Genomic DNA, 72089 nt, shown 5'->3' with positions numbered 1-72089 from the left:
AGATGGAGGTTTTTTTTTGGTAAAAGGCGTTTGTATTGATCTTCACTCGTTCACTTGGGGCGGTAATTCTGCCTACGGCTAGTGTGACCTTTCTGACATGATTGCACAATCCGCAGTGTGTCGCAGAGCAGCGCAAGATGAGCAATTTACATTAATTTTGAAAATGGATAAGACCCTATTCCTCGGCTGGGATCGTCCAGAGCCTCTGAAGCCCTTTCTTTTGAAACTGCATTGATTTGAACCTTCAATATATTGGTTGCAAAATTTTCATTTTAAAGTGAACTAATCCTTTAATAAACCATAAATACATTACAGATATTTAGAAAAGGTGAACTCCATTCAAACGAGGTACCTCCTGAGATAACCCTAAAGCTATAAGACTTCCAGGATCCAATTGTCCAAGATAATCATAGTCCATAGACTATGACAGTATTGACAGTAAAGAATTCTCAATACTCAAGAATGTAATAAAAATGTAGAAAATGCTTACCTGTCGCAGTCAATTAACAAAGTCAACCGTGTCTGTCAATTGACTGGATAAACGTTCCCGGGACCATCATCTTCATTATTTTTAATGGGGATTGAAACAGCGTGGGTACATACCAGCACCTAACGGAATAACTGTTATTAACATCAAGACCAAACTATGCACATATCTTCCCAGTCCAACACAAATATTTCCAGATAAAAATAAACACCAACAGGGAAACACTAGCAAGTGCGTAAACTGTGGCCATGATGACACGACCCGGAATGCTTACCTCCAGTTTGCTCAAGAACTGATGAAGCACATCATGATGATTTACAATGTGCAGTGCTGACCTGTATGGCAAGTGTTTCCCTGTGTACAATGTACATGCACTGATCCATCTTCATGAAGATGTACTACTGTACTACCTGCAACAAACCCAGAAAATGTGTGAGGAATAGAAACAAAGTCCCTTGGAACAGGGCAAGTGAACAAGAGCACAACATAGTATAACAACGAGACAACACGATTCCTTGATCGGTACCTCCTGAGATAATCCTAATTAGGGTTGGGAATCGTGAGAAATTTTCCGGTTCCGGTTCCGCCTAACGATTCCGGTTCCATTAAAATTATGAAACAAATAGTGGTAAAGGAAAAAGGCACAATACGCAACTCAAACAATCCATTTTGTGTTTATTACTTGCTCTAAAATTTATTTACAGGTTGGCAATGTCAAAAAAGTGCTGTACTGTACATATATTACAGTATTAAGCCATTCTTGAAACACATTTTTTTTCAAATGAACACCTCTGAAATTGTCTTATTACATTTTATCTCTCTGTCTCTGAATAAAACCAAGTTATAAATTATATTTATTAGTTATATTTGTTAATTAGTTGTATATTAATTTAATAGTAATTCAGTTATTCAGTGAACTTGTAAATAATAAATTGCAATTCAGCAAAGGTAATTGTGCCTAAACGCTTACCTAAACCATGGTGACAAATATATATATATATATAAATATATATATATATATATATATATAAATATAAATATATATATATATATATATATATATATATATATATATATATATATATATATATATATATATATATATATATATATATATATATATATATATATATATAGGCCTTTCACTATAAATCTGGTATAAGCCTGTGGCACTCTGTGCTGTAGCAAATGTTTTGTCAGATTGCTAGTGCAGCCTCCTTTGCATGTTATTAACTTTTCACATGTGTTACATTTTGCTTCATTATCATTCATTCTTTGGAAATGAATCCATACTTGTGACTTTCTCTTCGCCATGCTGGTGGTCAACGAGAAAATATCTGAATATCTGAAACAGCCCGCGGCAACATGTGTTTAAGTAGCCCATTTCTGCGGGAAAACTACGGACTTGGCAACACTGGCTGTCACTCGCTATTAAAGGATACGCTTCCAGCCCTTCGCACACACATTGCACCAGAACCGTTTTCGGAACCGAAACTTAGGAATTTCGCGCGGTTCTGGTATTTTTCAAAAATCAGTTTCGGTTCTGCATCAGAACCGGTTCTCGGTTCCCAACCCTAATCCTAATCCTCAATGGCTCACCTCATCACCTCAGTATTGGCGTCCATCAAAAGTATGCAATTATAGCATAAGAGTGTAAATTATTATATTTATTGAGACAATAAAAGCATTTTCACAAACTAGTAATGCTAAGTTTTTAATAACAGGTTTTAACTCACTTCATATCATCAGTCGAGTGTTTGTGAGCTGACGTGGCAGAAAGAGGCAGACGATGCATTCTTTTATAGTATTCTATAGAGTGATGAAGTCTATCAATCAGCACTGCATACTATATTATGATGAAAATACCAGAGAAGGCTTGAAGAACTCAAATACACCATATCTTGGTGAAGTCGTGTTTATTGTCTTGTTTAATCAGTCAAAGCTTCTATCTTTTGATGGAGCCTGAAAGGGATTTCCTGAAAACTATTACTTCTCTGAGGAAAATGTGGAGTTTCTGCTCGAGGGCGGCTTCCAATATGAATTCAACTTTTGGGTAAAAAAAAAAAAATCCTTCTCTTTTAATAAATTTATGACAATCCATGTTTTTTTTTTTTCAATGTTCATGAACTTTTTTTTTTTTTCACACAGAGGATGCATAAGAGGCTCATTCATATTAAATACAGACTTTAAGATTTGGATTATATATATATATATACACACGTGTGTGTTTCACAATACATCCTTCTTATTTTTTTGTTATAGGCTGTCAGTATTAATGTTTTGTGTGTGTCTGACACAGGGTTTCTTATTTAAATGTTCCCAATAGCTTCGCTTTTAATACACCAAAACTGGTTTATTGGCAACTTGGGTAAGTCTAATAACCGCAGTAGAGTATAAATACAACATTAAAAAGAGGTCAACCATTGATGGTTTTGGGTCAATGTACAGCGAGTACAAAATGATCAGCTAACAGTTCACTGGAAATGGCTTAACGAAAACCAGGACGTAACCGTGCATATGGTCAATTGTACATGGTAATTAATTAATTGTACATCTTAAAACCAAGAGTAAACTCAATACTCTAGAACAGCCTCTCTCAAACTTTTTTCAGTCAGGGCACCTTTCAAAAGTGCATAAAATTTCATTTTTCATAAAATAGAATTTAAAAACACTGCATAACCCAAATTTTAAATGCAAATGTCCTGTTTATTTAGACAGGACAGTAATGAACAGAGCATAATACGAACTGTAAATAACAATAATAATAGCAACTTTATAGCACCTTTAAAAACACAGGTTTGCAAAGTAATTCACAAAATAATTAATCAGAGACACAAATGCCATAAAACCGTAAGAGGTGGACCGCACAATACAAGACACCAACAACAAATCCTGACCAGGAGAACTAAACTGAAGTGCAGGATGCAGTTAAAATAAAATAAAAAGTGGCAGACATAACAAAAATAAATAAAATCAGATACAATACGATAAGAAAAAGATCCATGTTCCATGCACCAGAGATAACCCAGCTAACAATGACCTGGCGGTCCACCAGCGTTTTTTGGGCGGCACAAAGTCAGCGGCTTGACACGGTTGGACCTCCGTCGGCACACCATCGGCACGCTGACCAATCTGAAAATGACGTCGGTCTGCCAGTGTTTTTTGGGTGGCACGCCACCGGAGGTTTGCCGCGGCTGGGCCACCGTCGGTACACCAGTGGCAAAGCCGATTGTCAGTCACTGTCTGCTGTGACACCTTTATTTTATATAAGTACATTTATTTTATATGTATGTTTATTTAATTTATTTTTACAGTTAAAAAGAATCTGAAAGCACTTAATAAAAAATAGTGAGACTTATTTTGCTGGTCATATAACCAAAGCAAAGCATTTGTATAGAAAAATACTGTCTGCATGCAATCACTTTAAAAGGAAATAATTGGGTTGAGTGTTCCTAAACAAAATAATACAACATTTTAAACTAATATAATATAAAACTAATATAAAAGTGTCACTTTGTCTCACTATCAAGTGCAGGGGTGGCTTTTGCACCTATGAATTACACATAAATAAATTTTAAATTCATGATTTAATATTAATGAGGTTTTTATGTATGTAATGTTTTAATTCTAGTTTATTTGTGTAAAAGATGCGTGACTGTGACTTTATTGCGGGTGCGTGTTGAACATCCGAATCTCGTTCACTGGAGCGGCGGAGAGTTGCCATGGAAACGACTCAACTGACAAGCAGCACAACTCCTTCTGTCGCTGTTGTTTTCACTACTTTCAGGTGAGTTTATACTCTAAAATCACACAAATAATACACACAACTGTTCCTGACACCTTTCTTACGTGTAATTGACACACTTCTGTGGAATATTTACTTTAAATAAATGGTTTTGTATCTTCGGAAAAAGACCGTTAGCATCTCGGCTAACTATCGATTGAGCTCTTGTTTATGAAAGTTTGAGCTTTTAATGAAATCTTTATGTGAAAATGAGAGGTTTTGACCTTTTTGTAAAGGTTTTTCTGGTAATTTGTCAATGGTATGTGTCAAAAAACTAAAAGTATAAACTGTAACGTTACTGTTAATCAGTGACGTCAATTACATGGAGCGCGAAAATTAGCTGCAAATTGGTAAACAACATTTTTTAAAAAATGTTCTGTGATTTCAGGAGGGACAAAATAACCCCTCTGCAACAGAGTTGAAGATCCCAAGATCCCAACATTCCTGAAGGAAGCTCCTGACAGAGAAGTAGGAAACAGGTGAACTGAGGAAGTTCATTAAATAACTTAATATGCATTTATTTGACAGTATATTGCACGTAATATCACCATGATTTTACATTATTTTCTTTTCCAAATGTATAAAAGGCTTTGACATCCAAACGTAAGTGACACTGTATGAGCAATAATCAACAAGTAAACCTAAAAACATAAACTCTTAATACATTATTTTCTGTATATTCTTCTTTCCCTTTTTTGTTTTTCTCCTCTTCTTTAGCTCCTTTCCTTCTAATAAACTGGCATTATATATTAAATATTGTTGGCTTGGTGCTTATGTTCCTATTCTTCCATGCTGATGTTCTGTTGCACAGCAGAGTTGGAGCGGATCTCCTGTCAAAGAAAATCTGCAATACTCATACGACTAGTAAGTACAACCTCTAACATACACTAAAGCTCAAAAGTGTGGGGTTGGTACAGCTTTTTATATTTTTGAAAAATGTCTCTTTTCTGCTTACCAATGCTGCATTTATTTGATTAAAAATACATTAAAAACAGTAATATTGTAACAATGTAGGTAAGCTGTTCTCTATGTGAATATATAGTAAAGTGTAATTTATTCCTGTGATCAAAGCTGAATTTATCATTCCTCCAGTCTTCAGTGTCACATGACCCTTCACTGATCATTCTCATATGAGGATCTGATGATCAACACACATTATTATTAGTATTATCAGTGTTGAAAACAGCTTCATATTTTGTAGAAGCCGTGATACATTTTATTTTTCAGGATTCTATGATGAATAGAAAGTTCAAAAGAACAGCATTTATTTGAGATATAAACTTTAGCAAAGATAATAAATGTCTGTATGTCTTTTACAAGCGTCTTTACGGTCACTTTGTTTTGATCAATTTAATGCATCCTTGCTGAATAAAAATATGAATTTCTTTAAAAAGAAAATCTTATTGAACCCAAACTTTTGAACAGTAGCGTACACTACCATTTATAGGTTTGGGATCTGTTTGACGACAACAACAACAAAAAAAAAACTGTGCTACAGTTATATGAGATTAAATAGTAAAAAGTGCACATTATCATCTTTTGCCTGAAATAATATGAACATGCTAATCTTTCTCCTGTTACTTCCCTGTTTCTATCTCAGGATGCACAGCAAGATTACTAGAGATTACGCCAGCTCCAGTTTGATCCAGCCTCACTCACGAAGACTTCAGATGATTGCAACTATAGATGGAAATGCAAGATGCCAGATATTGTCCTTATATTGTAATCGTTGGCCCGGTTATACAGACAGCTCTTAGATTAAGCCAAGGTTAGGGCTTAGTTCAATTAGGACCATCTAAGTAGCTTTTTTTAAATGTGCCTTAGAAAGAAAAAAAAACATTACTGATGTGAATCTTGAGACAAAACACTGGCATGACACTGGCATATTTTACGATATATCAGGTCAAGTTGCTTTCAGTTAAAGGGTTAGTTCACACAAAAATGAAATCCTAGGGTGTGTATGACATAGTTCTTTAAGCCAAACACAATCAGAGTCATATTAATAAATGTCCTGGCTCTTCCAAGCTTTATAATGGTAGTGAATGTCTGTTTCTGTTTTGAAGTCCATAAAAGTGCATCTGTCCGTCATATAACTGCTCCACGCGGCTCTGGGGGGGTTAATAAAGGCCTTCTGAAGCGAAGCGACGCGTTTGTGTTAGAAAAATATCCATATTTTAAACTGTATCAAGTAAAGTTCCAGCCGATCGCCTTTGAAAGTGCCTTCTCGCAATTCAAGATGTGTTCGTGACGTCATGACGAGTGGACCTGGTCACTTTTTCCATAAATTGAACACAAAAGGCGGTCGGCCGAAAGTTTACTTTATAAAGTTTTAAATATGGATATTTTTCTTACACAAACGTCGATTCGCTTCAGAAGGCCTTATTGTCACCCCAGAGCCGCTGGAGCAGTTATATGACGGACAGATGCACTTTTTATGGACTTCAAAAACAGAGCAACTATTACTGCTATTATAATGCTTGGATTAGCCTGGACTTTAATATAACTCAGATTGTGTTCATCTGAAAGAAGAATGTCATATACACCTCGGATGACTTGAGGGGGAGTAAATAATGGGCTAATTATCATTTTTGGGTGAACTATCCCTTTAATCAACCATTTTGTTCTGGCCTGCCAGTCTCCTACTCAGTTTACATTATATCCCGTGCATGCGTTGTGGTGCTCACAATAACAGCATCGGCTGCCACAGATAGGGTTGCCACCCGTCCCGTAAAATACGGAATCGTCCCGTATTTTCAAGCAAAATGACGCGTTCCGTATCAAACCAATACGGGACGAGATTTGTCCCGTATTTTACACAGGTCCACACATAGTTCAATAAACACATACGGATTTTGCAGTGTGGAGAATACTGATAGCAAATATAAAGAATCAATTTCACAACATAAGCGGCGGACTCTCGAGAACATGCGCTGTGCCAGAGTGTGCCTGATGTAATCTTGCGCGGTTTTTTAAAAACATGTCGAGCTCGCGTCGCGTCCACCGTTTGAAGAACGCAAGAGGATCTCCAGATATAGAACTGAATTAATATCAAAAAGGTATCAATGGGTCTGTCCAGTAACTCATGATGAACCTCAGGCCAACTGCACACTTTATGAGAAGCATTTCAGTGTCTCAGACTGTCTTCCGTGCTTCTAAAGGTAGGCCTATAGTTTTTTTTAATGGATAATATATTAATATAATATTCCAATACATTATCAGAGCTTGGCAGACAGAATTATTATTTTTTAGACAGGTTAATTAATAGATTATAGCCTAATAAATGTTATTATTAATTTATAATTTAGTTAGGCTATATCATACATAATAAATAATCCTGTCATATAAAGTTTGACATTTAAAAATATTTAGATAAAAATTGGACAAATAATTACACGATATTATAGTCATAATTTAAGTAAATTATTAAAAGAAAATAAACATTTTTAAAAATCAAAAAAGTGATTAGGCCTGGTTCAGAATGACTTCTTAAAGGGACAGTTCACCCAAAAATGAAAATTCTGTCATCATTTATTCACCCTCAAGTTGTTCCAAATATGTATACATTTCTTTATGTTGAACACATAGGAAGATTACTGTGGAAGTCAATGGTGCCCCAAAGCAGCCTGGTACAAACTTTCTTCAAAATATCTTCTTTTGTGTAGGCCTACAGCAGAACAAAGAAACTCATACAGGTTTGGAACATCATGAGGCGTCATACGTTCACCAAATAGGCTAAGAGTTCTTTAGAATTAAATAAAATAATCAAATGTAAAATAATATAGCATGTGTTCTGTTGCAAGTTCACGTACTTGATATTATGTTTTCTTATGGTTTATTATTGAGCTGTCAAGCTGTTAATGTTGAAATAATCATTTCATGATGTATTCTTTATTTCTGTCCTTTTTGCAATTGTTTTTTAGGGGATTTTTTTTGGGGGGTGGGGGTTGTCGTGAATGGGTGTCCCTTATTTTGCCACACTGAAGGTGGCAACCCTAGCCACAGATCTCGAGAGCGCTGCACTGTTTACAACCAATGTTCCCTCTGCGCACACGTGCTCGGCCACGCACTTGTGATGCCGCGGCCGTGCAGAAATAATAAAATGAACAATGAACTGCGTCGAAGATTGGCACAGGCTAGACCGATATTGTTGAATAAAGTCGTTATTTTTGTGTATTTTTATGCACACTAAAGTATTCTCGTCGCTTCATTAAATTAAATTTGAATCACTGGAGTCACTTCTTTCTGGGCCTTGAAAGTGTTGATTAAATTGCTGTCTATGGAGGGGACAGAGAGCTCTTGGATTTCATCAGAAATATCTTCATTTGTGTCTGAAGATGAACGAAGGTCTTACGGGTTTGGAACGACACGAGGAAGAGGAATTAATGACAGGATTTACATTTTTGGGTGAACCATCCCTTTAAATCTTGTCTGTGAAACCGGGCAAGTGTCTTAAAGGAAAGGTTTGCATGACAGGTTTGCTGATAAATAAACCGGGATATATCAGGGGCCTGTTTCAGAAAGGAGGTTCAACCAACTCTGAGTTTAAACCTGAACTCTGAGTTGACTTACTCTGAGATGGGAAACTCTGAGTTTTGGGTTTCAGAACAGCTGAATTGAGGTAGTTCAATCAACTCTGAGTAGACTGACTCTGAGTTAAGCTCATGCACTCCAACTATGAAAAGTCACGATCAATGGAGCTCCGAAATTACGATTCACCATGGCAACAGCACCCAACAAAAAGACGTTTGCATACTTCCGGGTCAATACACAAGTTTAATTCTTAATTATTTTAATTAAGTTTAATTTTCATGGTATACAAAAGGCAAACAAAGAATGTGGCAGCAGCTAAAAAACAAAAAAACAAAAACATAATTCAATCAGGAAAAGCTTTAAGCATAAAATGTTCATGGGTGTAGGTTTAATGACATTACAAACATTTGACATATTAAATAAATATCATTCAGTGTCCAATGTGCAGCAGCTTTTCTCACATAGACCCTTTTCACAGACTGTGATGACGTGTTTTAATGGTCATCAATATCGTAAATCCTGCAAAGTTTTGTGTATTATTTTTTTTTTGATGTATGTACATTTATAACACTAATACTTTGTATTATATTACTTTTGCATCAAATTACAAAAATCAAGTTACCGCTGCTGTGAGAGTGTTTCTAATACAGCGTCTATGGGAGTGATAGTTAAAATTAGCATCTTTCTCTCTTTTCACTGCAGTTATCAATCTTACTTTAATTTTTCCATCTTTTTGAAAGTTGTGAAATCACTATTGTGGAGTTTTTCTTTTGCTATCTGAGCAAATGGAGACACAAAAATATATATGTAATGTATTCTCTCATTCACCGCTATAAGAGTTAACCCAACTATGACGACTTCAGCTTCGGAAACCCAGAAATGTGAAAAGGGTCTATGCTCTTTACACATAATGAAATGTTCTCTGATCCCACCTGTTACATTTATTAATCAGGGGAATGACATTAACATTTGACTTCTATTCAGGCCAGCCAAACTCCAGCACCACTGACAGATGAAGAGGAGATGGAGGAAGAATATTAACACCCAACAGGAAAAAGAATAAAGTATTTGTAGGAAATAAAGATGACTATAAAAAAATTTAAATAAATGTATTTAACAGCTGTGGTGGTGGTTATGGCATATATCTCGTACTACCATCTGGCAGCATCCTTCCATTCCATACAATAATCCGTTTTAAGAAAGTGTGATGATGGGTATATGAGTGTCATAAATGCATCCCACCACTGGAAATCCTAAAGGAAATTCGAATTATTAGGGTTAGGGATACTTCTAGAGGATTATCAAGTGAACGTCAGGATCCTGTATAAAAGGACATGCCATTTTTGTCACTTTGACAGTGTCCTCATGATGAAAATATGAGCAATGAATGTTCCTGCAAAGAATGCTTTTCTTACTTTGTATTTTTGTCAAGTGGCAGATAATTTAGTAAACTTTGCTTACTTTAGATTTAGATTAAATTTATAATTTTTTTTATATTTATACTTGAAATACGACCAAAATACTAAGTAAGAAAAGCATTTGTGGCGTTTGAATGAATAATAAAGTATTTAAACACTGCTGGTGCTTTAAAAAGGGGGAGGAGAACGAAAGAAACTCTGGGTTTACCAAAGAAAACCTGCTTCTGACCAGGTTAGGTTCACAGAGTAAGTTACCCTGGTAACTGACTCTGAGTATAAGTTACCTCTCTTTCAGAAACGGGCTTGGCTTACCCTGCTTTCTCGGGTTTGACATACCTCCCATTCTGAAACAGAAAACCCAGAGTTTCCCTTATTTCAAGGTTAACCTACTCAGAGTTTTCACTTAACCTCCTTTCTGAAACGGGCCCCAGTACATGTAACTCCGAGAAAGAGTAAACAATGTTCATTTACATACATTATTAACATTGTAACAAAGTGGATTGAAAATCTGAGAACTTGCTCTAAAGATGTTGAAGGATAGCATAATTTTGTCTGTTTAACTGAACACAACTTTAAACTCATGACTTGCATTATCTTAGAGCTATTGCTATATGGACACTTAGTATTGGAAGACAGTAGCGATGTTATCTTTTGTTCAAACCATGGTTCTCTACTATAGTAAAATTGTAATAATACCAGAGTAAAATTATGTTTATCATAACTATAGTAACCATAGGTTTTGGCACCATGGTTACTTTTGTAGTTATGGTTTTACTACAATCATTGATGAACTATGGTTAATTTTGTTAGCTTATGAAAACAAACCATGGTTTTACCACAGCCTTGCAGTAAAACCATAGTTAATTTTCATAAGGGTACAAATAAACTTAAATTGAATGCTCCTAATTTACTTGACTAATGTTGAATAAAAGCATCTGATAAATGTATAATCTGTTCACAGAAAATGTATTTAATAAAAATACATCTGCAACTGCTGTTGAGAGGTCTGCATTGTTTTTCTCCATTATAGTGTAATGACATTTTGGTTAGCTTATGGAACTGATTAAAAACCGTGGACCGACGGTGGGCCGCCAGAAAACATTTGTTATAAACCAGCCCGCTAGAATAACGATGAGCAAAATCCCAGCGGGCCGCCGGCGGCAGCCACCGGTGGGCCGCCAACTTTGCCTCCAGTGGTCCGCCACTGGCCCGCTGGTCGTATGTTTGCTGGGAAGCAGGAATGTTTTTCCATATAGTGCTTGTTTTCATCCGTGCCATATGCGCACGCACGCACGCACGCACGCACGCACGCACACACACACACACACACACACACACACACACACACACACACACACACACACACACACACACACACACACACACACACACACACACACACACACACACACACACACACACACACACACACACACACACACACACACACACACACACAAATAATCCGCAACTCTAGAACCTAGAAAATGCTTACCTGTCTCAGTTTGTTCGTTTGAGCGTTCCTGGGATCTTCTTCTTCAGTACTTTAATGGTTGCTGAAACGGCGTTGGTACACATACCGCCACCTAACGAGTAATTACAGGCCAACACATTAACGCTTATCCGACCGTAGATGTTTTGGAACAAAATACAGAAATATACATGAATTTACAAGTGTGATTATAACAATTATCTTTACATAACAGCAATTTAGAGCCCTTTATACAATTACTAGGTAAATAAAACAGCTACTCTATTCACGCATTAATGAGAACACATTCAATCCATAATAACAGTCTCTTCTATCGCGAATTAACATTCAGGAACATTAGCATGTTTCACTTCACATCGTTTGCATTTCTTGCAGTATAATAGAACTTCAATGACAATAAGATAACATGCATTCTTTGAATTAAGTAATTCTGTAAATACGCAATGGCGCTAGATGCATCCGAATCGCTACATTAAACAATCTGCATATTTTAAAGAAGAACTGACAATAGAACACTTTGTATTAACGCACACTATTAAATCAATAATATTAAGATGCCTTCAACCAAACGTGTGATGTAGTGGATGAATTTCAGGAGAGCTCGTGTTCAGCGCACCTGCTTCTATTTATGCCTTTCCTTGGCACATGATCTGTGTTGACGTTACAGGATGCGATTGGTCAACTTCTGAAAAGCCTTTTGAACACTTCATATAACATAAAATAAAATAATGTAGGTAATAACCATAACGATGATTAGGATATTTAATTTATTATAGTGACTGATATTGGATAATTTATTCATAATTTATGATATTGGATAATTATAATTTATGATCCAGGGCTCGACATTAACGCTTGTCCGCGACAAGTGGATTTTTTGAAGGAGCAAGTGAAAAATAATTTTACTTGCTCGACGGACATGTAGCCTGATAAAACGTCATTAACAAAAATAACTAGGGAATCACCCTAATGCAAGAATGATTATGCATTCATTACTGTAATTGGCAGTGACGTCAGTGAATGATAATGTATAATGAACTGACGGTAACTAACGCACTGTTGACAAACCACTGGAAATGACACTGATATCATAAGACAGTTCCATAAACAATTATTAACATTAAGTCACTTACCTTTTAGATGCAATATTGAGTGTGTTTGTTCTATTTCAGCAGCCAAAATAGTTCCAAAAGATCACAGCAGACCGCGTGTCACAGCAACAGCGTGTGTTAGTGAATGATTCAGCGTTTAGAATGAATCGATAGAATCAAAGATTCAATGAATTATTCGTAAACGCCTACCTCATTCTTGAATGAATCAGCGTTTGAACGAATCGACTCAATGACTCGCTCATTCAGACAGTCACCTGCTGCCACCTACTGGTGGTTTAGTTTCATCTTTCCAGCATTTCTTATTTGTATATTTAAAACAATCTCATAACATTATTTAATGCAGTTGTAATTTTTCAGTGTAAATTATTTAATTTGACTGGTAACAGCCAGTGTCGTCTTCTAATTTAATTGATTGATCCAATTCAAGAATATAAAAGCCGATTGAACACTGGTGAGAATATTGCTTCAGAATAAATTTTATTTACAACACACACAAAAAAAATCTTTTTTTTCCCGGACAAGCACATTTTTTACTCGGACAAGTGGATGACAGATTTACTTGTCCGAAGGACAAGCACGTGAACATGCTTACTGTCAAGCCCTGCAATAAATGTAATAACATCAGGATAATAATATAATGTATAGGAGGCCTATGGTTCCTCTCTGGAAGAATCTAGACAAATGAGCGCAACACAGACAAAGAAACTAAATTAACATAGTTTTAACATACATAAATGTTGAGTTTTTATATTTATAACATGAGACTGAAGCAACATCACACGACAAAAAGTGGTTTCCTGAATTCCATAAAGATAGAAAACGTGACCCTGATTTCACAGAACAGTCAATTACAACGTAGTTAAAATTAACTTACATTTTAGATGCCATATTGACTGTTTTCGTTCATTTTCAGCAGCAAAAATAGCTCTTAAGATCACAGCAACAGTTTTCATTACTGAACATTTACATTTATGCATTTGGCACTGAACGATTCAGTGTTTTGCACAAATCGGTTGAGACAAACATTCAGTAACCAAATAACTGCCTCATACTCAAATCGTTTGAATTAATGAATCAAACTATACATTTTTTTACTGTAAGCATTTGAGGTTGTAATACACTATTACACAGTACGGAAAAATAAAATATCAACCATGAGTAGTTTGACAGAAACAATGGTGTTTGAAAAAAAAAAAAAACAAGATACTTCCTGTTATATTTTTTGTGTTACATATAGAATTGTGTTGATATGTTTTGCAAAAAATGTTTTATGAAACTTGAGTCGAAGGCTGAGAATTAATGTATGGTTTTGCAGATTTGATGTGTGGTTCTGGTGTTTGAGTGTCAGGTTTCAGAAATTGGGTGACAAGTAAGGACTTTCTGAACAATCTCAGTTGCTTTTTCAATTGAGCTTAAAGGGTTAGTTCACCCAAAAATGAAAATTCTGTCATTAATTACTTACCCTCATGTCGTTCGACACCCGTCAGACCTCCGTTGATCTTCGGAACACAAATTAAGATATTTTAGTTGAAATCTGATGGCTATGAAAGGCCTCCATTGGCACAATGGCACAGTTCACTCTCAAGACCCTTAAAAGGTACTAAAGACGTCGTTACAAAGTCCATCTCACTACAGTGGTTCTACAATAACTTTATGAAGCGACGAGAATAGTTTTTGTGCGCAAAAAAACCCTAAATAACGACTTACATAGTGATGACGATTTCAAAACAAGGCAGCATGAAGCTTCGAAGCGTTATGAATCAATGAGCCGAATCATGATTCGGATCGCATGTCAAACCGCCAAACTGCTGAAATTTGGCGATTCAAACCGCTGATTCGGCTCATTGATTCATAACGCTTCGAAGCTTCACGATGCCTTGTTTTGAAATCGTCATCACTATGTAAGTGTTAACCACACACAGTCCTTTAACCTAAAGCTAAAGGTGCATGTGTTACTCAGTCAGTCGTTCAGTTGCTGTTGATCTGAAACTCTGATGATTATTTCTATAGATGAAGCTCATATAACACATGAGAAATATCTTCTGTTCATCTAATGATCAGTTCATTCACACACACTGATGTTGAGCATTAATAATCTCCAGATGTGCAAAGATCTCACTAACACTAAGAGCTGTTTAGGCTGATGAACATGACCTGTTTATGAGTATATGAGTGATGTTTAATGCTGTATTATAGATGTATTTTATGCTGATGTGGGTCAGAACGGCTCCTCCTGTTCCTCTGGTCTTTCTGCTCATGATTCACGGTGAGTCTCTGGCACATTTCATCTTCTGTGTAATTTAGTTATAAAGAGTCTGTCCTTTTCTTCTGAAGTTTGTAGCCTGTTTGGATCATATAATGATGATTAATGAGCAGTTTTCTGTGCTATATTGATGCGTTTCCTTTTTAGAAGCAGGAAGTTTGAGTGAGAGATGTCAATGGGCTTGTTCCGTTTTATAAATATCCAATAGTTTTTAGTGACGTCACAGTTTTGAACATGAATCGCTAATTTGCTTCTTGCTAGTCAGTGTCTGGTGGTTTAGGGGCGGGACTTTCTCACTCATCAGAGCATTTGATTGGACAAACATCAGTGGATCGCAGATCATGGATATTTTTGGCTCATTGTGGAGATATTGTGGAGGTTTATGTGTCAAAGGACTGTTTGTTAGCATATAGAAGATCACAGAGCTGAGTCTTTAAATCATCATTGATTATTTTCTTAGTCTGTCGTGTGTTTGATTATTTGATAGAGCTGTTGTTCGTGACTGAGGTCTGTTTTCACTTCTGTTTCTGTGTTTATTTCTGCAACATCCTCCATCAAAGCTCATGAAGTAATTCACACTGAGATCATTCATCACTCAATAGAGTCTGAGAAGATGAGCTTATATTTCCTGTCATGAGTCGCTGTTTAGGAGTAAAAATGTGAAGTTTTCAATGGTCCAGTATAACTGATAAAACATGTTCATCAGGGTGAATTCTGAGTTTCAGGGGTTTCTAGTGCTGGTTGGGGTGTGAGTTACAGTCCTTCGCACATCTGTGCTCTAAAGGACTCAACAGTCATAATCAACTGCACTTATACGTTCCCTACTGGACATCAAATCAAGCAAGTGTTCTGGACCAACAGAGAACATAAAGAGGACACACAAGATTTTCCAGATCTGTCTGAGGACCCTGAATACAATCAGAGGCTTCATTATCTTGGAGATCTACAGCAGAACTGCACCGTCAGACTGAGTGATGTGACACTCAATGATTCACACAAGTACTGTTTCAGATTTGTCACCAATAAAGAGAAATGGCTTGGTGTTCCAGGAGTGACTCTTAATGTCACAGGTGAGTTTGGTGAAGTTTATCTCTTGTTCTGAGCATTATATTGAATAATAATCAGTGTATGACAGCGGCACTAGATATAATGTGTGTGTTGTGTTCAGATCTTCAGGTGGAGTCTCCTGAGAGAGTGATGTGGCGTTCACACCGGACGCGATTCGCGCGAATAATTCGCGCTAATCGCGCGAAGGTGGACGCGTGTACATTTTGAGTTTACTCGCGCGAATCGCGCGTGAAATTCGCGTGTGACAACTACACAACAGACGCGAATTCGCGTCATGGGAGGGGCTTCTGCCCTATATGAGCCTATAGCCAGCTCGTCTCGGTCACTTGAGGTCTTTTTTGTAAAATATAATACTATTAACGTGTGACAAAACGTAGTTTAAATACTTTTTCAGTCGGTAATATAGTTGTTTAAAGCTTAAATCTGTGATTAATTTATAAAAAGAGTGCCTATTTAAGCATTTTGCCTAGCGTTTTCGGAGTTGTGAGATCCAGGCAATCAGCGGCGTTCCACGCGCGTTTACCCGGCGAGACCCGCCTTTCCTCGGCTAGTCTCTCTCACATTTGCCGCTGGCTCCTGCTCTTTTTTTCTGCTCCAGTCTCGTTCTGAAATGGCTGACATAGATTTTGTTGAGAGGGTAGCTGCGCTATATTTGATGTGGAAGGCTGAAAAGCGGCGTAGACTCGTTCGGCGCCGTGTCTGGGTCCATCAGATCCTCCAGAAGCGCACCCAGCTCGGCGAGTTTCATCAACTCCTCCAGGAGCTGCGACTGGATGACGGCCGCTTTCAGCAGTACTTCCGACTGAGCCGGTCCCAGTTTGATGACCTGTTGTCCCGTGTCGGTGAGAGGATTTCCCTCCAGGATACCAACTACAGGCGCTGCATTCCACCTGCAGAGCGCCTGTCCATCTGTCTCCGGTCAGTAAATCATTTAATATTCTGTGTGATTACAAGTAACGTTAAATAATGACTGATGAGAACATATAATTATTATACATGTTATATGTTATATAACAGAATATATAGTCTCTCATATATTCTGAACACACAGTTCTCAATATAGCACTTTAATATGAATTTTTAATGAAAATGGTTGTTTAAAAATACTATATTATATTATAGTAAAATTACTCTAGTAAATACTAGTGTTTTTGAATCGTACTATAGTAAATATAATACAGTAAATTAACAAAGTGTAGTAAATACTATAATATACTACAATTTACTGTAGTACCTTTACTATAGGATGGTTCAAAAACACAATAGTATTTTCTAGAGTAATTGTACTATAATATACTATAGTATTTTTTCATGGTTATTGAAATGAGAAATGTTATTAAATTTTGAAATATTGAAATACAACAGTCAAAGTGAATTTTGAATTATGCAGGTAATTGCTATATTATAATATTGAATAATAGTTTGTTTTTGCAATGTAGCAAGCAAATCAGAGCAAATGCAAAGTTAAGGGCATTTAGCAAGCTTGTTTAACTGTAAAAAAAAACCCTCAAAAACCCCAGTATTGTATCAGTATTATACATTTATATTTGCTAATATGAAATTGCAATTTTCATTTATAACAATGTTTATTTTATTTAATTTTTTTCTCTCTCTCTCAGATATCTTGCCACTGGAGACTCCTTCCGGACCATTGCCAGCAGCTTCCGCGTTGGTGTCTCCACTGTCTGCCAGGTTGTCCCAGATGTGGTGACTGCAATCTGGGACTGCTTGGTGGACGAGTTCATGGCTGTGCCCTCCACGGATGAATGGCGGTCAATCGCAGAGGGCTTCGAGGAGAGGTGGAACTTCCCCCTCTGCTGTGGAGCACTGGACGGCAAGCACGTCCTCATCAAGGCCCCCCCCAACACCGGCTCCCAGTTCCACAACTACAAGGGAACTTTTTCTTTAGTTCTCCTTGCAGTTGTGGATTCCAAGTACTGTTTTAGGGTCATTGATGTCGGGGGATATGGGCGGACGAGTGATGGTGGAACTCTGGCCAACTCCGCCTTTGGCCAGGCACTCCGTGGTTGCACCCTCCATCTGCCACCTGACCATCCTCTTCCAGGAGCGGACCACAGAGGACCCCAGCCCCATGTCTTTGTGGCAGATGAGGCCTTTCCCCTCAGGAAAAACCTCATGAGGCCATTCCCTGGGCGCACCCTTCCCCGAGAGAAACGAGTTTTTAATTACCGTCTCTCCAGAGCCCGGCTGGTGGTGGAGAACGCCTTCGGGATCCTGTCCTCTCAGTGGAGGATGTATCGTCGCCTCATAGAGGTTCAGCCTGATGTTGTGGAGCGCTGTGTGAAGGCGACGTGCATCCTCCACAATTTCATGCGGCGATCTGCTGAGGCACCTGCTGTGAGTGGGGGGGTGCAAGGTGCAGAGGACTCGCTGCAGAGTCTTGGTCGGGTTGCCGCAAACTATTCTGCCAGAGAGGCCATCCGGGTCAGGGACAGCTTCATGGCTCACTTTTCAGCCGAGGGAGCAGTCGCATGGCAACCGACTGAATAGTTGTGTATATATTTCTTTTTTCTTTTGTACTATATTTTAAATCACATCTTTTTATCCTCTCTTGTAAATATTGTTATCTTTTTTCTTTTATCTTGTAAATCACCCATCAGTTGTTGTTCGTTTTCAAATGATAAATGGAGCCAGCCTCCAAAAAGCATACCTGTCTCGTTGCTGCATTCTCATTACACTACACCACAACACTGTTCCAATAACAAATAACAAATTTTTACTATACTATTGTGAGTGTATTTGCAATAGGATATAATTAGAATTAATGTACAAATGTTTGCCATACGTATTCTAGTCTAAACATAGAAATAATATTTATGTAACAACTATACATTATGATTTACTATGTTGTGCACAAAGTAACATCCCAAAACCTTTGTTCATTATATAAAACATTTATTTATACAAAATTAATCAAATAAAATAAACAATATATTAAAAAAATATACAAAGAACATTTAAAACTATTTACAATTAACATGCAGGAATAAAAAGGATCTTGCTTGGAAGAGGGAAGAGTGAGGGACAAAGTGAAGGAGAGGAGAAAGGAGAGAATGTCTGGTTCATTCCCTGCAGAGATTTCTGCCTCTTAAAAATTACTGACTGGGTTCCAAATGTTCCAAATTAAGCAGAACTGTGCTGCTTTCATAAATTAATTTATGAATTTGAAATTTGACGAAATCTTTCGTCTGAGGCGGTAACCTCTGCAGGGAAGGGACCAGACTTAAGAGGAAGAGCTCATCCTCTGAGTGTGGAGGCGGCGCTGGAGCCACAGGACGGGTCCTAAGGGCTTCCAGGAGCTGCCGCTCCACCTCTGAAGGCTGCTCCCTGCGCCTTCTCTGGGCTCTTCCTCTTGGTGGCACTGTATCAAATGATAACATTTTGTACATTGAGAAGGCAGAAAATGATAGAACTACGGGTGCTTACAGTAGATATAATATACACATATTTATAAACACTCAATTTTTTAATGCCATATATTTTATCTGTCACAGATTCTCCTAAAATTATACATCCCCAGAAAAGGATTAAACTACGAGTGCTTACAGTATATATAATATGCATCTAAACATGGACATTATTGCCTGTACACACCTGTGGGTACAGCAGCAGATGCTGAAGGGCCAGCAGGGGAAGAAGCAGCAGCAGCAGGTTCTGGCAGAGGGGACCCAGCCTCACTGCCATCAAAAGAGCCCATCGGCTCTGTTATGACAAAAATTAAATATATTTTACAACATTACACACATTGCACGTTACACGAGTTAGAGAATTTTTTTTTTTAGACTTTTCATCATAAAAATACAACAACATATATGCCCTGCTGTGTTGCTTCACTTGTCAACACACCTGTCTCTGAGTACCCTGCTGCTGCTGCTGTCTCGCCCTGGTTCTCATCAGGGTGGTCGTACCCTGCGGCCTGATTCTCCTCATCCCCCCTCTCCATATTTCCACTTGTCTCCCGTGGGGAGACGAAGGGGTCGAGGAAAGACAGGACCGCAGAGTACTTCCACTTTTTTCCTGACCCTGCTGCTGACCCACTCCTCTTATCCATCTCTTTTCTCCTCTCCTTCAAATATGTGTCCCTGAGACCCTTCCACCTCTTTCTGCACAATTCATCTGAATAAAGCAAATCAACTCAGCGGGAAAGTATTTGTAAAGTACAGCGAATGTGACTGCTTTATCTAGCTTGTAGTCTCGATGTATAGCTCAAATTGAGTAAAGGACGTTTTTTTACAACTTACCAGACTGTCCGACCTCCTCACTCACTTTCTTCCAAGCAAGATCCTTTTTATTCCTGTTCCTGTAATGATAGGAGGACGTATCGTACAGCTCCGGGTACCCACACACAGCCACGATAATCTTGTCCTCCATTGTTGTTCGGATTTCTGCCTCCGCTTGTAAATGCGTCACTACTAGAGCAAGCTTGTGATTGGTCAACGCGGCGCGAATTTCCGCCAGAGTTCAGATTTTTCAACTTGAGCGAATCGCGCGTTCAAAACGCTCAAGTCGCGTCCTTCTCGCCGCCTCAATCGCGCGAATCGCGCCGCAGAATGCCATTTCGCGTCTCTGCATTGACTTAACATGTAAATCACTCGCGCGAATCGCGTCCGGTGTGAACGCACCTTGACAGAGGGAGATTCAGTCCGTCTGACATGTAAAAGCAGCTGCACTCTGACTGACAGAGCAACATTCATCTGGTCCAGAAACTCACAGCCATTAACTGAGAGAAGAGACAGAAACAATGAACTCCTGCTGCAGTCAGTCAGAAGAGAGGATGCAGGCAGATATAGCTGTGCTGTACACGGACACCATCACATCTCTCCTGCTGTTCAGCTCAATGTCATGTGTGAGTACAGATCGATCATTTCTCTTCAAAGTTGTCTTTGAAAAGCTAGCGGAGTTTAAGACTACATAACTCTAATAAATGATCAGTCAGGGAGCTCACGATGAGAGCGAGAGAGAGATTTTACTTTTAACAACAGGAAGAAAATCAGACAGACACAGAGAGAGAGAGAGAGAGAGAGAGAGAGAGAGAGAGAGAGAGAGAGATTTTACTTTTAACAACAGGAAGAAAATCAGAGTGAGAGAGAGAGAGAGAGAGAGAGAGAGAGAGAGCAGGCATGTGATTGGCTAAGGACAAAAAAGCAGGAAAATATACTGAGAGCCCGCCCCACTTTTTTTGTACAGTATGAAAAATAACATTATTTGGTGGATGCATTTTTACCCAACTTTAACAGCTAAATGTTCAGTTAGCACACTGGTTCTCTAATTTTGCTAAAGCAATTGAGTGAGAAAGTGTTTCCCTCAACTTGGACAGTCTCCAGCAACCAGCTCCATTTGAACCGATTCTTGACCCCCTGTTCGATAGACTTTAATTCAGGGCTGTTCAGTGCTAGCTTGGCCATGAGTCTGTGTATGCTGGAAATCAAAAATAATGGAAAATTTTCATTAGAATGTAAGAATCCATATCAGAAAATATATAAATTTTTACATGTTTGACTATGTACTGTATGTCTATCCGCTCTTCAGAAAGGTTGAAAACTAGAGCAGAGGTGCGCGAGCGCAGAATGGAATAACACTTGCTATAGCTTAGAAAGTTAATACTTTCCATGTCTGCTCTGCCATTAAACATATTGGATTCACAGGGTCACTGGGCTCCTCATGTGAACAGACAGGCACAGAAGTGCTGCGCGATTAAACTAAAACACCAAATAGACTTATGTCCCTCACATTAACCCTTAAATGCATACCTCGGGTCGTTAGTATTTTTTAAAGTTAGACATCCACCTTCTTAGTATTCCTCAATCAATCCATTTTAAACAATATAACAAGAAAAAAATAATAGAATTATAATTGAATGCCTGTTTTTTCACTAGTTTTTTGTCAAAATGTATAGGGTCGCTAACGATCCGAGGTGCGTAGGATTGTACATATATTTTTTTTGCACAATGATAAATGAATCTATAATGATGAAATAGGTACAATTCACCTTTATTCCACAGGGTGGCGATGTCTGATACACAATGATGAAGTGACGTTTCACTCATAGTTACCTCTGACAGAAAACGAAACAATAATAATTATAATCTGCAAAACTTGAAATGGCTTAGTGATTTACAGCAGAGAGCAAGTACTGAACACAATCAAATATTAGTATCACTGTCTCTGATGATGGATGTGGTCAAGAAGCTGTCAGTGAGCAAAATATTGATTTTGAAGACGTTGAAAATGATTTGGAGAATAAGCGTGAGATCGCGAATATGAGGCAGATGCTGAATGCACTGGGAAACGAGCTCTGACGAGGACATATGATGATGGTATTAAACATCTGCTCAAACTGAACCCTTCCAAGCTCCAAAAGGTAACGAAATACGTTTTATTTTATTATCCTGTAGCTGTTACTCTAACATCAGGAGTTTTATATATTATCGCGACAGGTAACGTTAGAGGTCTATCCATGTTAAATATAGATCCGGGTCGCTAACGACCCCAATATGTAAGAATGTTTGGCGAGACATGCATTTAAGGGTTAAGCTATGGAATGGCTTCAGATGACTTTGTCACCCAAACTGACGTGAAAAAGCGGGGGGCGCCGAAAAGCGCGCTGTTTGCTATAGCTAGTGCTAGCAAATACAAGTAACGTTAGCTGCTAAGTTAATGTTAAATGCAGCTTAAACATCCTGCCATAGTGGAAAATCAATCAAAATCGATCATCTAATCAATCGACAACAAAGTCAAATTAGTAACTTATAGGTTATATATAGACACAAGCAATAATACATACCCAGATCATCCGATCCGGCGATGTTCTTGTCACGATACAGTCCTTGTTGCGCATCCTGCGATTGTGGTTCTGTCCCGGGTTACCATGGTGACGGCTGTGAGATGACGGCCAACCCCCTCATCCCCCCCACACCCCCCCCCCCCCCCCTTTTTTTTTTTTTTTTTTTTTTACAGATCTGCATGATTCACGTAGGTCACATTTTCAGGTCGGAAAATCCGGAATTCCGGATTAATCCGGAAAAATCACATCCCTGAGAGAGAGAGAGAGAGAGAGAGAGAGAGAGAGAGAGAGAGAGAGAGAGAGAGAGAGAGAGAGAGAGAGAGAGAGAGAGAGAGAGAGAGAGAGAGAGATTTAATGGTTTCTTATTTATAGCATACCTTTGTGCAGTTTCAGATGTTATTCATTGTATATATTCATAAATTGTCTTTAGTAACTTTGGGTTAATAGTATGAAAATAATTAATCTTTTCTCTCTTTTTTAGTTTCAATTGCCATCTGATTTGTGTAAGTGCAGTCACCTTGCATCTCTGAATTAACACGATCATATACCATATAAATTATTCAATAATTTATGCAAAAATCTTTTTGAATTTGTACAGACATGCTATATACAACTCATATTCAGTGATGTTTATTCTGTTTCTCCCCTTTGTCAACAGCAGCTGAATATATCACGAAGGCTCTTTTAAGAGCCATCCAAACACAGAGCATCTTTAGCTTTGTAAGTATATTTACTGATTAGTTATCAATACTGATAGATCAATTAAAACTACACCATGCAGCAAGTTAGTCAACAGTGATTTTATGATAAAGACATTAATATATAGTCTTAAAAACAGACTATCACCCTGCATCACTAAAAGACTGCAAATTATGTTGTTGTTAAGCTAGGTAATTACCAGAAAGGTAATTATAAAAGTTTCACCAATTTAAAGTTTTTGCATGGGATAGTCAACACTATAGTTGTGTAACACAAAATAAAAAATTCTTAATTTGTATATGAAATGTAAGCAGTGGTGAATGTAGTACACAAATAAACCATATTATTACTCCAGTAAAATAATGATGTACTCCTTTTCAATTTTACTTCAATCAAAGTTCAATTATCCTAACATTAATACAAAATAAAAATTACAACAAATAATCCAGCTTCACTGATGAGTTTATTCAGTGAATACATTCAAGAACAATTTGTGCAAATGTACTTTTACAAATTTATCTGACAAGAACTTGTACAGGGATTTCTACACATTACAAGAAAAATAAAGTATTATAAATAAATAAAAAAATACAAATAAATACAAATAGAAAAGTCAAAGAATGTATTCATTACTCACACACTCACACTTCTGCAAGTGCAACTTGAAACACAGCAAAAATATGTTGGGAGATTTGTCACCATGGGTGTTAAATTTTAGCACTTTCCGGGTGAACATACAGGTCCATCTTTGCTAGTGTTAAAACAAAATTGAATGATGGTTCCCTAGACAACACAAAAACAGACCAATTACAATTAATACTATATGTATTTTAAAAATACAGCAAGTTTATGGTGGGAAAAGTTCAATCATCTTGGAATTTCATGACTCAAACAAGAAACTATTTTGGTTAGAATTGACAGATTTCCAAGTAAATTAAAGGCTAACTTCATCCAAATATGTTAATTATGTCATTAATTACTCACCCTCATGTTGTTCCAAACCCGTTAGACGTTTATTCATCTTCAGAACACTTAATCAAGATATATTTAATGAAATCTAAAGCCCCGTTTCCACCGAAATTACCCGGAATAATTTGTATCAGGAACTTTTTTTACAGGAACTTTTCTTCCCCCAGACCTGCAGCTGTTTGCATTTCCACTGCGGTCTAAAGTACCGTGAAGATTAGGCAGATTAGTCCGGTGATGTAGGACTGCGGGCGGCGCGACTGCTCCTCCAGTCAGAGACGGACAATAGTAATTTTTGTGCGATACTGTCTGCAACAATAACAAGTATAGAGAATCTAAGGACAGTGACCGTGAGATGGCTGAGACAAACACACGTCATCGGACAGAAAGAGCAAGGCTGATATTTGCTGAACGCAGAACGATCCTCGCAAAAGACTTTTTAAAATGCCGGTTGAATAAAATGCTGCGTGAGCTCAACCAATCAGCATGTTCAGCGCCCAAGTCCCACCCCCGAAAAAGTACTACCTCTGGAGCAGGGCCGTTCGGAGGGGGAAATATTTAAAAAGGCTTTAAAAGTATTGTTAGTTAATGATAACTATTGCATAGGATAATGTTAATGGCTACACAACCTTATTAAAGTGTTCCTGGCATTAAACACACAATGCTGCATGGAGAGACTCTTATATCATGCACTTTTCCAACTAATCCTAAACTAACTTTTATTCACAGTATAGAAAGAAAAACCCTCTTTGTTCTCTTTATACGGGTCATTTTCCTTATGATGATTCTGAAAGAAAACGCACCGGTGTTTACTGTTGCTATTATCGAAGGCTACTTTTTGCGCATCTGATTGATAAATAAACGCATACTCTTATTTCAGTGTTGGTAATGTTGTAGTTACTTTAGCAGTTTCCTTCGTATACTCAGTTAAATGACATTAGGTTAAATGTCATGTATCATTCATTAGAATTGTGCGTATGTATTTTAGACACTTACAGTGTTTGCTCCGACCATGCAATATATGTTCATCCTTGAATAAGCGGGGTTTTACTTAGGCCTACTGTATTTCCGTAAAACTTTCCGTAAAATCCATCCATTAGAGGTGGGCAGATCGATACTAATATCGATAATATCGATACCAACGTTGGTATCGGTATTGATCGATACCAACGTGAAAATATCGATACTTAAGTTTCAGTTTCTCTCGTTTTGCGACCTGACTGAGTTTGTCAAAATGCTGCTGCTGTCAAAGAGCAGAGCATTGCAAGCTCTCTGTAATCCTCCTCCCAAGAGTGCTGCTCGTGCTCGACACTGCTCTCCCCCTCTCTCCTGTGTTGTACCGTCACGTGACTCACCACTAGCGCGCCGCTCCACCAGCAGTCAGGCGCGCGCGCATTTCTAGTCAGTCAGAGACGGAGAATGGCATCAGAGAGAAAGAGGAGCGTTGTATGTATTTTCATGCCGAAAATGAGACAACAGCGACTTGTACCATTTGTAGAAAGTCTTTAAAATACAGTGGCAATACAACTAATTTGTACAAACATTATGATTTTTTTTTTTCAAATCCTGAAAAGTGCACTAAAGAGGAGAAACGTTATTTTATTCTCATATCTTACAAGGAGAATTTATTTTACATTTTTTATATTTATTTTGAAGTGCACTAAAGAGGAGAAACATTTTTTTTTGTTAACATGCTACTTGAATAATAATTTTGTAACTTTGTTTATTTAAATAAAGCAGAAGTAACCAAAAATTGTTTCTGAACAAAAGCTTTTGTAGTACTGATTAATAACCCAAAATGCAAATCACAAAAACAAATTAAAAGTCATGAAAATTCATTAAGATTTAGGTTGAAGACGCATCCACCTTAATTATTAAAAAGTATCGGTATTGGTATCGGTATCGGCGATACTGGCCCTGTATTTACTTGGTATCGGATCGATACCAAATCTAGCGGTATCGCACACCTCTACCATCCATCATAAAACTGCATCCGTCCATCATAAAAGTGCATCTATCATCATAAAAGTGCATCCGTCCATCATAAAAGTGCATCCGTCCATCATAAAAGTGCATCCGTCCATCATAAAAGTGCATCCGTCCATCATAAAAGTGCATCTATCTATCATAAAAGTGCATCCGTCCATCATAAAAGTGCATCTATCTATCATAAAAGTGCATCTATCCATCATAAAAGTGCATCGATCTATCATAAAAGTGCATCTATCCATCATAAAAGTGCATCTATCCATCATAAAAGTGTATATTTCACCTGCTCAATTACACACATTTAGTGTTTGATATTTGACTCAATGACATGATGTGCATATTTGTGTGTCCAGGTGTATTATTCCCTTTTACAATAATCTGATATATACTATCAAACATATTTAATTTGAATCTAATAATCATAATAATATCGTATTTTAAATGTCAGCTATGGTACAAACTAAGAAAACAATTAGAAATTATGTCTTAAAAAATAAAAAACGTAATGCTATGGATAATTTCAGGTTTGAAACCTCTCATATAAACACATTTTACAAATATCAGTGGTTTTAAAACTTTAAAATAATTCTCAAATGTCATGGAGGCACAACTGCAAACATGGCTCTTTGATTATGAATTGTGAAGGTAATAACAGTAAATATGATAATGATTCATCCAGAGCAGCTCAACTGATCCTGGAGCAGTGAAAAGGTTTGAAGATCTCTCTCAAATACTCATAAAAACTGATAATTTCAAGTATGAATAAGCACTTTCCATGTAAAGTGACATAAAAACAGTCACAAAATGAATCAACACTTTAAAATGTTATTTAACAACTAAAACTAGTTTAAACACATTATTTAAAACATAAATACATACATACATTGAAAAGATTAAAAAAAAAAATCATATAAAGCCAATCCAGTTTTTAACACACGACGAAGAAATCACAAAAACACATCAAAACACATCACCATGCCTGCACAAGTTGTAAACATGCAGTTATTAATCAGTGTATTATGAATTTGCCAAACATTGAAGCACAGGAGAGAAATTCATCTCCACAGGCGAAGCGCTCACATAAAACCTTCACACTGCATTCCCTCGGTTAAACTACACTTCTGCAGATTAAACGCCTTTAAACTCGGCTCTAGTGAAAGATAACATACTCTCGCTTCTCATTTACACATCTTAACAAAACACAGATCAATTAATCATCGATTCTTAACCTTTAAGACGCTTTTGAACAGGAGCGATCAAACACGCGCCTTTCTCCCCTCAGATCTCCCGCGGACTGAAGAAGCGAGAGCGCGCAGCGGGAGCGCGCCGGTGACGTCACAACCGCGATGCACGTGCGATTAGAATATTTCAGGTAAAAGAGCTGGGCTTCAAATAATTATTTCATTATTACAGTGTAAAACATTATATGTCATCATTTTTTTAAAGTTAGGGGGAAATTTCAACATAATAAAATATATCCTGACAGAATCTGTTCTGAGAGGAGGGTTTCTGACAGGAAAATTTATTTTCTGAAGTGATTTTGACCTCAAATCAAGGTACATTCATGATTTTTAAAAACTAAGGGGGACATTTCAATATAATAAAATATATCCTGACAGAATATGTTGTGAGAGGAGGGTTTCTGACGGAAAAATGTATTTTCTGAAGTGATTTTGACCTCAAATCAAGTTATATGAATGATTTTTTTTAAAAAGGGACATTTCAATATAATAAAATATGTCCTGACAGAATCTGTTCTCAGAGGAGGGTTTCTGACAGGAAAATACATTTTCTGGAGTAATTTTGACCTCAAATCAAGTTATAGTAATGTTTTTTAAAAAGTTAGGGAGAAATATCAATATAATAAAATATATCCTGACAGAATATGTTGTGAGAGGAGGGTTTCTGACAGGAAAATTTATTTTCTGAAGTGATTTTGACCTCAAATCAAGTTATATTAATGTTTTTTTAAAAGTAAGGGGGACATTTCAATATAATAAAATATATTCTGACAGAATATGTTGTGAGAGGAGGGTTTCTGACAGGAAAATGCATTTTCTGAAGTGATTTTGACCTCAAATCAAGTTATATTAATGTTTTTTTAAAAGTAAGGGGGACATTTCAATATAATAAAATATATTCTGACAGAATATGTTGTGAGAGGAGGGTTTCTGACAGGAAAATGTATTTTCTGAAGTGATTTTGACCTCAAATCAAGTTATATTAATGTTTTTTTAAAAGTAAGGGGGACATTTCAATATAATAAAATATATTCTGACAGAATATGTTCTGAGAGGAGGGTTTCTGACGGAAAAATGTATTTTCTGAAGTGATTTTGACCTCAAATCAAGGTACATTCATGATTTTTAAAAAGTAAGGGGGAAATATCAATATAATAAAATATATTCTGATAGAATATGTTGTGAGAGGAGGGTTTCTGATGGAAAAATGTATTTTCTGAAGTGATTTTGACCTCAAATCAAGTTATATTAATGATTTTTAAAAAACTAAGGGGGACATTTCAATATAATAAAATATATTCTGACAGAATCTGTTCTCAGAGGAGGGTTTCTGACGGAAAAATGTATTTTCTGAAGTGATTTTGACCTCAAATCAAGTTATATGAATGATTTTTTTTAAAAAGGGACATTTCAATATAATAAAATATGTCCTGACAGAATCTGTTCTCAGAGGAGGGTTTCTGACAGGAAAATACATTTTCTGGAGTAATTTTGACCTCAAATCAAGTTATAGTAATGTTTTTTAAAAAGTTAGGGAGAAATATCAATATAATAAAATATATCCTGACAGAATATGTTGTGAGAGGAGGGTTTCTGACAGGAAAATTTATTTTCTGAAGTGATTTTGACCTCAAATCAAGTTATATTAATGTTTTTTTAAAAGTAAGGGGAACATTTCAATATAATAAAATATATTCTGACAGAATATGTTCTGAGAGGAGGGTTTCTGACAGGAAAATGCATTTTCTGAAGTGATTTTGACCTCAAATCAAGTTATAGTAATGGTTTTTTTTTTTAAAGTTAGGGGGAAATTTCAACATAATAAAATATATTCTGACAGAATCTGTTCTAAGAGGAGGGTTTCTGGCAGGAAAATGTATTTGGGTAGTTGACGTGACGTGGCTTTTTCACTGTCACAGAAGATAAAACATAATTTATTTCACATTTTCATCATTTAGAATACTGTAAATGGTTAAACATTTTCTTGTTTTACATGAATTTGTTGTTTTAATACCCAAGTTATTTTTAGTTTTTTTTACAACCCCACCGGGTCCCACTCATCTCCACTACAAATAGGAAAAATAGGCTACAATTTGCAAAAGCTCACCAAAATTGGACAGTTGAAGACTGGAAAAATGTTGCCTGGTTTGATGAGTCTCGATTTCTGTTGAGACATTCAGATGGTAGAGTCAGAATTTGGCGTAAGCAGAATGAGAACATGGATCCATCATGCCTTGTTACCACTGTGCAGGCTGGTGGTGGTGGTGTAATGGTGTGGGGGATGTTATCTTGGCACACTTCAGGCCCCTTAGTGCCAATTGGACATCGTTTAAATGCCACGGCCTACCTGAGCATTGTTTCTGACCATGTCCATCCCTTTATGAGCCCCATGTCCCCATCCTCTGGTGGCTACCTCCAGCAGGATAATGCACCGTCACAAAGCTCCAATCATTTCAAATTGGTTTCTTGAACATGACAATGAGTTCACTGAACTAAAATGGCCCCCACAGTCACCAGATCTCAACCCAATAGAGCATCTTTGGGATGTGGTGGAACGGGAGCTTCATGCCCTGGATGTGCATCCCACAAATCTCCATCAACTGCAAGATGCTCTCCTATCAATATGGGCCAACATTTCTAAAGAATGCTTTCAGCACCTTGTTGAATCAATGCCACGTAGAATTAAGGCAGTTCTGAAGGCGAAAGGGGGTCAAAATCAGTATTAGTATGGTGTTCCTAATAATCCTTTAGGTGAGTGTATATGCATCAATGTTTCCTTATTGATGTATATATAAGTATCAAAGTTACTTTTGGTGTGCTATGTTTTGCACAGTTTATATTGTTGAAAAATAAAAACAAATGTCCTCCTTTGTAATTGTTACAATAAACACTACATATTCTTACTCTTTTTATGCAATGACTATCTTTGTCCTTTGGTGTGACGTTTTGTCCTATGGTGTGACAAACATAAAACAACAGAAAAATATACTTATTTTAAAATATCTTTTTAAAAAAGAGTCAAGTTTGGCATTAGGGGAGTTACAATAATATCTCCTCTTAGATAGGTACAAATTCAAACAGTTTTGTAAGGTTGGCGAAAAAGTTTTATTGACATTCGTAGGGAAAAGTTTATCAACTTCATCTATTCATGGTGAAAATGATTCTAATTAGTATTTTCATTTAAAATAAATATCACTTTAAGAAAATAATGTTTTAATAATGTGAACAATTCGGTCTCAAGTATTTGTTTTATGTTATTTAATATAATATCTTAGTACTTTATAAATGTCACACCATAGGACACATTTACAGTACTGTTGAGTGAAAAAGTGAAAAAAATATGTGAAGTCATTGACAAAATGAGTGACCACTACTATTTTCTGGAACTGCAGTTTTCATACTCCACAAATATATGTATTTTTTCATAAAAAGTTATGTTTTCCAAAAAAAGTACTTTTTCTTGGTCATTTGTCAACTACCCAATAACCACATGAGAATTCGCACAGGAGAGAGCCCATTCACATGTGGTCAGTGTGAAAAGGGTTTCAGATTTAAAGGGTTAGTTCACCCAAAAATGAAAATTCTGTCATTAATTACTCACCCTCATGTCGTTCGAGACCCGTAAGACCCGTAAGAAGAAGATATTTTAGTTGAAAGCTGATGCTGAGAAAGGCTTCAGACAGGCCTCCATTGGCATTCAGTACATTGACACTTCCAAGATCCATGAAAGGCACTTAAAACGTCGTTACAAAGTCTATCTCACCACAGTGGCTCTACAATAATCTTACGATGCGACGACAATAGTTTTTGTGCGCAAAAAAAAATCAAAATAACACCTTTATCCAACTTGTTCTCGACTTCCGTGTATGCCTCCACGACGCATGCGCGAGAATATGACGTAGCGCCGGCGTTCGGGAATCCATGAAATACACACTTAAGCCCCATTTTGAGAACAACGCCGAGACCTAAAGCACGATCAATGTAGAATCCAACAGCTTAGACACGCGCGTCTTCCTCTGCTCGTAAACAAATCGCTTCTGGGTCATATGTCCGAACGCCGGATCTGCGTCATATTCTCGCGCATGCGTCGTGGAGGCACACACGGAAGTCGAGAACAAGTTGGATAAAGGTGTTATTTTGATTTTTTTCTGCGCACAAAAACTATTGTCGTCGCATCGTAAGATTATTGTAGAGCCACTGTGGTGAGATGGACTTTGTAACGACGTTTTAAGTGCCTTTCATGGATCTTGGAAGTGTCAATGTACTGAATGCCAATGGAGGCCTGTGTGAAGCCTTTCTCAGCCATCAGCTTTCAACTAAAATATCTTCATTTGTGTTCCGAATATGAACGGAGGTCTTACGGGTGTCCAACGACATGAGGGTGAGTAATTAATGACAGAATTTTAATTTTTGGGTGAACTAACCCTTTAAAGATAACCTTGAGGATTCACTGGAGAGAGAACGTGTAGACTTGAAAATTAAACCTTTTCCCTCGTTGTTTAATTCACATGACCAGTTATTTTGCCAAGAGATCTCTTCTGTTTATTTTATGTTTTTTCTCTGGCTGCCTTGTCTTTTGCCATCACGTACAGATATTCCTGAAAAGTCATGCAGATCTGAGGCTCTACAATTTCAAATGGCACCAGAAAATATGTATCTGTGTGAAATTAGGGCTATATTCACATTGCAGCTGAACATGATTTTCCACTCAAAATACAATGTTTTTTGTCTTTTTTTGGGTGAGGCTGTTCACACAAGACCTTTAAATGTGGTTTATATCAGATGCTCATCTACAAGACTCAACCCTAGAATGTTCTTCAGATCTGGCAGTAGCACTTTTAGTATAGCTTAGCATAGATCATTGAATCTGATTAGACCATTAGCATCTCTCTCAATAATATATTGATATTTTTCCTATATAAATCTGGACACTTCTGTAGTTACATCGTGTACTAAGACAGAAGGAAAAGTTGTGTTTTTCTTGGCCAATATGGCTAAGAACCGTACTCTCATTCCTGCGTAATAATTTTACGCAGCACCTGAAAATAGTCCCCAGCACGCTCCCTGTGTAAGCAGGTGGTCACGTTGGTTATGTTGACAGAAGTTAGCCTATTTTCAGGCGCTGTCCGTAGGCCTAGAAAATCGCAACTTTTTGTTCGTAGAAAAAACATTTGTGTGAATCAAGGGAATGATTAATTTAGAAGTCAGGAACAATGCATCACAAATTGTAATACATTTTTTTATAATATTTTTTATGTATGTGCAAAGGTTTAAGTTTTTTTTTAAATTATTGAATGATTGTTCTTGTTTTGCTCATTATTTTTATTTTATCTATGCTATTTTTAAAAAGTGCATAAAAAAAGAATTAAATAAATAATATATATATATATATATATATATATATATATATATATATATATATATATATATATATATATATATATATATATAAAATAAATATACATACAGTGAGGAAAATAAGTATTTGAACACCCTGCTTTTTTGCAAGTTCTCCCACTTAGAAATCATGGAGGGGTCTGAAATTGTCATTGTAGGTGCATGTCCACTGTGAGAGACATAATCTAAAAAAAGAAAATCCAGAAATCACAATGTATGATTTTTAAACTATTTATTTGTATGATACAGCTGCAAATAAGTATTTGAACACCTGTCTATCAGCTAGAATTCTGACCCTCAAAGACCTGTTAGTCTGCCTTTAAAATGTCCACCTCCACTCCATTTATTATCCTAAATTAGATGGACCTGTTTGAGGTCGTTAGCTGCATAAAGACACCTGTCCACCCCATACAATCAGTAAGAATCCAACTACTAACATGGCCAAGACCAAAGAGCTGTCCAAAGACACTAGAGACAAAATTGTACACCCCCACAAGGCTGGAAAGGGCTACGGGGAAATTGCTAAGCAGCTTGGTGAAAAAAGGTCCAATGTTGGAGCAATCATTAGAAAATGGAAGAAGCTAAACATAACTGTCAATCTCCCTCGGACTGGGGCTCCATGCAAGATCTCACCTCGTGGGGTCTCAATGATCCTAAGAAAGGTGAGAAATCAGCCCAGAACTACACGGGAGGAGCTGGTCAATGACCTGAAAAGAGCTGGGACCACCGTTTCCAAGGTTACTGTTGGTAATACACTAAGACGTCATGGTTTGAAATCATGCATGGCACGGAAGGTTCCCCTGCTTAAACCAGCACATGTCCAGGCCCGTCTTCAGTTTGCCAATGACCATTTGGATGATCCAGAGGAGTCATGGGAGAAAGTCATGTGGTCAGATGAGACCAAAATAGAACTTTTTGGTCATAATTCCACTAAACGTGTTTGGAGGAAGAAGAATGATGAGTACCATCCCAAGAACACCATCCCTACTGTGAAGCATGGGGGTGGTAGCATCATGCTTTGGGGGTGTTTTTCTGCACATGGGACAGGGCGACTGCACTGTATTAAGGAGAGGATGACCGGGGCCATGTATTGCGAGATTTTGGGGAACAACCTCCTTCCCTCAGTTAGAGCAATGAAGATGGGACGAGGCTGGGTCTTCCTACATGACAATGACCCGAAGCACACAGCCAGGATAACCAAGGAGTGGCTCTGTAAGAAGCATATCAAGGTTCTGGCGTGGCCTAGCCAGTCTCCAGACCTAAACCCAATAGAGAATCTTTGGAGGAGCTCAAACTCTGTGTTTCTCAGCGACAGGCCAGAAACCTGACGGATCTAGAGAAGATCTGTGTGGAGGAGTGGGCCAAAATCCCTCCTGCAGTGTGTGCAAACCTGGTGGAAAACTACAGGAAACGTTTGACCTCTGTAATTGCAAACAAAGGCTACTGTACCAAATATTAACATTGATTTTCTCAGGTGTTCAAATACTTATTTGCAGCTGTATCATACATATAAATAGTTTAAAAAAAGCATACATTGTGATTTCTGGATTTTTTTTTTTTAAAGATTATGTCTCTCACAGTGGACATGCACCTACGATGACAATTTCAGACCCCTCCATGATTTCTAAGTGGGAGAACTTGCAAAATAGCAGGGTGTTCAAATACTTATTTTCCTCACTGTATATATATATATATATATATATATATATATATATATATATATATATATATATATATATATATATATATATATATATATATATATATATATATATAATATATATATATATGTATGTATGTATGTATGTATGTATGTATGTATTTGAAAAAATCTATTAAATAGAGCACATATAAAGCTCCGTGGTCATTGTGGCATGGCCGCAGATAACAGACATCATTTGTCAAAATGAACGAAGATGAGAGAGGTGGAGTCCAAGAAGATGCAGAAGATGAGGAGGGATATGGGGATCAGGCAGGGGCGGCAGAAGAAGATGATAATGTGGATCACCTTTACAAAAATAACCTACTGGAATCCTGAGATTTTTTCTGCAGGATTTTTGAAGGTATCCTGTAGGAATGATGAAATCCTCCAGGAAATTCCTACAGGTTTTAGAATGAAGCCTTCAGTACAACAGAAACATGCAGGAGCATCCAGCACAACTGCAACACAAGTGAAAAATCCTGCAGGACTGCTGTCCAGCACAAGTGAAAATTAATACAAATACTTACAAAATAATTAAATACACTGTATACAATATTTATTTAATTACATTCAAGCATATTTCATGGAACTATTTTGATAAATTAGGCCCACAAATGCTTTTAAAAGGCCATCAGCTTTGTCAATGTTTTGGGGGAAAATTGAATCTTGAACAAGAATGTATCTGGCCTGTACTAGAAGTAGTAAATGGTCAAGATATTTTCGGGGTAAAATGACAAACAAACAGGGAAGGCTGTAAAATAGGAGGAAGTGTCTGTATTCAGAAGCTTTCCAATATTTAAGCAAAGAAAAGAAACAGGGATACTTTCAGGTGTATCCAGTATGGCAGTGACTGTTGCTCTTTTCTGAAGTCCATAAAAGTGCATCTATCCATCATAACTGGTCCATAAAGTACAATTTATAACTTCCAACTTACAGAAAAAGTGAAGAAAAAAAACCTCTCACAGTTCAAAATGCTTTCGCTACATCAGACGAGCGTAACTGGTGTGCAATGTCTTCAGGCTTAGTGTAAGCATTTTGAACTGTGAGATTCCGTAATTTGAATACAGAAGATGAATTACTGTTTATTTCCAAGTCATTTTACTGTTTAGTTTTGAGAAAAATAAAAGCAAAATCACCCCCAAAAAGTCCATTCTTACACTGCATTTATTCATGAAAAAAAATCTAATAATTTGCATAGTGTTGCACGGTTATACAAAAATGTCTTGTTTTATTTTTGTAAGACCCTAAATAAATAGGGATCTGGATTTCACTCCTTTACTTATATAAATTACAAATAAAAAATGAATATAAAATAAATAAAATGCAAGGTTAAAATACAGCAGTGGTACGTTTAAATTAAAACGTTAAATAATTTAAAATACTAAAATAAAAAATAAAGCTTCTTCTTATTGCACTCATTTGGTGTTCCCCACTGTGGTGTTTCTCATGTAGTGTCCAGTCCACTATGTCATCAGTGGCATTTGAAACATTGCCAGACCTGATCATTTCCGATTACAGTTCTGGATGTATCTGCACATGTAGGATGATAACACTCTTGGCATTCAGAGCACTGGACCATGAGCTCTTGTTATGGGCTGTTCTGCAAACACAGTAAACTGGTTCTGCAGTTTTGGTCATGTTTGCCTCAGCTTCACTCATGCAAAGTGTGATGCTGTTTTTATTTTAATGAAGCATACAGTTGTGCCCTTAGCCTGCCTTCATTAAATATGCATAGCTTTGGTGGATGGCCCTTGCATAGAGCATATGTAAATGCTATTGAGAACACGCCACAATTGCTTAGATTTGATTGGCTGACTGTGGCCTTACCGGCGAGGACAGTGTCTGTAGGGTTCTCGGGTCCAGAGGGCGCTTTTACTGTCATACACAGAGAGCTGATTCATCACAAAATAAATTGCTAACTGTGATCCAGTTGTTTTGCCGAATGTGCAATATCTGCACAAACTGGAGTTTTTTGTGGCGTTCCCACAATCCCTCCATTAGCAATAGCACTAAAGGACAGAACTGACTGAAACCCATCAATGTCCATGTTGTCCTTTGCTGTGAGGAAGCTGGCCAGGTCAATGGTATCGCAGGTCAGCCAGTAATCCTGGTGAAGGACTTGTTGCAGCATCTTTACTTTTGGTGGCCTGGATAGTCTTCTAGGAGCAGTTCTGTCTGATGGACTTGAGTTGTTCCAGATTGGCCCCTCGATTTTCGATCTTCTTCTCCTGATATTCTGCACTGGAGTTTTCTATAAATACAGAAGATACAATTTATGCCACTTCAAATTTAAACTTCATGCTATGTAAACATAAAATGTTATTAATGTTGTGTGTAATCTTAGTCTATTAAGTGTCTTTTTAATGGGGAACCTTCTAGAAAACCACAAGATAAATGCGAGGGCCCAGATTTTTTTTAATAAGAATTATGAATACTTCAAACTGGAGATTTGATAACACCTGAAAACTGGCCATATCCCTCAGGACCAGCCAGATTATGTCCAAATATAATGTTGTGTTAGGGCAAACAGAACCCAGTAGTCATTTACAACTTACCATTAACATAAATATTCCACAGTCTCTAATCTCGACTCTTCTGTTTTGAAAACTTAATGTATGACACTATATATTGGAGCTGATGCTATTTATAAATATAAAATATGGTACAAAAGACGTGGTTTATTTAAATTAAATGAATTTAACTACAGTAGGTAACATTATATTGTTGTTCGCTGATATTAAAGTTAATAAACCTATCGAGACTTATTGAAGATCTGGGTTTCTTTACACTGATTATAAAGACTATAAATTTACTAATTTGAGCAAAGCGTCAGACCTTCGTTCAGCTTCAGAACACACATTATGATATTTTTGATGAAATCCGAGAGCTCACTGACCTCTCCATAGACAGCAATTTAACACTTTGATTTACCAGAAAGGTTGTAAAAACTTTTTTTTAAATAGTCCATGTGACTCCAGTGGTTCAACCTTCATGTTATGAAGCGACGAGAATACTTCTCATGCGCAAAAAAATTAACAAAAATAATGACTTTATTCAACAATGTCTTCTCTTCCCTGTCACTCAAAAATTATTGGGATTTTATATTACATATTTATTATTTAATAATATATTTATCATTAAGAATATATCTAGATGTAAATCTATATATCTAGATATAGATCATTTATATAAATAAGAAAAATAGATAAATAATTGATTCCCCTAAACAAAACAGTTTTAACTTTTAGACACAGTCTCTCAGTCTTTACTAGTTTCATATTTTCAGCACATCATTGAACAACATGTATTTCAGCAATACATTCAACTCTGAATTTCTGTCATCTCTTGTATTATTTGTATGTGTGCACTTCTGTGAATGTAGACTGGAGTGTGTAAACGAGACTTTTATTTTGGTGTGGTGGTGTGACGTCATAAGTCCGCGCCGCGCTCCTGCATCTGTTGTGACTCGGCTGGAGAAAGGTTTGTGTTTTAAGCGTTTAAAGTGTTTAAACAATAGAAACAATCTTCAAAGTTTTACAGGCGACACAGATTGAATTACTTATTATTAAATGTAAAATTGCATTGCATTATCTAACACTTATTAACGTTGTGTGAGTAAAGTAACAGAATAAACTCATGAGTAACAGAAGGAGCTTCTCATTTCTCTCTTGAGTTCTCACATGAGTTCAGTCTCTGGCGAGTAGAGATGAGAGATTGAGTAATTGCTTTGGAAAATGATTCAGTGATTCAAAGCGCTCTATTTCTATCTCTATTTCTACAATCATTAAATAAAATAATTTTTATATATGTATGTTTTTTTTATATATAAAATTTCTACAATCAATAAATATATACCAATTTTATTTTATTTAATGATTGTAGAAATAGAGATAGAAATCACTGAATCATTTTCCAAAGCAATTACTCAATCTCTCATCTCTACTCGCCAGAGAATATACACACACACACACACACACACATATTGATTATAATTATATGAATTATATATATATATATATATATATATATTGAGTGTTACTGAGACTGTGCTGATGCTGATTGAGACACTCAAAGATTTAATGTGGATTTATTTTTCTTTCTGTTAATTATTCTCATCTTAAACAAGACAAACACACAGAAAAACTCCTGGAGAAGCGATTGAGATCCTTTATAAAGATGGTGTTTATTAAAGAGGAGAGTGAAGACCTGAAGATTGAAAATGTATTCAGTTTGAAACATGAAGAAACTGAAGAACACACAGAGAAAGAGGAGAGTGAAGAAATGAAGATTGAAGAAACATTGAGAGTGAAACATGAAGAAACTGAGGAACAAACAGAGAAAGAGGAGAGAGAAGACGTGAAGATTGAAGAAACATTGAGAGTGAAACATGAAGAAACTGAGGAACAAACAGAGAAAGAGGAGAGTGAAGACGTGAAGATTGAAGAAACATTGAGAGTGAAACATGAAGAAACTGAGGAACAAACAGAGAAAGAGGAGAGAGAAGACGTGAAGATTGAAGAAACTTTGAGAGTGAAACATGAAGAAACTGAGGAACAAACAGAGAAAGAGGAGAGAGAAGACGTGAAGATTGAAGAAACATTGAGAGTGAAACATGAAGAAACTGAGGAACAAACAGGTTGGTTTCATTCTCAAATCTCTGTCGATCGCACTATAACGGCTGCACTGCTTGCTTTCTGTAGTCTAAACCAGTGTTTCCCAACCTTTTTTCAGTCATGGCACCCTTTGAAAATGTTCTCCATTTTGTGGCCCCCCCTCGCATACGTTACGCTAGGGGTGTAACGGTACAGTTTGCTCACAGTTCGGTTTGTATCACGGTTTTAGGCTCACGGTTTCGGTACGGTTCAGTATTTGCTATGTTCAGTGAAAAAAAGCACTACTGTCAAATAAAAATAAAGAAAATAATAAGAACAAATTATTTAAATACAAGCAGCAGCACAAATAAATACTATTGAGCAAAGATAGGCCTACTAATAAAATAAACAACGCTTTTCAGGTTTTTCAGGTACGTCTAACATTAGTTTTCAGGTACAGAAATTGATCAAATGTAAAATAACACTGCATATTTGACTGTATACATTAAAGAGTAATAATTTTTAAACTTACAAAAGCTATTCAATCAAGAGCAGTGAATGATGTCCTTGTCTTTTGACATTAAACAGACAGCAGTAAAGGCTACTGCCCCTTTAAGACCTAATGCTACTGCCCCTTTAATACCTAAAGCTCGGATATGCGTCGTCTTTCTCGACTGTAAAGTTTACGTAAGGCATATACAGACAGTGGCTGCGTTCGAAACCGCATACTCATTGAGTAGGTACTCATTTTCAATAAGTACTTACTTAACGAGCTCTAAAAGAGTAGGTACTATATTGCCTGATCTCGTTAAGTATGAATGCGATCCGCACTTTATGCGCCATGTTGACGTTATCATGTGACCTACGACGTTATCTCAAGCGCAACTTGAAAGACGAGTGACAGGTTTAATTCATCGATCTATAAATATCTTAATATTGATTAAACTTGCTAATTGTGTGGGCTTGTTGAAGAAACAGCTGCCCATTTATTTTGTGATATTAACCCTACTAATCTGACCCAGTTTTATCCTTACCAAAACCCACAATCGTGATCTCTTAAATATGTTGTTAATTTCTTTATTTTATATGCAAAACATTTCATCCACAAGCAAAATTGGCCTAAATCTCCTTTATATTTTCCTTTTTAAATTTAACTCCTGTTTTATCCCTCAATCCCTTATTCAAAGATATCTAACCTTGTTATTGTTTTTTCTTTGTATATAATGTATGCAAACCCATGATATATGTTTTATTATTAGGATTGTTAAAGATACAACCATGTAATTATAAAATAAAAGATAGGCCTATGAGTGACAGGTGCAGTGAGAGCTCAAAGCATCAATAACTCCCAAGCCCGACCTGTGCGGTTTCCCTCAGAGTCTGCAACGAGGACGTCTTTCAGCTGCTCGAAGATCTCACCTTGGGAGAACACTGTTGATTTTATACTCTTAAAATGTAAGTTATCACTATTCAAAATTAAGATTACCTCAGAATGAATTGCATTGCTAGCCCACTAAAACACTTACAATAATAATAATAATAACAAATGCTGACCAATACTTAATTATATTACTTTTTTTTTTACTGAAAATTATATTGTTTTAGTAAAACAAGCAAAATGCAACTTGTTGTCATATGACATAGCGATGCATGAAAATACTAGAACAAATGCAGCCGATGTGAATACCAATTTTCAGTCAAGCAATGAATAAATGCATGAGTTAATAAAATATTTTATTTACTGACAACAATAGGAAACATGAATTAATGAGTAAAAGAATTAATAAAAGTAAACATCACAAATGAATAAGTCACCATGAAACAAAGCTTTATTCAAACGTATTGTTCTAACAAACCATCACACATTTACAGACGGTGAACCCCACATCTGCTGCCATCTCAACACAGCTTGATGAAGCAGTTGACCACCGTGAACACCTTCGCCTGTCCTAGCCGTCCCTCCTGTCCCTTCTGAACCCCACAACCTTGAAGCAAGAGTGGGAGAACATGTGCGGGACAATCTCTGACTGCTGATGTGTCTGCTCCAAACATCCGTCTGCCTGCTCTCAATCAGCATGACTACTTAAAACATTTCACAATTCATGTTGTCAGCATCCCATTTCTTGCCATATTTGATTTAATATTTTTTACAATTACATGCTATTTGTATTGTAGCTTTATGACTTTTGTGGTGTAGTGGGCTAAACACTGAACTGATAAGCAGAAGGTTTCTGCTTGGATCTCCGCAGCCGTCACCACCAGTGTGTCCTTGAGCAAGGCTTATCCACAGAAGCTCTGCAGCAAACGCACAGACATCAAGAATCAGAAAAGTGCTGAAATAACTCTGTTTGAAATTAAAATAAAATACAACTTAAGATTTAAATGTATGTTTTATTCATTTCTGTAGTACACTCAAAGCCTTTGATGACAGGCTTCCTTCATCAGCCTCTCTCCAGTCTCCACCAGATAAACACACATGAGCTCTTCTGGCCCTGTAACATCAGACAACATTCACGTTACCTGTTTCTTAAACAACACCTTGATAAAAGCATAAAAGTTTATGTGCTCAATAGCCTTAAATGTTGAGGTAGTTGCTGATGTGTTAATGTTCCTCAATTCACCAACAGTACTAATGGACAAATAAAAAAAGATAACTTATGTTTAGTTACTTTATGTAGATCTATTAACATTACTGACGTTCATGTAAAGTAAGCAGTGATGACAACAGTGAACTCTACATTATAGCACACACACATCACTCTGATCAGATGTCTATTTCATGCTGTGATGTCATCTGCAATACTTATCGAAAATGTTCCTGTCAGATGTTAAATAAACATTTAGTAAGCATCTTTATCTTTAAGTATATCGTTTATGTAAATCCACTTTGGAGACGTGTGTGTGTGTTACTGGAGCTCATACATAATAAAACGTGTTTTTACAGCCCAATCACAACTACACTATACTGTCTGTCGTCTTTACACTTTTAACAATTCAACAGTTTAACGTTACTCTACAGTAGTCCAACAAATGCGATTTTAACACAAGGAACCGTGATTTTGGTTTGTAATACTCACATTTGATTGGCTTTTCTCCGTCTGACGTCTCCTTTCCTGTGGCCTCATGGGAAGGCAGGGATAGAAAAGTATCCGACGATGGGTACTTCACAATCTGGGCGGAATCAGTAAGCCATCCGGGAACTTCTCGCCTACTCTTTTATGATTACTGAGGTTTCGAACATACTTCTCCTTTCACGTACTGTTTTCGCCTACTATATAGTAGTTAAGTAGGCATATTCGAACGCAACATCAGTATACGCACGTCCGAATCTCGCGAGAAATACTCCAAAACCCTGGTAGTTCTCGCCTACTCTTTTATGAATACAAAGGATTCGAGCATACTCTTCGCTCGCCTACTGCTTTTTACATACTATATAGTAGGGAAGTATGCGGTTTCGAACGCAGCCTATGTCTGCTAGAATACTCAAGATGGACATGTTGACATGCTCTTGAACGGACAAACTCACACTAAAAGTAAGACTTGAAAGAGAACTCAATATTTGCTGTGAGACGTGTGCGCGCTTTCGGGTGAGTGCACAGAGACTAATTTTCTCACAGCGTCTCGTCAGACGGCACCCCGGTTGGGAAACACAGGTCTAAAAAACATTCACAATTTCAACCGAAAGTGCACATGAAGTGTGCTATTTGGGACAGGGCCTTTGTTGCTTCACAAGCCACTTGGACAATTTCTGTGATTAAATCTGCCATGATCAAACCAGAACTTCAACAAATGCAACGCGGATCTCCACCTTTACTGTTTGCAGAGTAAATGCACCAATGCAACCTATGTGACAATTCAATCTAACAGACAATAGCCTTCGCGCACGCGTCTCATAAATGAACTGAAGACGGAAAATATATTTATAAGTATTAATTGCCTTTTTTACAGTGAATATTGTTTTGTATAAATTGTATCTTAATTTTAATAAACGTTTTTAATATATTTGATATAATATAACAGACTGGTATAATAAATATATTAGTATATTTGGTACCAATATAGCAGACAATAGCCTTAGCGCTGGCTCATGCATTTCACGTGTTTCTGACTGAAGCTCGAAATGATATTTGAGGATTTTGTGTATTTGATCGTTTACAAATGATTCAGAAAATGTTTGCCTTTTGAAATGACTGGGGAAAAGTGTCCCTAAAGTCACCAGATACTATTTGAAATCATAATTGCTTTGCATTATGTTGTTTTAAATCCCACATTTTACTTATAACATTCATCATTACCAATTATTCAGTTATTTGTATTTATTGAATATCGAATTGGGTTCAGTGTCACAATATTACAGTTTTTTTAGCTCTTCTTTCAAAAAATCTTGAAATCTTGTTTCTTTTTTGGCAGATAATTTAGCTTGCTTTAAGAAAAAACTTTAAGTAAAAATATTTAGATTTTCCCCCCAGAAAACTTTTTTTTTTTACTGTTACTGTACTTTTCTAGTAAACCTAAAATCTAGTAGGCCTACCTGAAGCTCAGTCATTATGCAGCTCATTATTATGCAGGTCTTTTGTTTCTCAGGAGTGATCACATTATTATTCTTGGATCGTTCACGCCTCCTCGCATATCGGCCTCAGTAAAGAAAAAGTGTTTTACCAATTGTAAATGAAAATATTGTTGTATGTGAATGTGTCAGCTCAATGATTCTCACATAAGTTTGAAGCAAAAAATCTAGGCAAATACACCCATTAGTCAAAAGTCTTGTGAACACATCTATTGCTTGTTTTGAGGCCTTAATTTAAAAAATGTTTTTTTTTTTTTTTTTTCAGAAAACATGCTTGCATTTTTGAGAGAAAAATGTTTATGCATGTACATTCATGTTGCTCTCATATTATGATAGCCCAGTTTTTGCTGAATACAGTGTAATTACACTTTTGCCATTAATATGTTTATAAGCATCTGAAAAAACACAAATGTAAGAGCATGTCAAAACTTCTAAAGAGCCCCAAAACAGCTCATACATCTAGGGATAAAAGGGTCATGAAACACCCTGTTTTAGCAGCCGTCAGTTCTCACCACAGTTTTGAAAAATGCAATAAAAGCGGGCGTGGTTAAAGCTGCCTTCACGTGCTATCGGAATTATCGTAAATACGAGTTTCCTAGGTAAAAATTGCACATGAACGCCTTCTGATGTTGTGTTTACCACTGGGAAGTTCGGAAATAATTCTGATACCCCAATTCCAGAGATGGGCGTGTCATAAGCTTTAAACATGGTGGCGGGGAGAACTAGACTGCTGTGGCAGGTGTGGTTTTATTGTTTTTTTTCTCCAAAACAGCTAGGTCGTCTTGTCTTGACATTAACGTAGTACATATTTAAATGTAAGAGTAATCATATGAAGTGTGTTGTATGTTTGGTACACAGCGAAAATAGCCTGCATTTGACTGAAATTACAGAATCAGCAGAAAGCGGACTATCTGGAATGTTTACATGGTTGTCGGTGCTTTGGAGACTACAAATGATGATGGTTTTAATAAGATTTTCCCAATAAATAGGCAAGAATAACCTGGTGTCCACCATGATTCCTGTTCACTCCGACAACAAAGCACTTGAATGCAACAAGCTCGTAATCACAACTTCTAAAGTGGGAATTAGGAAATTTCCGATAGCACGTTAAGGCAGCATAAGCTGCGGAGTGGAGGGGGTGAGGGGAGACTGACTGACTGACAACAACACAACAACGGCTTCTGATTCAGAGTTTTGTCAGTAAAAGCATCAACGCTTCCCAAAAAATTGCACGCTGCAAAATATCATTACGTAACACAATTTACACATGGTTTAGTAAGCTCACCTTAAATAACACAAATACATAAAATACATATCCTATGACAGCTGTCATTCATTGCACAAATAAATGCACAGCCATTCGCATGTTCTCTCTATAGGAAATATATACGAACACGCTGGTGCATCACTGATAACTTTTGAGGCTTATTTTGCAGTGTTTTATGAGCCGTTTGATCGGTTAATGGGCCGTAAATAGAGGTTACACTCACAGTGTGGATGAATCGCGTTTGTGTGAAGACTCTGGATCTACTGAAGAGAACTTATGCGACGCAGAAACTAATACAAAGCAAAAATAATCACGCGTTTTTGATCCATTAAAGCATCTCTCACTTAAGATCTCACTTACAAATGCGATCTCACTCTTTGAAGCGCTTGTCAAGAAACGCGTGCTGCTGTGTTAAGCGAGGCATTTTCTCATAGGATAAGGACACGCAGACTTGTGAATAATTAAGCAAGATGTCTTCTCATAGGATAAGGACACGCAGTCTCATGAATAATTGAGGCCTCTTCTCATAGGATAAGTACACGCAGACTCATGAATAATTATGAGACATCGATGAGTCATCGCTGTACTATAGTATGACAAAGTGTCACATTCTGTGACACAAAGATGTTGATACAAAGATGAATTTAAACCCAGAAGTTGAATATAGTGCAAATTTTTTTAAAAGGGTTAGTTCACCCAAAAATGAAAATTCTGTCATTAATTACTCACCCTCATGTCGTTCGACACCCGTAAGACCTCCGTTCATATTCGGAACACAAATGAAGATATTTTAGTTGAAAGCTGATGGCTGAGAAAGGCCTTCAGATAGGCCTCCATTGGCATTCAGTACATTTATACTCCTAAGACCCATAAAAGGCACTTAAAACGTTGTTACAAAGTCCATTTCACCACAGTGGCTCTACAATAATTTTACGATGCGACGACAATAGTTTTTGTGTGCAAAAAAAAATCAAAATAACACCTTTATCCAACTTGTTATTGTCTTCCGTGTATGCTTCCACGACGCATGCGCGAGAATATGACGTAGCGCCAGCGTTCGGGAATCCATGAAATGCTCACTCTAACCCCATTTTGAGAACTACGCAGAGACCTAAAGCACGATCAATGTAGAATTCAACAGCTTAGACACGCGCGTCTTCCTCTGCTTGTAAACAAATCGCTTCTGGGTCATGTGTCCGAACGCCGGATCTGCGTCATATTCTCACGCATGTGTCGTGGAGGCACACACGGAAGACAAGAACAAGTTGGATAAAGGTGTTATTTTGATTTTTTTTTGCCCACAAAAACTATTGTCCTCGTAACGTAAAATTATTGTAGAGCCACTGTGGTGAGATGGACTTTGTAACAACGTTTTAAGTGCCTTTTGTGCGTCTTGGGAGTGTAAATGTACTGAATGCCAATGGAGGCCTATCTGAAGCCTTTCTCAGCCATCAGCTTTCAACTAAAATATCTTCATTTGTGTTCCGAATATGAACGGAGGTCTTACTGTCGAACGACATGAGGGTGAGTAATTAATGACATAATTTTCATTTTTGGGTGAACTGACCCTTTAAATTAACTAGTTTTCTCCTACAATCAAAATGAATGGATGGTAACATTGACTTCTATGATGCTCAACACTCATAACTCTGTTAAAATCTCAGAAAATTTGGTTTAGGGTTTTATGAACCTTTAAGGACAAAGGCAGCAAATGCTGTCCTGTGCATTTCTCTCTGAAAATCTTGGGTTGTTCCAGACATTGTTCAGAAGAACAGCGTACTTTGATTAAAAAGTTGATTAGAGCAGGGGTTTACAAACCTGTCCTGGAGGACCCCCAGCACTGCACATTTTGTATATCTCCCTCATCTAACACACCTGATTCAACTCATGAGCTCATTATTAGAGACTGCAAGACCTGAAGTGGGTGTGTCAAATATGGGAGACATACAAAATGTGCAGGGCTGGGGGTCCTCCGAGACAGGTTTGAAAACCACTGGATTAGAGACAGGAAAACAAATAAAGAAGTGCAGAAAATGATAGGCTGCTCAGCTAAAATGATATCAAATGCTTTAAAATGGCTACCAAAACCAGAAAGACGTGGAAGAAAACGGAAAACAACCATTCGAATGGATCGAAGAATAGCCAAAATGGCAAAGATCAGCTCCAGGGAGATCAAAGAAAGTCTAAAGTTACCTGTGAGTACTGTAACAATTAGAAGACGCCTACGTGAAGCCAAGCTATCGGCAAGAAGCCCCCGCAAAGTCCCATTGTTGAAAAAACTACATGTGCTGAAGAGATTACAATTTGCAAAGAACACATTGACTGGCCTAAAGAGAAATGGCGCAATTTTGTGGACCGATGAAAGCAAGATTGTTCTTTTTTAGGTCTAGGGGCCACAGACAGTTTGTCAGACGACTCCCAAACACTGAATTCAAGCCGCAGTAGACAGTGAAGCATGGTGGCGCAAGCATCATGATATGGGGATGTTTCTCATACTATGGTGTTGGCAGGGGCGCCGCTAGCAGTTTTGGGCCCTATGAAAGAATTTGATGTTGGACCTTCTACCACACCAACCTAGCTATCCAAAATCTTTGTCTGCAATTTAATAATACTGACCAATTAAGCTCCGCTCACTCAACCCAGAATGCCCTGATTGGCTGATGAAACATTGATTAAAATTAAGAAACAATTTATACAAAACAAAACTTAATGAAGTGGTCACAATCATGTCTGATCAACTCCATTCATCTTATGATGTGTCCTATCTCATACTATTCACTTTTCATAATCGTCATAGATCGACAGATTGACAACATAGACAACATAAAAACAACATTATAATATTTAAACATAAATATAAAAATAAATACCTTAATGGCTGCAACAATTATAGCACAGAGAATTTTCATGTCGGAGTGGGATTTGAGTGAACGTAGTTTTACCGGTGAGTGTGAGCGGTTCACGAGTGGAGCGTTTAGCTGGATTTTGCCGGAAATGCACCATCATTTTTTTTATATTTGCAATTCTTTGGTAGATTATACATTTATAATACATTACTACTAGTACTGTTACTACTAATAAAACTGATCTCTGGAAGCCCCAAAAGTGTGTGGGCCCTTAGAATCGTCCTAATCCACCCCCCCCCCCCCTAGCTGCGCCCCCGGGTGTTGGGCATATTTATCGCATTCCAGGGATCATGGATCAGTTACTTAAAGAGGTAATTTTGCCTTATGCCGAAGAGGAAATGCCCTTGAAATGGGTGTTTCAACAAGACAACTACCCCAAACACACCAGTAAGCGAGCAGCATCTTGGCTCCAGACCAACAAGATTAACGTTACGGAGAGGCCAGCCCATTAGAAAACTTGGTGACATCAAAAATGCTGTTTCTGAGGCCAAACCAAGAAACGCAGAGGAATTGTGGCATGTAGTGCAATCATCTGGGCTGGAAAACCTGATCACAGATGCCAGAAGTTGGTCGACTCCATGCAACACAGATGTGAAGCAGTTCTCAGAAACCGCAGTTATTAGACTAAATATTAGTCCAGTGATTGACAAGAAAGCGAAATCTTCAAGCATTTTTCAGTATATACAGGAAATGTTTGACTTTGTATAGAAAAATGCAGACACTGCTATTTTTTGAACAGCCTAATATTACTTTTTCTTCACTTTCTCTAAAGTAATTAGATACATTTTTCTTCATGTTTTGATTTAGAGCAGGATGTGCAGTGTTCCCAATGCATTTGCGTGTATTGAAATAAAAGTTATTATAAGGATTTTGAGCTTTACTCACTTTTTTTAATCACATTGCTATTATTTTGAACACAACTGTAAAACATAAATGTCAGAAGTTGTTTTAGGACACATGCTGAAAGTTACTGCAGAAACAAGGTTGTGATGTTTGCAAAGAGCAGAAAATGACAATATAACTGAGGCATGTTTTGAAACCAGTGGAGACGACAGCAGAGACGCTGCTTAATATTAGGGCCCTATGAAATGGTTTAGTTGTTCCCCAAGTTGTTTTCTGTTTTAATTTTTCTGGATTTAGATTTTTTAAACTCACATTTTAATGGTTACATCAAATTTTAGTATTTTTTTTTTTAAATAAATTATTATTTTTAATTTTAATTGCAATTTCAGGGCCATGAAAAACATTTCCCCCCTCCAATTCCTTTTTTTATTCTGGATTCCATTTTAATCGTTTAGTTACATTTTAATAGTCAATGATTTAACAATCAGTGATTTTAAGAATAATACTAATAATTTTACATTTATATAGTGCTTTTCTGGGTACTCAAAGTGCTTTACATAGAAGGGGGGGGGGGGGTCTTCTCAACCAACCCCAATGTGTAGCACCACCTGGATGATGAGACGGCAGCCATATTGAGCCAGAATGCCCACCACACACCAGCTGATTGGTTAAGAGGAGATAGACCGATGAAGCCAATCAGCATATCGCTATATGGGGATGTTTAGGAGGCCATGATGGACAGGGGCCAATGGGTAAATTTGGCCAGGATGCCGGGGTTACACCCCTACTCTTTTACTCTTTTTGAGAGACTCTTCTCTTTGAGAGGTCTCTCATCCGAAGGATCCATTTCAATCTATTTTTTTCCTTCAGATATTGTGTTTGTGTATTTTTATCAGAAATCTGGTTGTGTATTTACATTTTTCTGACAATCAAATGAAGGCATAAAACATTAATTAAATTTTTTTTTAATCATATGAAATTAAAAATCATCAAAACATAAAAGTTAAAACATGCAGGTAAATTTTGATTTGTCTTTTTTTCCTTAGACCTGATGTCACTGAAAGAGGAGAGTCAAGATCTGCATGGAAGGAAAGAGAAAGATCAATATGAGAAACATGATTTCATAACTGAAGAAACAGCTTTTAGTTGCTCACAGACTGAAAAAAATTCTTCACGAGAAAAAGCTCAAAAGACAGAAACTTATTTCACCTGCCAACAGTGTGGAAAGAGTTACACTCATAAAGGAAACTATAACAGGCACATAAGAACTCACACTGGAGAGACACCTTACACCTGCAGGTGGTGTAGAAAGAGTTTCAATCGAAAAGGACACTTTCAAGACCACATAAGAGCCCACATTGGAGAGACGCCTTACACCTGCCAACAGTGTGGAAAGAGGTTCACTCTTAAAGGAAACTTTAATAGACACTTAAGAACTTGCGCTGGAGAGACGGCTTATACCTGCAGATGGTGTGGAAAGAGTTTTAACAGAAAAGGAATCCTTAACAGGCACATGATAATTCACACTGGAGAGAAGCCGTTCACCTGCCAACAGTGTGGAAAAGATTTCAAACAAAAAGGAAGTCTTGATCGCCACATGAGAATTCACACTGGAGAGAAGCCGTTCATTTGTGATCTCTGTGGAGAGAGTTTCAGATATAAAGAAACCTTTATGCACCACATGAGGATTCACTTATGAGAGAAGGATTTTATATGTCATCAGTCTGGAATGAGTTACAGACAGAAAAACCTTGGGTTTATGTAATAACTTAGAATCATTTCATGTGGCATCACTGGAAAGACTTGCAGAAACAAAGCCAACCCTGAGGTTCACATGAGTTTAGATTATAGAGATGCCTTTCACCAGCCCTCAAGGCCCTGAAATACTGAAATATGGCAAAGTTATTTTGTTATATTTTATCTGTCTTTGCTTAGGGGCAGCGCACTGGTGAATATCCTGTGTGGCAGTTAAATGAATATGTGCTGTGCATTTTCCTTCCAGTAACAAAATAAATACGGTGAGAAAACTGCATTTGTGAAAGCATCAGATATAATAAACTGTTCCCGCACAAAACTTGGAAATATTAAGATTGTGATGGCTACACTAAAAGAAAGGTACATGTCATCTGGCAGTTTTGCCTTTAACACAACCTCCAATGTGTATAGAAGGAAATAACGCTAGGAGATGACTGGTTTTCCACCTGTCCAGCTCCTCAAGACCTCTAGGCTTTCACACAAAAGTAGATGGGATGCAGTTTTGAACTTGTGTTTGATTTTTGAATGCTTCAACTGTCCAAAGCATGAGATCAGCAATAAAGAATTTAGAAACTAAAGATCATTTCTGCTGTCCTTCAGCGTTCTTTAGAGCATTTGCAGTACATTCGCGGCAGACATAAGTGCCACTACGTACTGAAGCTTTGGTAACAAAACCAACGGTTCAAAAACAAAAATATCAAAGTGAGGTGAGCAACGCTATGCATTTTGCCGCCTTCACGCTCGCTGTCGTTACTAAGCAACCGGGTAAACAGCTGCTGCTTTGATGACACAAACGCACCCCGGTTCGGACCCAAATAATATAATATGAACACAGTCCAGCTGGGGCAGGGGGAGGGGGGAGCAATCGAACTCGGGTTCAGCCCAGGCAATCGAACCAAGTGTGAAAGCACCCTAAAAGAGTCCTTACACTTATACATAAGCACTGCTCATACCTTTTAAAGCTACAGTCCATAACTTTTTTTGGTTAAATTTCAATTTCAAAATAAATGTTTGAACAGGTACATAACCAGCCAGTGTTTTCGTTTTAGACTCAGGGCTGTCAAACTCATTTTCACTGAGGGCCACTTCGGCATTATGGCTGCCCTCAAAGGGCCGGGTGTAACTGTAAGACTGTATAAGTGATGCTACTCCTCAACATATAGTCTCTTTACTTGATTATTATTTAAGTTACAAATATTGTATTCATTTTCAGAGATGTAACAATATGTTATTGTTCTATTATAACAAAACCTTTTAACCCCTTGCCTGTCAGCCCCCATTTTGGCAAGTGGGGCATTTTGACATACCCATAGTAAAAAGGCTGCTGCTATATTTAGAAAGCCAACACTTGAGAGTTTACAGCTGAATACTCAGAATTGCTTAGACTGTTATTAATATGGAGATATATAGGCTCAAACATAAAAACAAATATTAAAAATATATTTTTAAATATATATAAATATTATATGATTGTGACCATTAACTTATGACCACAACTAGAGTGAAGCCACAAGTGTGGTCATGCTTAATTTCAAATCTGTGGTATCCTGATATTAATGTGATAGTTACTGGCAATTCCACCCCACACCACAAGGTGCAGTTGACCTTCAGGTTCATGTGGGTGCTGAAAAGGAGAGACAAGGAAGTCCAAGCATGGAATAACAGTTGTGTATGGATGCTCTGTTATGGTAGGAATGCCAATAAAATACGAAGTCCAGTTATGCTGTGTGATCCCGTCCTATCATTACTGAAGTTACCACATATTGGCGACGAGGATATTGGAAGGATGAAATAAGCGTTTGTAACCCACGTTACCAAGAGCCCTGTTAATATAAAATATAAAAGGGAATAAAAACTAGCACTCAAATATGTGAAGTCAGTACTTTATTTTAATAGCAATTGAGAAATAGAAAAATGAATAAATTAAAAAAATTAAAATAAAATTCATTTGAAAAGTTGATGTTTAAATAAAACAGTGCAGTTTAGACCAATGAGGAGAGTGTAGATTTAGCCCCGCCCTATGATCGGGACTTTGCGGGAGAGATGTACGAGAGAGAATGCTCGATGCATGAGAGAAGCTGCAGTTCCAACGCGGTCCTGTAAAAGAAAGGAGAAACAGAGTTAAAAAAAAAAACACATAAATTAGTGAGTGTGTCAAGAGAAACAGATTTTGAGTGTGCATTGAACGTCGTCAGTCGATCGTCACGGCTGGTGCTAGTTCAACTGTTTATGAGGAGAGAGAAACTTCCAGAGGTTGGAGTTTTGCCTGATTAGAAACTTCATAACTAGAAAATTTGAATTCTCTTGGTAAGTGAAGTGATTAAATCCTCAACTACGGAAATTTTCTTGTGTTTAACAATCAGATACGTTATATTATGTCCAGTAGTGCATAAAAGATGCATAGAAGCTAATCCTCTGTTTAAAACGGAGGAATATAGAGTGAATTAGTCAAAATAACTAATGTTCAAGTTTAAAAACCACTTTAAGCAGCTAAAAGTGTTATTTTAATGTCTTTGTTGTGTATTTGAGTTATGTGAAATGGTGGGTGGTGACGCACATGTGATACGAGCAAACTGGGCCTAAGCGCGCCATTTTAAAAATGCTCTTAGCATGTCTATGCAATTTCGATGTGTTAATATTAAATGAACATGGAGTTAAATATGTTAAAATGTTGTTAATTCACAGATTAGCTGCAGTGATGATGTATATCTTGAACAGAGTTGTCTAACTGTATTTTTGGCCTTGTCTTTTGCAAGGTTGGGTTTTTTTTTTTCCCTTTCTTTCCTTTGCTCTCCTTTTCCCGTTTCTACTCTTCTATTCTGCTATTTTCCTAATCACTTCCTGAGTCGGATGCTGCACGTTTGATGGACACTAGACGAACTCAAAGAGGATTTTGAACCTGTGTTGTCCCTGCTTCACTCCGAGAGTAACTCTTGCAAGCAGGAACTGGTGAGCCATGCCCATATAAGGATCGAGCTACGAGAACCAAGAAACTGAGTGGTATGATTGTGCACACGTTTTTTTCCTTCGCTTTTCTGACCTGAACTGTGTTGCTCAGAACTAAGTTGCGGAAGAAGGATCTCGTGTAAACCGCATCGAACGTGAGCTGAACTCCAGTGAAACCCTAATCCACATTGGGACGGTATTGTGAGCATTAACATTGATCCATTGTGATTTATTGTCTACTGATTTTCCACTTTTAATTTCACTGTCCTTTTGTTTTATATTTAGTTTTTTTTATATATATTTTGTTTCATTTTATTTCTGTTGTTGTTCTCTGAAGAGCCAGAGTGAAAGAGTATTTCAAGTGTAATTTGGGGTAAATTGTATTCATACTCAAATCCAAAGTTGTTCTTTATATTAATTAAGCTAATTAGAAACAGATTGAATTAATAGGTGAAATAAGATTCAGTTAATTTTATTAGCTTGAACCTACATAGGTCAAAAAAATAAATAAATATATAAAAAGTAAACTAAATAGAAATATAAATATATAAGGATTATAAGAATACATTCATTCCTATATTTATTTTATTATCCATTACCCCCCTTTTTGGTCATTATTTCTTTTTTTCCTTTTCTTTATTGTTTCTGATGTATTGAACCTCTGATATTATCATCATTATTATTATTGCATTGTTATCTTACTAATACAACTTGCCTGTTTCTAATGCAGCCAGTGTTGTCGTCATTCCTTCTACCATTGTTGCTGACACAGTCTCTTGAGCGAATCTGATTCTTCTGATCGCTGGTCCAAATTTAGAGATAGTGTATTCCTTTTCTGCTCATTTCCGTTATTCACTGTTTGGGAGGGAGGGTCGTACCTGTGCCGCGACGCGCGTTACATATATACATGACAAACGGGCATTGGTGAATTGTGTAATACTTTAAAATATATAATATATAGATTTGTAATTAAATCAACACATTAGCTCTGATTATGGATGAAAAAATATTGGTTTACTTTTTTTCCCGTAAGGCCACACACACTCTCTGAAAGGACCATATTTGGCTCGAGAGCCGCTTCCGAACAGAGGAAAATCAGCTGTCAATCAAAACGCACACGATCCATAGCAACGTGTTATGGCAACGCCTCAACAGAAATTGTCCGACTTTTGAGCCGTTCGTTACTATTGTATACATTGTCATGTTATAATAATCACATTAATTTAGTTTTGTTGACCACGATATTATCATTGATATCTGTCTGAGAGGGGCACTTTTGATTCATTTTGAAAAAGGGCAGCCCCCCCCCCCCCCCTTCATGTTGGCGTCATGAAAATCCTTGAAAAACAAGTGAAAATTAACACAAATAAGCCAACTTTTTTATTTTTGAATACAATGAAGAAAGTGTCTTCTAGCTACTGTTGACAAATTGACACAGCAGTCCCTATCAGAACCTTATTTGGACCATCTTTAACTTACCTGAACATCATAAACACTTAGGATGTCAGGCAGCATCTCTGTCTGAACAAGGCCATGAGTTGCGGTGTGTGACGGTCGAGCTCAGCATAGAACTGATGCGTTAAAACTCAGCACAAACCTAGAAAAACTAAAGTTATGCACAGAATTGTATAATAACAAATATAATGAATTTAGAAAAAAGAAAGATGAGTGTTTTGAGGCTCTATTTGGCAAGCATCAATCTCAGCAAGCATCCAGTTCAAACTGCAAGAAAAAATGTACAAGTTTACAACAAGTATTTCCAGGCAGTCAAATTGCACTAGTTTACTTAATCCAATATCGTGTTAACTTCATGTCAATGTATTTGCCGTGGACATTAAGTTGCTTCTAACATTAAGTTGCTTCTAACTGACCCGGTAACATTAATTCATTCCCATGCATGTAACGTTAGGAATACAATCACATTTACCATATCAGGGCGCTTAACGTTACCAAAACAGCATCAATACACTTTCAAAACGTAAAACCGTCGTTGACTGAAAAGAGTTACCAGTTAAGGTTAAAATGATTGCCCTGCTTGCTTGACGTTAACATAGTGGCGCTAAAATGGCATTCAAAAAGTGCGCGAAGCACAAGGCGACTGCCTCGCTTCACAACGCTTCATAAAAAGTACCACATCCCAAACGATTCAACATGTCCTTCTTTACATATTCTTGAAACATTTAAAAAACAATTGAAAAAACTTTCAAAAGTTGTTCATTGTACTTACAAGTTGTTTAATGTGTTAACTCCTGCTGCCTTCAAGTGTCCGCCATGTAGAATGGATTCTTCGAACATCGATCGGATGCAATTGAAAAGCATCATATGATGAAAAATCCTGGTAGGTTTTCTTCAAAATACTTAATTTCTTTTCGACTGAAGAAAGAAAGACATGAACATCTTGGATGGCATTGGGGTGAGTAAATTATCAGGAAATTTTCATTTTGGGGTGAACTAATCCTTTAATGACGATCAAGCTCAACGTTTCTACTTTACCCATATTCACGCTATATTTTAAAATCTTGATGACACTTTGACAGGAATGCAAGGGTTATGCTATCTGTACGTGTTTTATATATAATGTAACTCCTATGCTTGTATTTATTAGGTTGAATGTATAAAAAAATAAAGAACTTCATGTCATCAAAAAATTGGGACATTGATTCAAAGACATTCCTTTAGTTTTGATTATAATTTGAATGCTTGCCACATATGGGCTTTATTTTTCTTTTTGTGCCTATGCCTGTGTCATGTGATCTCTCTATTTGTAATGAAAGTGAAAGTAACAGACCAAGCAGATAGAGCAACCATTGACTACCATAGTATTTTTTCCCCTACTAATGGTAGTCAATGGTTGCTCTCTCTGCTTGGTTCCCAACATTCTTCAAAATATCTTCTTTTGTGTTCAGCAGAACTGTCAGCATTTGGGACTGCTGTTCCTTAGTCCTGCCACTAGATGTCATGTTACTCACCTGTTGTCTCTCGTTTGTGTAATCATCTTCACCTGCACCTTGTTTCCCCTTGTGTATTTAAGCTCTGCTTTTGTTCTCCCTTGTTACTTGGTCTTTGTATGAGATGTCTGCCTGGCACCCTGAGTTTCTTTGGATCTTTTGAGACCTTGTAAGGATTTTTTGTTTAAGTTATTTTAAGTAGTCCTCTTGCTTCTGTCTTTTTTTCTGTCAGGACCCGGCCTAGAACTCGGGTCTCTGGTGTAAGAGCTTGGCGGTAATACCACTGAGCCACCAGCCAGCAGGAGTTGGATCCAATTGAAACACAGGTCAGAGTACGAGGTCTCAAGTAAGATGGTTTAATGAACAAAAGATGATGACAAAAAACTCCAACAAAAGTTCTTCTCAACATGGAGGAATGAAAACAAAAAGGAGAAAAACAAACACTCCACGAGGGGAGAAAAAAAAGACAGAAGCAAGAGGACTACTTAAAATAACTTAAACAAAAAATCCTTACAATGTCACAAGGTCTCAAAAGATCCAAAGAAACTCAGGTCTGAGATGAATGAACCGGCGGCGCCGGGGTTGAAACCCCATCATCCATTCCAGTAACACATAAAAAATAAAAATAAAAAGTAGCAATTCTGGCTCCATAGTTGTCAGGATGGCAGCTCTCCTCTCACAGTTTGGTTCCCAAACCTGTCCTGGAGGTCCACCAGCCCTGCACATTTTGTATGTCTCCCTATATCTGATACACCCACTTCAGGTCTTGCAGTCTCTACTAATGAGCTCATGAGTTGAATCAGGTGTGTTTGATGAGGGAGACATACAAAATGTGCAGTGCTGGTGGTCCTCCAGGACAGGTGACAGGAGCGGTAATAGGGAACACCTGGTGGATCAATTACCAATTACCAATGAAGGCTACATTTGGAGCCTCCTTTGAAGGATGCAGCCCCTGAATTGGGACAAGCCTAAAGAGTGAATGGTGAGTGAGAGTTAGGGATGTGGAAATGAAGCCTCATGAAGCAGTGAGGCTTTACCCTGACTGTTTCGGGAAAAGATTCAAAGCTTCGAGAGTGTCAAGAACAGCGCCATCTGGTGCTTATTTAAAATAAAGCAGGCAGAAGTCTGTGGAAGAAGCTCTGTCAGATGAAGCAACCACAACACACTCCATCGTTTCAATGCTATGTGTACAAATAAAAGCTTTATATGTTTGTGTTTAATGTGTCCAGTAAATAAATTAATTTAACCATTAAAGTGTGTCAATAAAATATAATATGAGCTTATATGATTCAGTAAGATGTAACGTAGGCCTACTCTCTCTCTCCACACACAAAATAAGGACATTGTGTGATAGGATCATCTGTAATTAAATGTGCTTATGACACTTGGCAGTGATAGTGCTTGTGTAACAGTAGGAATGACAGTAAGGCAAATATTTTACCAAAATACAAAGACACAACTCCAACAAACAAAAAATAATAAATAGTGACAAATAAATGTTTATCTAAATGTAATATATTGTTTAACTTTCAAAGTACAGCACTCTCCTCACAAAACCATCAACCAGACTGAGGCAACAAGGACTTGTTAAGTAAGATCTGGGGGTTCGAAGCTTCTGACACGCAAAGCGAAACGCGCACGTGATTGGACAGAAAGTGAGGCTTCATTTGTCATCGATCACGTGACTCTAGGAAACCAATACACACCCCGATACGGAGCTTCACTACAAAATGTGTCGCATGCGCGATACGCGCATCGACGCTTCAGTGTCATACGTAACATCACTAGTGAGAGTCTCTAATGAGTCAGTATTCTGGTGATTGTGAACGAGTGGGCGGCTCCTGGTGAGTCCTGATGATTGTGGCTGTGATATGTGACTGAATCTGTGACAGTGACATAGCGATGCATGAATCCACACTAGATCAATGCAGCCGATGTGAAAACATATCAATTTTCTGTGCCAATTCTGCAGCTTTTTTATTTTGGTTAAGCAGTTGATCACCGTGAACACCTTCGTCTGTCCTATCCGTCCATCATGTCCCTCATTGCTGCTCTTCTCTACGGGGACATCATTGATCCAGAGCAGTGGTTCCCAACCTTTTGTCTGTGAAGCCCCCCTCCATACACATAAGAACCCCCCCCACCCCACACCATCCACAAACCGAAAAAACAAAGCAAACTCACTCTCTACCAGAAGGTGGTGCTTATGGAACAGCAGCAATACACTGAAAAAAAATTATTACTTTTTGTATTTTTGACTTGTTTCCAGTCCAAATATCAAAATAATTCTAAAAATCAAGAAGAATTGTGTAAAAAAGCCAAATGATCTGCCAACGGAGTACGAAAATAATAATTGGCAGATCATATTGCTTTCCAGAAAACAAGAAACAATATCTTATGTCATTTTACTTATTGAATCTGATTGATAGCCATGGTTTATTTAGGATAATGATTTGTCCATGTTTTGCCAGCTGTCCGAGCCCGGAGACAGCTATTGCTGGTGACCACGTTCACATGTGTTGTATCCGATTACAACCGTCGCTAGAGAGATGGGCTGTGGGGTGTAACAGCTAACCTTCCCCTGAATCCTCTTCCTCTTCTCTTCCAGAAACTGGGCATGTTTCTGACGTAATTGCTGGACTTCCTCTTCCTGCTTTGCTCTCTGTAAGGTGAGCGTTTTCTTCAAATCCGCCATTTCACGCTGATGACGCAGATGCGCGTCTGTCCTCCGAGCCTCCAGGAAGGCGTATCTGCGCCATTTGGCAACTTCACGATCAATGCGCTGCTCGGCCACAAGGCTTCTCTGCTCTCTGGCCTTGTCAGATGAATGATGGGCTCTTTCAGTGACTTTAAAGGGGGAGAGGCTGAAGTTGTCATGGCCATGACCAGTGTTAAGCTCAGATGGCCCATGGTTGCTGTCTTCTTTCTCGGACGGCTCAGCCTTGCGTTGGACAGCACGGATGTCGTATTCAACTAAAGCCGTCGTCTGAGCGGCTGGATGTAGACACAGTCCTGCATAAAACATCACATTTATTTCATGTTAATATGGTTCTTATGTTAACGTACGTTTACTTCATATTCAAGTGATATGTGTTTGAATTCAATTGTAGCAAACCGGTTTGAGATTGCTGGACTAGCTCACCTCTGCCAATGACAGGAGGAAGCTGGACAGTCTGCGGGCGGCTGGAGATCGGGGCCTTTTCTCTGACAGTAATGGTGTTCCGGCGAAACAGCTCCTGCTGAAGATAAATAAGTCAGGGTTAAACCACGACTAGCTCTGCATTAAACTATTTTAGTTTATACCACTTATACCATGGCCATTTACCAGCATTGACAACTTAAAGCTGTAATTGATATTTGCGACGCAATATTTGACCGGAAGGAAAAAACTGATGGTTATTTTCATCAGGTATGGCTTGTTATATCCAGCATTCTGTCCGCTTTGAATCAGACACACTGTTCCGTGGGGGTAAATCTGCATTTTTTGGCTGGGTTCCCCTGCTACAATTCGCATTCCCAAGGCTAAATATCACTTTATTGGGTGATTACTTTATTCACATTAAACCGTTTTATTGCACACCTTCCAGCCAGTCAGTGTCTAGTATTCAGACAGACCATGGTATAAGAATAAGAAAACACGTTAGTACTATGATTAACATATAAACGCAGGCTAAATATTAATAATGACCGATGATGAAACACATTGATAGGCTTCTTACCCTCCTCTGAGGCGGTGGTTGTGTCTTCAGTCTTGGCATGTCTGCGGCACACATTTCTGATATACAATGGTACGCTGATCCAAAATCCTCCAACCAAGTGAAATCGTATGATCTGAAGCCGTACACAGATCAGAAAGCTGTGCAATTCAACGCTCTGGAAATGAAAACAGATCAAGACGGATGTAAAAGTTCACAGTGAGCAATGAAAATGCAGGTTGATGCTGATAGGAAACCGTATACTGACACTGAAGTGCATCTGCGAAGGCAATGAGTCAAAGTGAGAAGAACACAGAGGCTCTGGAACCTCCAGTGCTGTGATGTCACCAATAGAATGCATTCCGATGACGTCACACAGCAAACAGCACTTCAGTGCAAGTGAAGGATTATTGTTTTGATTTAAAAACTGAAGTGACTTGTGTTTATATCAGGCCGTGGGCCGGACCACATGTTGTGTTTATATGGTTTCCACAAGAAGTCCATGAGAGGATTGTAGATTAGGACACTTGTGGCACCGCCTTCCCGGGATGCTTTGCGGTAGGGCTGTCACGATATTCGATTTTTCACACCACGGTTATTGTGGAGGGGGAAAAAAATCATGATATCGATATATTGTGATATCTATAGAAACCCTGGGGGAAATTTGTACTTTGTTTATTTAGTTTTTCTTTTTTACCCAACAAACATATTTGGATACTGATAAACACAGGGTAATACTGTTACTGATACATCTTCTTTGAAGCTCCCTATGCAATAACAAGAGTAAATATTAACATAAATGTTATTGGCCATGACTAGATTTTTTAATCTCATAAATTGTTGTGTTTTAATAAATTGGTTTAATAAATCATAAATTATGGTTTAATAAATAATAAATTATGGTTTAATAAATCATAAATTATGGTTTAATAAATCATAAGTTGTTGTGGCAGATAATTTAGCTTATTTTAAGCAAAAACTCACATCATTTTGCTCACATCAACCCCCCCACAACACACACACACACACACACACACACACACAGAAAATTCACTGATCTTGTAAATTAATCTTGATTTAAGACAAAAAATATATATTTCCTTTGTTCTGTTGCTCTCAGTCACATACCTGAAGCTCATTCATTATACAGGTCATTATGGGTTCTTTGTTCTCTCAGGTGTGATACCCAGCATTATTCATTGTGAACATGCCTCCTTGCATACTGCATTTGTAAATGTCTTACAAATTTTAAATCAGTGTATTGTTTTATGTGAATGAGTAGGCTCAATGATTCTCACATCAGTTTAAAGCAAAAACTCTAGACAAATACATGCTGGAGTCAAAAGTCTTGTGAACACATATTTATTGTGTGTTTTGAGGCCTTAATTAAATTTTTTTTTTTTTTTTTTTTTTTCAAAAAAAATTTCTCTCAAAAATACAAGCATGTACATACATGTGTAATACAGTGTAATTACACTTTTACAATTAATGTGTTTATAAGCAACTGAAAAAAGCACAAATGTCAGAGCATGTCAAAACTTCCAAAGAGCCCCAAAAAAGCTCAGACTTCTAGGGGTTAATAATAATTGATGATAATAGAAAGATTTATTAAACATTTACCAAAACGTATAAACATGTAAAGAACTTCAAGTGAAATCAGAACAAATACAATGAACAAAAACACATTAAACAGACCATAGTCTTGTTAACAAAGCTGAACTCAAAGAACAGTTCTTCACGCGACCAAACCAGCAGACGAAGCCTCTCCTTCCTCTGGTAGCTGTGCTTCTCCTTCCTCTGGTAGCTGTGCTTCTCCTTCCTCTGGGGCCATCCCTTCCTCTTCATCGATGTCCCACTGCTCCTCCGGTCCTGAATCACGACCCGCTGCTTCTGACGGACCAACATCACTCTTTGCATCAGCTGGCCGGATAGACATAAGAAAGCCACCCATGTTGGCTTTCAGGTCGAAGGCAGGCGACTGCAGAAAGTGATCCTCGATCGTCTCTGCATCGTTGAACATACTAGTAAGGCCGGAGGCGCACAGACACATAGACAACGCCGAGCTGGTCCACACCACATTCTCCACGCCTTGCTCACTGCATACGGCAGCTTTTCCAGCCAAAAGAAGTGGAGAAAGAAAGTGACGCCTGCTTAAAGGGTTAGTTCACCCAAAAATGAAAATTCTGTCATTAATTACTCACCCTCATGTCGTTCGACACCCGTAAGACCTCCGTTCATCTTCGGAACACAAATAAAGATATTTTAGTTCATAGTTTAGGTCATAGTCCGAGTTGTTGGCTGTCACCACTCTGCTGAAGGAACTGTTAAGTTGAACTTTTCCACAGATCTCTCCCACCTTAATAAACCACAAGCACAACATTAGTTTTCTATCCATATTGGCCACAAATAGAACAGAAGCGCTCAGGTTCGGCTGTGAAATGACAGCTGTAAGATTCTCACCTTCTGTTTGGGGCCGAGGGCCTTCACCCCTGATACAGTCATTGTTTTGCAGCTCGGCGGCGCACATCTAAAAAAAGGCAAACTGGTCACCTCCACACTGGTCCCATGTGAGGAGACGATATATCAAAGCCGCCTGGATCAGAGAAGGAAAATACCTTGATTAATGCATACTTCTCTTACTTCCTCTTATTTCTTCTGTTCCTGACATTTGCTTCTCCGAAGGGGCATGAGGCAGTGCATGAGTAGACTATCTTTCTGTTTTCTTTTTAGTTATTTTTGTCATTAAATCTCCCTTTGACCTGTCTCCCAATTTTTTAATACATTTTCTGTAATCTACAATTTCTACAATCTCTCTGTTTTTAAAAAAATATATATAAATACTTGTTGTTCTTCCCTTTTTGCTTCACCCTTTTCACTCTTTTGGGCTTTATAATTTTTTACCAATGGCAGGGTCATATATTGTCTGACCTCATAACGCCAATCTATCAGATGCCATTCTTTTTCAATTTGTTGTAAATTTGTAACTTTAGTGAGTTTTCTCAATAGTTTGTAGTGGATAGTGGATCCCTTTGCATCCACATACTCACTTTCCAGCCAAAAATGTTTATTGATTCTATCAGTGCTTCCTTAAAATGATGCTCTTCTCTAAGTTCTATATTGAATCTTCTAATTATTTCTTTCTCAAATTCATTAAGCCTTCCCCTCATGCTGGAATAGGAGAAAAATGTTCCTTCACACTGTCTGCTCACACACACAAACTTTCTCCTTGTCTCTTCCAATGTGCGCCCCCGGTTTTTATGCCCTGCACAGTAATTCACTTACATACACATCCACACACATTCACACACCCGGGTTTTCATTCACACACTTTCAAACATGCAGCTTTTCAATGGTTTTGGGGAAAGCAGAAAGGACACTCCTTGTTAATTTAACTTTTTAGTTATTAGAAACTGCGTCTCTCTGTCTGGATCGCAGCATTTGCAATCTGGAAAATGTCCAAATAAACGACAGAACCAGCTTCTTGGAATATTTTTAGTTCTTGTTGTAATTTTAGTACAATAGTAATTTCTTTTTGTGTCTCACTTAAGGTTTTATTATTTATTTTCAATTGTCAATATCTTTATTATTTTAATTCACAGGATATCCAGCAGTGACATAATGCCAATGTTCGTACAGTATGGCAATATAGTTAGAATTAGACTGATTTTTCCCGTCTCTCTGTTTAAACAAGGTCTCCAGTGAAAGGGCACTAAAAACCAATATAATTGTTTGCCTCTGCCAAATTGTGACCTTCTGCTGGTGGTTACAACTACTGATAATATAGCTGAATCTGTCAATAATAATTGTTCATATATATATATATATCCTACTTAAATTCATAATCAAAGCCCCAATCAATATTCATTCTCCTATATAATTATTATGACTTTAATGATTCTTTCCAGTTATGATTTTGATTAATCAATAGGACCCAGTGATTTTTTTCTTCCTTTATAATTTCTAATGTTCTGTCTCTGAGTGGTGACTGAGGGTCTGTCCTGGTAGTGTGTGATGTTTCGCAAAAACACTTGATTTCAGAACATGTTGTTGTGTGTTTGGATTTTGGAGGCATCACACACCTCAAACTCGACAGGAATGCAGTAACAGAGATTGCTCATTTAGCCTGGCTTCCAGAGATGAAATATGGATTTGTCTTTCATTTTATTTTATTTCATTGTATGTTTCCTTTTACTGAAACCCTAAAGAATTGTATGAATACAATTGTACTATTGTCTGCCTCTCACTGAGAGAGAAGCACATGTTATCAGCATGTTTTGGTGAAGTGCTTTGTTGATATGTAATTAATACTCTCCAACCTTGGGAGAGCTGTGATGCTAGGGAGCTTTTGTGTGTGTGCGTTGCATGATCTGTTCAGGCCCAATATTGAAGATGGACATGACACTAGACCTGAAGACGCCTTTCTGCAACCTCCGAGGTCAATAATGATCTAATTCTAGTGATGGGGCGACAACTAGTCTACCCAGTTTAGTGATATGCTCTGCTATCTATCCTTGTGTGGTAATTTACCATGACTGTGCATTTTCTCTGAGCCAATCAGAATCATTCAACTTGCAGTAATGACGTGGCTAGACCTTGAAAACCGTATAACTGTTCAGAAATTGTATGTACGAAAGGTGGAGTAAATTTCTCTTTAATTCATTGCACTCCTGACTCTTGGTTTTCATTTTTCACTTCTGGTCCTGGGTCCTAAGCTGTTACCCTAAGAGTGCATATCCTGGTTTTCCTTTCCATTTTTAGCATGTCCATGTTTACCTCCTTTGAGTCACTGCTTGTTTGTCTTAAAATCGTCTGCTGCTTTTTATTTCCTCACTTTGTCTTATCTTTGTAACTGCTTTGTTGAGTGTGAGTTCGGGATCTAACTGTAATCTCTCTGACAGTGAGTGATCTCTAATTCCAACTACCAGCCTATCTCTTATCATTTCCTCTTGCAGGACTCCATACTGACAGTTTTCTGCTGGTTTATGAACTGCAGTAATGAACGTTTCAGCTGATTCTCCTGGTTCTTGGCACCTCTTGTTGAATTTAGCCCTTTCATAAATAACCTTGTGCTGTTCTCAAATGCTTCTTTAACTCTGTCATATTCCTTCCTGTCTTCTTCAGACAGAGCTAGTGTGCACAAAATTTTATCAGCTTTATCTCCCATTGTGTAGATAAGCGAATTTACTTGATATTCTTGGCTTCTATCACTGAAGTCGAAGTGTTCAGACGGGCTTATTGAAAAGAGTGTATTCATGTTAAATGTTCACCTTGGTGCCGTTCTCTGTTGAATACTCTTATATTGTCTCTTTTTCCGTTGCTTTTTCTTTGCCATCTCGGCGCTCACTCACACTCTGTGTCTGTGACGCAGCTGCAGGTGTTGACGCAAGGTCTGGATTATTTGCTTCACAGACAAACTCTTAATCTTGCCGATCTGATGCGGATAGTTGTCATCGCTTTGAACGCGAGGTAAGTCTGCTTCTGATACCATGTTATATTATTGACAAGGAACGGACAAGAGACAGCATGTGTGTAACATGACTTTACTAAAACTCTCACTTCTGGCGCATACCCCGGACATGTGCACATTACACATCCATAACATCCTATCAGTACATATACCAACCTAAAGAACTCTCTTTGTTGCCCACCATGATCTTCAGCAGACTCTCCAACAAAACTCAATTCGTGGAGTTCTGTGCCAAACAAAGTAGCTTTTTGACAGAGCTTGACAGGCACTTTGGAGAATTTTTGACCGTCTTGCAACAACAATGGCACAATTTGTGTGTTAAGGTGGTCTTTCTGGAATGATCTCAGAATGTCAGCCAAATCTGCTTCTTCCTAAATAAAGGTTGAGAAATTTAACAGAATATTATTATTGTTATTATTAGCTATACATTTCATGCAAAGTGCCTGGTTAGTATGTACTCACAGAGTCTGAATTGGTGTGAACGGGAGAGCCCAACATAACAGGTTCGTCCTCTGTGTCTGTTAGAACTACAAAGTCCTCCCTTAAAAATAAGAAATAATAATAAAAAATATTATTATATATATCATTGTTTACTCACTGTCAGGTTGTTTCAAACCTATATGGCAGTCTTTCCTCATAGGAGAAATTTAATTTAACTGTAAAATGTTTTTGACTGCTGAATGCTATAATTGGCAATCAGAATCAAGTATTCCATAGCAACATGCAGCAACAACAATAATAACATTAATAATAATAATAATTAATGTGTATTTTCGCACCCGCTACGTAAAATGTGTTGGCGCGTTTATCGAAAACGATTTGACGAATCAACTTGAATTTCATAACTTTTTTGTCCATAACTTGTAGATGATCTGGTTCAATTTTCGTGCAAATCGGACGAACCGTCTAGGACAAGAACCGTCTTTTTCATGACGGAAAATGACGTCATAGGGTGCAATCGAATGGACTTGAGCCAAGGATTCAGAGGTAAAAAGAATTTAGTTTCTATTCTATTTGCCCTTATGGTTCAAAAGTTATTAGCATTAACATCAAACTTTGGACAGGTGGCCAAATTTCATAACTTTCCCGCAAGCGGTTCTATGGGCTGCCTTAGACTTCAATGGCGGAAGAATAATAATGCGGGAACGGTTTCAATAGATGCCTTCGCACCTCCAGTGCTTGGCCCCTAATAATAATTACAAACCCAATCTGAACTTCGTAGTTTGAATGTTCTTCATTTGCTGGTGGTATAACCCTGTAGTACACCTATAAAAATGCTTTAAAAAATTATTATTATTGTTTTTAAATCTACACTGTGTGATATTTTCCCCCATCTAGCGGTTAAAGGGTATTCAATTCAATTCAAATGTATTTGTATTGCGCTTCTCACAATACACATTGTTTCAAAGCAGCTTTACAGAAAGTGCATTTCATAAATGTACATTGAAAAATGTTAGAAAGAGAATGTTAAAGAAAAATGTTAGAAAAAGTTAATCAATCATGTTTTAATTTAGGCCATAACAACGCTGGCGTTGAGTCGTCTCTTCACAGGTGTTGGGGCATCTGAAGTCTCCATGAGAGGCTGGATACAAACTGGAGCTGACGAACTATTTACCTCGGGACTAGTGTCCCGAGATAACAACAGAAAAGCAGATGGGAAATAATTAGCATAGCTGCTGTTCAGAATATTAATGCTTTTGATCCGATTTAACTGTAGTATAAAAGGTAATTATAATGTGAATGCTTGGCTAAAGAGATTTGTCTTTAATCTAGTTTTAAACTGGGACAGCGAGTCTGAACCTCGAACAATATCAGGAAGACTATTCCAGAGTTTAGGAGCTAAATGTGAAAATGCCCTCCCTCCTTTAGTGGACTTAGATATCCTAGGAATGACCAGAAGCCTCGAGTTTAGTGATCTTAAAGAGCGCGATGGATTGTAGGGCGATAGAAGATCCGTAAAATACACTGGAGCGAAACCATTTAGGGCTTTATAGGTCAGTAGCAATACTTTGTAATTGATACGGAACTTAATAGGTAACCAGTGTAGAGATGATAAAATTGGTGTTATATGATCATATTTTCTTGACCTAGTAAGAACTCTAGCAGCTGCGTTTTGGACTAACTGTAGCTTGTTTGTAGGTATATGACCATCCAGTGAATATTAGTTTCTCTTCCTCTCAATTCTGATTTCGTTTTAACTCCTACGGTGGCCGATTTAGTCCAAGATTAATATGGCTTTCAGTTCGACCTCGTCCACATTCGACACGGTGCCATCGAGTGTTAAAACGCGAAAGGCAAAGCTTGAATTCACGGGTATGTCCCTCTTTGGCTGATGTACTTTCAAGATGGAGGGGCAACATGGCGACCCGCATTCGAACCCCTCACCCGTATGTATTTTCAATGGCATATTATAAACTTATGAGAATACTTTATTACTTGAAAGAAGTAAATATACATTAATGAGCACATATATTTTTGAAAGAACTAAGTGTTTTTAGCTAAGAATAAACTAAAAAAGTTACACAGTGTAGCTTTAAAGACACAGCAGAGACATTGTGAGATCACCTTTAAAGGTACACTATACAACTTTAACCACTGGGGAGTAGCCCAATACTTACTTGACTCATCATAAACTGAGAGAAGTAGCTCCAGCAACAATGTTCTTCCACAACTATGAACTATGCCCATTGATCACGCCTCTTGTGCAGTAGAAAATACACAGCAGACTCCCCAGACTAATGTTCAATCTTAAAAGATTGAGCTTGGTCTGGTGATAGAGAAGGTCCTGAGAGAGAAGGTCCCTTCTGATCGGAATCTCCACGGGAGAGCCGTCGAGGAGAGACACTAGGTCCGAGAACCATGTACCATGAACCACTCCTGTACCATCACGTCCAGTCCGAGAGGAGCTGGGGGCGACAGGGAGAACCACAGACAACAATGCGCATTCTCGTGAGTGGCGAACAGGTCCACTTGGGCCCTGCCGAACTTCTCCCAAAGGAGCTCCACCACCTCGGTGTGGAGTCTCCACTCCCCGGGCCTCGGCCCCTGCCTCGACAGGATGTCTGCTTCCACATTCTGGCTCCCTGGGATGTACATTGTCCTGACTGACAGCAATTTTCCCTGAGCCCAGAGGAGGATAAGGCGCGCCAACTTGTATAAGCGATGGGACCTCAAACCCCCCTGATGGTTGATGTAGGAGACCACTGATGTGCTGTCTGTGCGTCCAAGCACATGATGGCCCTTGAGATGTGGCAGGAAGTGTTTCAGGGCCTGAAACACCGCCAACATTTCCAGGCAATTTATGTGCCACGAACGCTGGTGTTCCTGCCACTCATACTAAAGATTGCTTTTTAAATAATCTCCCTCATCAGTATCATCTGCTCAGCATCCCAGATAGTATAGAAGAACTCGATGTTGCAACAGAAACTATTGACTCTCTCTTTTCCAGTACTTTAGACACAGTTGCTCCTCTGCGCTTAAAGAAGATTAAAGAAAATAGTCCAACGCCGTGGTACAACGAGCACACCCGGGCCCTTAAAACAGCAGCCAGAAAAATGGAGCGCAGCTGGAAGAAAACAAAATTAGAGGTATTTCGTAATTCGTGGAAAGAGCACATGATCACATACAGAAAGGCTGTAAAAACAGCTAGATCTGCTTATTTCTCAACTCTCTTGGAAGAAAACAAACACAACCCAAGGTATTTATTCGATACAGTGGCTAAATTAACCAAAAATAAAGCTTCAACTTCTGATGATTGTAAACAGCACAGCAGTAATGACTTTATGAACTTCTTCACATGTAAGATTGATAATATTAGGAAAAAATGTTTAACCATGCAGCCGTCTAATACAGCATCACATCAGACAGAGCATTGTAGTGTCACTGAGGAAAAATTACACCCATTCACTGCTATAGGAGAAGAAGAATTGGCTAAACTCGTTAAATCATCAAAATCGACAACATGTATGCTCGACCCTATACCGACTAGGCTATTAAAAGAGATGCTACCAGAGGTCATAGATCCTCTTCTTAATATCATTAATTCATCTTTGTCATTAGGATATGTTCCGAAAACTTTTAAGTTGGCTATTATTAAACCACTTATTAAAAAACCGCAACTTGATCCTACAGATTTAGTCAATTATAGACCAATCTCAAATCTACCCTTTCTGTCAAAAATACTTGAAAAGGCAGTGTCTTCACAATTATGTTCCTTTTTAGAAAGAAATGGTATCTGTGAGGATTTCCAGTCAGGATTTAGACCGTATCATAGCACTGAGACTGCTCTCGTCAGAGTTACAAATGATTTGCTCTTATCATCCGATCGTGGCTGTATCTCTCTATTAGTGTTACTCGATCTTAGCGCTGCATTTGATACTATCGACCACAACATTCTTTTGAATAGACTCGAAAATGATGTAGGTATTAGTGGAATTGCATTATCATGGTTTAAATCATACCTATGCGACCGTTATCAGTTTGTAGTAGTAAATGAAGATATGTCACACCGATCGCAAGTTCAGTATGGAGTACCACAAGGCTCAGTGCTAGGACCGCTACTCTTCACCCTGTACATGCTACCACTGGGAGATATCATTAGGAAGCATGGCGTTAGTTTTCATTGTTATGCTGACGATACTCAGCTCTATATTTCTGCACGCCCTGAAGAAACTTACCAATTCACAAGATTAACGGAATGCATAGCTGATATAAAACATTGGATGACTGGTAATTTCCTGCAACTCAATTCAGAAAAAACTTAATTTTTAATTATTGGACAAAAAAGCTCCACAAGTAGTAACCTAGAATACTGTCTAACACTTGATGGCTGTTCTGTCAAGTCCTCGTCGTCAGTGAGGAACCTGGGTGTGCTCTTTGATACCAATCTTTCGTTTGAAAGCCACGTTTCTAGCATCTGTAAAACTGCTTTCTACCATCTTAAAAATATATCTAAATTACGGCACATGCTCTCAATGCAAAATGCTGAACAGTTAGTTCATGCGTTCATGACCTCAAGGTTAGATTATTGTAATGCTCTACTGGGTGGTTGCCCTGCTCGCTTAATAAATAAACTCCAGCTGGTCCAAAACGCAGCAGCTCGAGTTCTTACTAGAACCAGGAAGTATGACCATATTAGCCCAGTTCTGTCAACACTTCACTGGCTGCCTATTAAACATCGCATAAATTTTAAAATCTTACTTATTACTTACAAAGCACTAAATGGTTTAGCTCCCCAATACTTGAGCGAGCTCTTAACATATTATACTCCATCACGTCTACTGCGGTCTCAAAATTCTGGCCAGTTGATCATACCGAGAATATCCAAATCAACTGCAGGCGGTCGATCCTTTTCCTATTTAGCTCCAAAACTCTGGAACAGTCTTCCTAACCTTGTTCGGGAAGCAGACACACTCTGTCAGTTTAAATCTAGACTAAAAACACATCTCTTTACTGTGGCATACACATAAAACACTTTTTCAATGAAATGATTGTTAGGCTGCATTAACTAGGTCAGCCGGAACCGGGAACACTTCCCATAACACCTGATGTACTCGTTACATCATCAGAAGAATTGCATCTACGCTAATGATAGTCTCTCTGTTTTATCCCGAGGTTTACTGCAGTCAGCCGGATCCGGGCCGTATCCAGTTCAGATGGTGGACCTGCGCCCAGAGAAGACCAACACAAGACCCTGAAGTGTCTGCAGAGACCATGATTGGACTCCCCCTGCAACTGCCTCATCGACACGGCATCTCAATAAACCCGTCTCCGGCGTGTTGACTCAGATTGTTCGAATATTACAATTAAATAATACTTAAATCGATATGTCATCCTCAATAAACCCGTCTCCAGCGTGTTGCCTCTGATCATTCGAATATTGCACTTTAATAATTATTTAATCAACATCATCCTCAATAAACCCGTCTCCAGCATGTTGCCCCCGGTCCCTCGAATATTCTGATCTATTATGACCTCCGAGCTGTAAAACTGCCAGAATAATAATAATAATATGCTCTTTGTTAATTGTCCAGAGGAGAACTGGCACCCCGACTGAGCCTGGTTTCTCCCAAGGTTTATTTTTCTCCATTAGGTCACCTAATGGGGTTTTGGTTTCCTTGCCACTGTTGCCTCTGGCTTGGCGTGCTCAGT

General features: G+C 37.7%; 2 protein-coding genes across 2 annotated transcripts; one reads left to right on the top strand and one right to left on the bottom strand.

The window, feature by feature from the left end:
• Nucleotides 1-19055: 19055 nt before the first annotated feature.
• LOC307127891 (uncharacterized protein) lies at nt 19056-21158 on the bottom strand. The gene is made up of 3 exons (XM_079819395.1): nt 20417-21158; nt 19770-19877; nt 19056-19536 (listed from the first exon to the last, which is right to left on the bottom strand). Exons 1-3 carry the CDS (start codon nt 20544-20546, stop codon nt 19271-19273), a joined length of 504 nt encoding a protein of 167 aa, XP_079675521.1. The 5' UTR covers nt 20547-21158; the 3' UTR covers nt 19056-19270.
• A 17927-nt stretch (nt 21159-39085) lies between these two features.
• Nucleotides 39086-41924, top strand: LOC307132050 (uncharacterized protein). Its single transcript, XM_079826183.1, has 3 exons — nt 39086-39589; nt 40923-41000; nt 41418-41924. Exons 1-3 carry the CDS (start codon nt 39130-39132, stop codon nt 41456-41458), a joined length of 579 nt encoding a protein of 192 aa, XP_079682309.1. The 5' UTR covers nt 39086-39129; the 3' UTR covers nt 41459-41924.
• The last annotated feature ends 30165 nt before the right edge of the window (nt 41925-72089 follow it).

This window comes from Gobio gobio (assembly GCF_949357685.1).
Source record: "Gobio gobio genome assembly, chromosome: 1".
NCBI lineage: Eukaryota > Metazoa > Chordata > Actinopteri > Cypriniformes > Gobionidae > Gobio > Gobio gobio.
The sequence above is the reverse complement of the archived record's forward strand: the minus strand, read 5'-3'. Positions and strand labels throughout refer to the sequence as shown.

Bases quoted from the DNA above. Each gene is read 5' to 3' on its own strand.
- LOC307127891 (XM_079819395.1), bottom strand. From the start codon at position 20,546: ATGGAGGACAAGATTATCGTGGCTGTGTGTGGGTACCCGGAGCTGTAC. The intron at 19,878-20,416 runs GTAAGTTGTAAA...TTGTCATAACAG, and splicing joins TGAGGAGGTCGGACAGTCTG to AGCCGATGGGCTCTTTTGAT. The intron at 19,537-19,769 runs GTGTGTACAGGC...CATTTGATACAG, and splicing joins ATCTGCTGCTGTACCCACAG to TGCCACCAAGAGGAAGAGCC.
- LOC307132050 (XM_079826183.1), top strand. From the start codon at position 39,130: ATGGTGTTTATTAAAGAGGAGAGTGAAGACCTGAAGATTGAAAATGTA. The intron at 39,590-40,922 runs GTTGGTTTCATT...GGTTTCCCTCAG, and splicing joins AGAAACTGAGGAACAAACAG to AGTCTGCAACGAGGACGTCT. The intron at 41,001-41,417 runs GTAAGTTATCAC...ACACATTTACAG, and splicing joins TGATTTTATACTCTTAAAAT to ACGGTGAACCCCACATCTGC.